Here is a 72089-nt window from a genome sequence, read left to right as displayed (position 1 = left end):
CCATCTCATAAATGCATCTTATGTGGTATACATGACAAGTGAATGGGCCCATATTCACTTTTGATATTTCCAGCATTCATGAGATTCAATCCCAATTTTAGTTGGTTAATTAATTAATGAGATTAAGCAATATGAGAGAATTCGTAAAGAACTTTCTAGTTCTTTAATATTTACCCACGTGAATTCTCTATTATTTTTGCACATCATACTTAAATTGATATGGCTAAACCAATTATGCCAACTGAATAAATTATCGATATTGATAAACTTCAGATTTACACCATGACGTGTGCAGTTATCAGTAAACTCCAAGTTTATTATGATATGAGTTTTTATATCAATAAACTTCTACTTTATTGTGGCATTCTTTTATTTGTGTAGTACAAACTGGAGAATAAAATGGGTAGCTTTTCACATACATATTATCGCGCTACAAGTTGTAGTAATAGAAGATATTAAATCTTTTCTTTATTTATAGTCTCAATATAATCAACCGTTTTCGCGTATACTTTGAAAACTGAATTAGTTTCTTTGAGACTTACTACAACACAATACCTTATTGGTAATCAATTGTGTTTCTCCAAAATAGTGATAATTGGCTCTTCCAGAGCTCTCAATTAATTTTGTACTACCACATATTCATAAACATCCATATGGTCATATATCTCTTTCAAGGAGAAAGTTATACCATTATGGTCATGGTCGTGCAAGATATGTTTCTTGCATCATTGTTGTCCTTTAATAATCACATTGCCAAAATATTTTGGCGTGCTATAGGTACGTGACCAATGACCATTCATGCCATAATAATGACATTATTTTCTTATATCATCTCAAACCTCCTTCTAGAGGTGAGTGTGGTATATTTACTACCACTAGCACGTTCATATTCTTCCAAAAATGAATATGTATTCATAAATCAGATATTGTCACATTCACATCATGAATGGACCATAATCATCTATATGTGTTTTATAAAATCTCATGTCAAATCGATAACAAATATTACTTTCACAGAGTGAAGGATTATTTTGAGAATCATTATTGTTCTCATTACCACAATAATGACGATTATAATTTCGTCTATTGCCAAGTCCACATCCATTGATACATTCATAGCAATAATTTTGTCTTCTTTTAGACTTATCATATACTGCTATCACATTCTCTTAAGGGAATGAGAATGGAGCAAATTCAATGGGACGAGTTTTCAATTCTTTGCCCACAATTATACATGAATTTGATCATGACAAGACATCGAAATTTTACCACTTTGGGTGATTATAATTTCTTTCAAACTCCATTAGAGTTACAATCAAAATTTATTGTCTTTGCTTGTATTTAAAATCAAATTATAGAATTCAAAAATTTAAAAGAAAAAAATAAGGTAAAATACTTACCTTCAATTCAGAATTTATTCCTGAAGGAAGTTCATGGAACAATTGACAATCATTATGCCCAATCCCGAAACTTTACTCAATTGGTTAGAGTCTCGTGCTGATAACGTGTTATGAACAATAAAAGAAGAAAAAGAGTATTGTAGAGAAAAGTAGGGAGAGAGAATTCTTATTGATTTTGGGATGATTTACAATGGAATAGAACTCTCTATTTATAGGGAGAGGGTGACTTAGCCACCAAGTAATAAACCCTAGAATCTCTCTAAATATAGACATTCACCATAAATAAAATTCTATTTATAACAATTTCAAAAAAAACACTCCAGTTATTTTGATTAGTCTATTATTGTACGTGTTTATAAATTGAACGAGGTTAAAGTTTTTAAAAATTTACTATCAAAAGTATTTTTTTTCCTTCTTTGTTTTATCAAAATTATCTTTAACAATGTAAAGTGAAACAAAATCCTTAGCCGGTGAGAGTTGAGACTAAACAAAGAAAGGAAAACAAATTTCATAAAAGGAGGTAAACATAAAATTGAAGGGTCAACTTATTTAATTTAGGATGTGAATTCAATATCAATCTTTTAATTCTTCCAAAATAGTACATTTTAAAATTACATTGAATAAAATAATATACCATTATCTTAAAAATATACTGACACACATTTATTTTTAATTTATCTAAAAACAATGATTTTTTTATTTAAAAATAATTTAATTTTAAGTTTTTATTGATTTATTTTACTTTAATTAGAAAATGTAAAAGTGGTTAAACAAATGGGCGAGAGGAAATACTTTTAGCTTAATTCCAAAAAACGGATTTTTTTTTTGTTGTTGTTGCAAATAATGCATAGGAAAATACTCAAATAGTACTCTATCCATCTCATATTAACGGTCGTGGTTACTAAAAATAGTTGACATAAATTATTTGTCATTTAGAAGTTCAAGATAAAATTGAATATTTTTTCTTTTTTTTACCCTTAGTAATAATTGTTCTTGAAGATGGAGATAAATACATAAATAGAATAAATATTCAATAAAGAGAAATTATATTTTAAGACATAAATACAGTAGAATATACCAATCCCTTTCTTAATTAATATTTCTTACAACTTGTTTGGATGGTTGTCACATATCGTTTTATAATGTATCGTATCGTATTGTATTGTATTGTACCGTACTGTATCATTTGATGAATACAATATTTGGATGGATTGTGTTGTTTTGCCGTCGTTTCATAGTATCGCGCACTAATAATATGATGAATAAGCTTGCAATATTATAAAGAAAAATTATGATATAGTATATAAAAAGGTAGGGTAAATGATAAAATAAAATTATTCAATAATAATGAAGGGTAGAATTGAGAGAAAAAGACAAAATAACGATGTGATCACACACCAAATCAGTCGCTACATAAAGTGACATATTTTACGTTACGTGATGACGAATTTAACAATACGATACAATAAAATTTAAATAATAATCAAAATAAATACTCCCTCCGTTCTAATTTTTGTGAACTTGTTTGATTTGACACAGAGTTTAAGAAAAAAATAAAGACTTTTAAAATTTGTGATCTTAAACAAGTCATAAAGGAGCCCAGAGTATTTGTGTGGTTATAAAAGCTTCTCATTAGGATAAAATTATAGTTTAAGCTAAATTATTATCAAATTTAAAAAATAATTATTTTTTTTTTAACGAAAACAAAAAAAAATAGGTTCATATAAAACGAAACAGAGGGAGTATTATATTTAAAGTAATAACACTAGATAACAACCATGCTGTTAAGGAAGGCGTAAAAGAGAAACATACTCTATATAAGACAGACGTACTAGTTAAATAAGGTGCGTTTATTTTGGCTGGTTGGAAACTTGAAGCCCTTGGCTTAGCACCTCTGTCATACTATTTGATTGCAAAAAGCTTCTTTCTCTTCTCCCTTTTGTGAAATTCCCATCTTCAGCAATGAGCTGCTATCCATATTCATCATCCCTTTTCCTCAACAACAACACCCTCTCTCCGGCTTCGACCCGTCTCCACCGTACCTGCAACAGTGCTAGATTCGGCCTCAGAATCTCCGCTTCCCTTAACGTGGAAGTGCACGCACCCGATTCCAACTCTTCTTCCAATCCACGAATCACGAAGAGCCAAGAGTTGATGGAGGAATCTAACAAGGTATTCGTGGGTACTTACGCTAGGGCTCCGTTGGTTCTGTCCAGTGGCAAAGGATGTAAATTGTATGATTTAGAAGGGCGAGAGTATTTGGACTTGACTTCTGGTATTGCTGTGAATGCACTTGGACACGGGGATCCTGATTGGATTACTGCTGTTACTCAACAAGCTAATACCCTCACCCATGTTAGCAATATTTACTATTCTCTCCCTCAGGTCACTGCCTCCACTTTTTTGGTCTCGCATTTTTATTTACTTATTAGAACATTTTACTTTGGATTTATTATCCATGGGGATATAAAAAGGGTTTTTTTTTTTTGAATTTTCTTTACTGGATTCAAATTTTCCTTTCCATTGTTTTCGGGTTCTCGTGTTTTTTTTTTCTTCCATTCAAATAAAGAGCTTTACTTGGGAATTTTACAGTGCATAGGGATTAAAAAGAATGAGCCTTTTGCAGTTTCTTACTGCTATTTTTGGAATGCAACAGGCTCAAATAGAGTGGAATGGATATAGGTGATCATATAGCCGAGCGGACTAGTTTGGGATTGAGGCTTAGTAGAAATTTTTGTTGTCTAGGCTTCTTAAATAGTCAGAATGAGGAAAAGGAATATTACCCAATTATATTTTGGTGTGCTTACGCTAGAGTGCAATGAGTTGATTACATACATCAAGTGACCAGAAATAGAGTATCTGTGGTTCCGGATTAAATATAAACACTAGTAGCTTATTGTGGATTCATTTCATGCAACTGAATAGTCTGAAATGATAGTTGGAACTTACGAGCAACAACAACAACAACAAACTCAGTGTAATCCCACATGTGGGGTCTGGAGAAGGTAGTGTGAACGCAGACCTTACCCCTACCGTGTGCAGGTAGAGAGGTTATTTCCGATAGACCCTTTGCGCAAAGAATAACGAAAATAAAGTAAGTAACAGTATCAACAACAATATAATAGGAACAAATGGCACAATATGTAGTATAAAGAATCAGAAAAAATACACAAATAGTACTACTACTACTACTACTAATACTAACGACTACCTGTCAACCTTCCACCCTAATTCTCGACCTCCACCCTACTCTATTGAGGGTCATGTCCTCGGTAAGCTGGAGCTATGACATATCATGTCTAATCACCTCACCCCAATACTTCTTTGGCCTACCCCTACCCTTACTAGCAGATGGAAGTTTCTTTTTTTTATTTTATGGATTTTTTGGAAGGCAGTCGTGAGAGGGGTCTTATTCAACAGAGCTTTCCTATACATTTTTGTTCAAGTTGTTTCTATGTATGTAACTTGATATATCACTTAATTACCTTCTTAACTGTAATTCTGTATTATAATAGCTTCAAGGAATCTATTATCCTCCATTTGCTAAAGGAACTTTGTGTTTTACACTAACATATTATTCTATTATTACTTGCAGCTTGAGCTTGCAAAACGTCTTGTTGCTAGTTCTTTTGCAGACCGTGTTTTCTTCTCAAACTCTGGAACAGAAGCAAATGAAGCTGCAATTAAATTTTCAAGGAAGTTTCAACGGTTTTCACATCCCGGTGAGAAGCAACCTCCTGTGGAGTTTATTGCCTTTTCCAATTGCTTCCATGGAAGGACCATGGGTGCTGTTGCTTTGACAAGCAAAGAGCACTACAGGTCACCTTTTGAACCTGTAATGCCAGGAGTTACCTTCCTGGAGTATGGCAATATTCAATCGGCCACAGAGCTAATTCAGAGTGGTAAAATAGCTGCTGTGTTTGTTGAACCAATCCAAGGTGAAGGTGGAATATATAGTGCAACAAAAGAATTCTTACAAGCGCTGCGAACTTCCTGTGATAGTGTTGGTTCGCTTCTTGTCTTTGATGAGGTAAGAAACTTTCGAATTATATTGCTGCCACTTTAGTCTACGGTATGATTATGTCTCATCAGAAAAGCGTATATACAGAAACAAATTTTTTGATCAATAACACACGGATGTAAATTAGAATGTCTAATGCATCTTTTTGACAAGATAATTTCTCTGGTATTCATCAGAAATCAAGTATATGAAAAATGTTCAGAGCTTTCCACTAGAAAAGTTCAACAGTTTGGACTTAAGGTGTGAAGAGCTTTTGAATGAACTTGATCCCTAACATTTTCAGCACAGTGGATTGTGCTATGGTCCTTACCATTAACAGTTTGAGAGGACAATTCCCCACTAGCTTATATTCTATGAAGGGAAAGTGGAAACTGTTTTATCCTTTGAGTCTCCTCTGTTCGAGTTTTTAGGAATTTTTCTAAGGGTGATAAGAATCATGCAATATGAAATGGGATTTCCAGTTATTGGCTTTAGCCAATATTAAATCGATGAAGTTGTGGCTTGTGGTTGAGTTGCAATAAACTGTATTAGATACACTTCTGTTCTTCAATATCTAGGCTAAAACTTATTATTCCATTTTCTATCTTTAACTTTTTCACCACACTACTCTTGAGTAAAGGCTTTTGAATAAACAGGAGTAATGACTGATATACTTCTTTTCTTCAGAATACTAAAAGAAATTGTCCTTATTTGGGTTCTTCATTCTTATATTTCAAATTAGTATTCAATGCTTTCATGTACTTCCTTGGCTGCTTGGTACTGTTTAAAATCACTTGGGTATCTGTGCAAATGAAGCTTTTTGTTTACCTGATTCAAATTTTATGAGTTGTGGAAGGTACTGGTTAACAATGTTTCACTAATGAATAGTGATTCCTAATTGCTTCATCAGAAATAAGACTTGCTATTCTTATTTCTTTATGTATGTTGTGAACATTAAGATTCAGTACACAATTTGAGAAAGTAAGATAATTCGTGAGTCAAGTCGTCAATATTAGATAGCTTCTACCATAAGCTGGTATATGAGAATAAGGTTTTATATGTTCATCGCATAAGATTTTTTTACATTGAATTGTATAGATAAATGATTCAATGAAAAATATGAGTGCATCTTACTTATCCCAAAAAGAAGGAAGTACAAGTGCTGTCTACCTATAAAAATGCATCACAAAAAGTGCTGCCTACCTATAACAAGACGTGATATGATGCCTTCATTCAAACTTTATGTTGGTAATTAATTTTTGACGGAATGTGTCAACACTCTGCTGGAGCTTCCATGTGTATCTTGTGTTATTAGGTTCAATGTGGCCTAGGACGAACTGGTCATCTTTGGGCACATGAAGCTTATGGCATATACCCAGATATTATGACTCTTGCAAAGCCACTTGCGGGAGGTCTACCTATTGGGGCGGTGTTAGTGACTGAAAGAGTTGCTGCTGCCATAAATTATGGAGATCATGGTAGCACCTTTGCTGGCGGTCCTCTTGTTTGCAATGCTGCAGTTGCTGTGCTGAAGAAGATTGCCGAACCAAGTTTCCTTGCCAGTGTCACCAAGAAAGGTCAATATTTCAGGGAATTGCTTGTTAAGAAATTAGGAGGAAACTCACATGTGAAAGAAGTACGAGGTGTGGGGCTTATTATCGGGATAGACCTTGATGTACCAGCATCTCCACTGGTTGATGCATGTCAACAATCTGGCCTTCTTGTATTAACGGCTGGAAAAGGAAATGTTGTGAGGCTTGTACCACCATTGACCATCACAGAGCAAGAATTGGACCATGCAGCTGAGATCTTATTCAATTGTTTGCCTGTGCTAGATAAGACCAACAAGAATTAGGGTTGAATAATGGGTTTTCTTGCACGTTCACCTTTATGTGTAGCTTCTTCACAGGACTATATGCGTTGCTGGTGTAGATCACTTTCACGAGTGCAATGTTAAAGGTATCATCTTCCGTGAAGTTCATGTTGTACCTGATTGTGTCCTTCTGTCGACTGAAGATTCATTTAGGAGGAATCTTATTTAGACTTTTCATGTAGAAGTGAGAATCAGTTTGAGTTTTAGATGTATTTTTCAAATTTCCACCAGCTGAATCAAGCTGATGGAATGTGTCCATTGTTACAAGATTATATCCATTGGAACTTGTGTATGAATAAACATGATGTCTCAGGCTGCAACCTTGCCTTGAAAGAGCTTATAATTTTCCACTTCACATAGATGGCGCTCGACTCTCCCTGTGCCATTGCCACTCTCTCAGTATCTCCTGAAGTATCAAACTAGCTCTGTTACTCATAAATATGTGACCATAAACTATCTCACCAGCATTCTGAGTCTGATATCCATTATGCACAAATACACTCAATACCATCTTCTATTGCCGGCTTCTTTTCCTTTATGGCCACTCTCAACTACAAGTGCACATGTACCAGTCTTTTGTTTTAGAGATGAAAATATTTTTGGGTCTTAGCGTTTTAGTGGCAAATCTAACCCAAAAGATCTAGTACAGTGTCATTGCTCCCCAGTTCCCAGAATACTGTCTTGGCATAAGAATTTTTACTTATGCTTTTAGTGGCAAATAACCCAATGTATTTGTTGCACTGACCAACGTGTGCACAGCTGCAGCAGAATTTGTTTGGATAAAGAAATTGCTTTAACTTGGTTTGTTAAGTAGGTTGAAACTTCCCCTCCTTTCTGAATTTTTTTTGACAAAAGCTTCTTTTAATTTGCAATTCTTTGCACATATTGCTTCAGTTTTCTCATATTTTTTCATCTTTTATATGAGGGTTATATTGGTTCTGATGTGGTATTCGTTTGCCTTTATGGTTTCCTACGTGCTTTGTGAAAATAAAAATTTAAAAAACAGAAGAATCCATGGTTATTTATATACCGCCATGTAAATTTTCTAACTTCTTCAGAACATATAACTGAATATCAACCAGAAAAATGAGAAATGAATCACCAAAATGAAGTCTGTTCAAATACTTGATACAGTAAAAAATCATAGCGAATTTCCCCTTGCTATTTCATCACAAAATGGCTTTGAAGCAAGGGACCAAGTTTTCCAATTTATGTGCTGAAAATCCCACTGAGTTGAACTAATTCATTTCGTCTTTCTTTATTTTCTTTTATTATGTAGAATAATAAGGATCATATGCATGTATTCTTCATCTAGCTCGTCTAGCTCAGTTGGTAGAGCGCAAGGCTCTTAACCTTGTGGTCGTGGTTTAGAGCCGCACGGTGGGCGTGTCTTATAACATTTTCTGCTATTCAATGTCGGCATAGCATTTTTTAAATTGAAATGCTTATTGCTTCTCCCAAGTTAATTATCCTCTATGCTGGCAGTTCTTTAAATATGAGTTGATTTTTGGCGATACTATTTCTACATTTTCCCTTAGTAGTAATGAAGTGCAGTATTTTGATTAATTTTGTCCGGCAACTGGAGTCAATAACATATTGGGGCATTTGCATCTATACCCGTTTTTTGTGTCACATTTTAACTTGTGCTCGCTTTGTAAAAAAAATTGCAAGCGTAATGCTGAAGTAGCAAAGACAATCACGCAAAACTTCAGCATTCTAGTAGCGGGCCTGAAGTTCAGCTCTAGAGCTGAAGTTTTTGTGTTGTAACTGAGAGTTTTTTTACCACCTATTAATATTACATATTAGAGCTGAAGTTTTTTTTACCACCTATTAATATTACATACTAGAGCTGAAATTTCCAGTTACAACACAAAAACTTCAGCTCTAGAGCTGAAGTTTTTGTCTTTGTAACAGGGAAACTTCAGCTTTAGAGTTGAAGTTTTTTTACCACCTATTAATATTACATACTAGAGCTGAAATTTCCAGTTACAACACAAAAACTTTAATTTTTTGTCTTTGTAACAGGGAAACTTCAGTTATAGAGTGAAAATGTGTGGATTGGTAATCCGAAATAGGTATACATCAAATCATATTAACATAAAGTAATAAATTGAGGTAGAAACTATATACTAATGAATTAATCATAATTAAGAGCTATAAATTTTACGTAAAAGACACATTTCGTGTAAGTATTGTTTTGATATATACACCAGCTACACGGGGCAAGTGCTCGTTGTAAAATCTCAAAGTAAACAAATGGAGAAAAAGCAGAGACTCACGTGAAATAGAAGTCCATGCGGCGTGAAGCAGATACTCCTTGAGCTGAAGTTTTTTTACCACCTATTAATATTACATACTAGAGCTGAAGTTTTCAGTTACAACACAAAAACTTCAAACTCTAGAGCTGAAGTTTTTTTTACCACCTATTAATATTACATACTAGAGCTGAAGTTTCCAGTTACAGCACAAAAACTTCAGTTATAGAGCTGAAGTTTTTAATTACAACACAAAAGCTTCAGCTCTAGAGCTGAAGTTTTTGTCTTTGTAACAGGGAAACTTCAGTTATAGAGTGTTCAATATAGCAACATGCATAGCATTTTGTCCATTGCTGTTAAGCATTTCTGAGCAATCTGGGCAGTAAGAAGATGCTCGTTAGCTATTCGCAACACACGGCATAACATGAATTAGGATCAATATGAGGGAAACCTAACTGCTTCTTCATTTCTCATCATTCTTTTTTTCTAAAGAAACAGCCATTTAGGTAGTATTATTAGTTTATTAAACGACACATTTAATCATACAGAAAGAGCAAATGCAATTTTATCACCATTCACCAGCCATCATCTAACCAGTCAATTGAGGAATAACAACGAACTTGGAAATTTCAATGATGCCAAAATCGTAGGTTTTTATATTGTTCTAAAATTGAATAAGAATGAGAGCCCCTAAAGAAGAAGAAGAAGAAGAAGAAGAAGAAGAAGAAGAAAATGAAGGAGGAGAAAGGGAGCTGAAGTTATTTAAAAAGTGGGTACAAGTTAAAAGTTTAAAAAAAAATGGGTATAGGTTAAATGGGGCGACCAAATAGGACGCCCCGTGTAATTTTTACTAACATATTTCTTGTGGCCTCTGTCATTAGAGGCGGATCCAGAATTTCAAGAGAATGGGTGCACCGTTGTGAAGAGGTGAATTACGTTTTCTGCTATTCAATGTCGGCATAGCATTTTTTAAATTGAAATGCTTATTGCTTCTCCCAAGTAAATTATCCTCTATGCTGGCAGTTCTTTAAATATGAGTTGATTTTTGGCGATACTATTTCTACATTTTCCCTTAGTAGTAATGAAGTGCAGTATTTTGATTAATTTTGTCTGGCAACTGGAGTCAATAACATATTTCTTGTGGCCTATGTCATTAGAGGCGGATCCAGGATTTCAAGAGAATGGGTGTACTGTTGTGAAGAGATGAATTTAGAATTTACACTTGATGAATTTAAATTTAGTCTCTTAGTAATCTTTACATATATATCTATATTCTGTGCCGAAAACAAGACCGTTTAGAGTGGAATTTAAACCATCAATTTTACTTGTAGAGGTGCACCTAATAATAATTGTACTAAGAGTCTTTGAGCATGAGTGCGCACACATATATTTAAGTAATTTTGAAAAAATATAACAATGTTATACATAGTTTAGGGAGAGGATTGTGGGTTCACGTGAACCCATACCCTTAACTTAGATACGCCTCTGCATGTCATAAACATTTTTCTTATAGATCATTTCACATGTATTTTAGTTGTCAAAAAAGCTTTGGTTGGTGATTTCACATGACAGCAGACTGGTTACTCGAATCAATTTACAATCTTAAATTTCTAGACACATTGCACTTCCGCTCGTGTTTGAGGTCTCCACTCCGTCCTAAGACGGAACAAAGAAGAGTGGAGAATCTCTTACTGGTTTTTGAAATTCGACACCAGGAAGTGTTTTCATACCTATCGACCAACATCGACTCATCCTAATCTCTAAAGAAGATCAACGATCCCAATTACTTTTACCTTATTCAGAAAGTTTTTTTCACAGGATGACTCGTATGAGGTGAGAAAGGCCCTTGCTCCGTTACTAAAAATAAAAAGTTGAGCACATAAATCAATAATACAATGTCTAAACATAACACAATTTTGGTACCCATCGACCCATCCCAATCTTTAAGGAAGACATCGACATCGACAATCCCAAGTTCTTTGACCTTAATTAGAAAGTCTTTTCACCCGGACAACTCGTAGGAGGTGAGAAGGGCCCATCCTCCGTTACCAAAAATAAAAGTAGAGCACAGAAATCAATAGCACAATGTCTAAACATAACACAATTTGCATAAACTAATTCGTGCATATAGAGGCAGAGTCGAGATTTAAAATTTATGGGTTCTGAATATGCAACCGTACCCCTAGCTCGTTAGTTATTGGGTTCGCAATTAAATATTTATATATATTTAATAAATTTTCTAATACAAATACAATGTCTAGGCAAAAAGCTACTGAAGTCGTCCGAACACGTAAATAACACTCTCCATCCGCCCGGCGCATACTTGCGAATTGCGATGACTCAGTAACTCATTTGTGTTTTGACTAACATTTGGTGCTTGGGAGTTCAGTAAAGGGTAGGAACAAAATTTACAGAAGAGAAACTGCAGAACATCATGGAAGAAAGAATATTGAAGAAAGAAAAAGGAAAAAGGTGTTGCCAGTTGGAACTGAACTAAATTTATCTGCTAACTTGCATCTCTTTTTGACAAGCCTAAAGCCATCCTATAATAGCTTACTATTACACCTCATGTTTTCGTAAGTGAGGGTACGTCGTAAATCAATTGATGTAAGCTTAGAAATAAGATTATATTTGGAAGCATATAAAGTAAGATAATCATGCTACCTTGGAGGCTACAAATATTTAAGATCATGAATAAGGAGTATCAAAAGGGTTGGAAAGCTTAGAAGCTAAAACAATTGAAGAAAATATGTTTCGTCGAAAGTCGATAAGTTTGGAATGTTATAACATGTACTTTGGGGGTGAGACTAGGGTTCTTAACATGATAAGGAGGTTATTCTATGAGTTATTTTAGTCGTATGATAGTCATTTGCTACGTTTTGAAGCCAAGCAAGTTGTGAAACAAAAGTTGGCAAAGGTCATCACAAGTTACATTCATAAATGTGCAGAAAATTAGGTCAAATATAGATGCGATTTTCTCCCAATTTACATGGAATTATGGGGTGATCTACCTACCAAATTGAATATCCACGAGTCTAGTTTCTAACGTATTAAACCGTTCATCAATACGATATCGGAGTATAGAGATATTCCCGTTTTTGCGAGACCGCACAAGCAACTCCCAATGGGACCCGTTTAGGCGGTGGTCGACCTACTTCACTTTATAAACAATTTGGACGCCTATTTTTAACTCATTTTCAACTCAACTTCGTCTCCAAACTTCTCCTAACCCTTATAAACAGATACCACAAGGGTTTAAAGTGATTCCAAAGTGATTACACCATATTTCAACATCAAAACTTAGTTCTAGTGAAGAACAACACCTCTTTGAGGTTGTATTGTCATTGAGGATTGTTGTGGGCTGTGTTTGGCTGAAATTCCAAGTTGTTGCTACTGGATAAGGTAAGTATAACAGCCTACTAATTGTGCTTGAGCTTTCTTGTATGTTGGTTAATGTTGGCCCAAGAAAAGGTGGAGTTTTGAAGATTGACAAAAGAACTCAGTCATGGACCAGATCCATCTTGTGAAGCATAGTCATGATCAACCTATACATGTGAGATGCACGTGAAGGAGATAAATCCTACTGATCAAGAACCAATATCTCCTGATCTGATCGAAAAGGTTGCATATTAGATAATGGGAGAAAGTCTCCTTATATGAAGAGAACACAATCTGGGATGAAGATAGCGTTAGAATTTGAGATCATCATGAACTCTTCTACGATAGAAGAGCAACAATTGAGTCCCAATCAAACTCTGATTACTACCTATTAAATGTCAGTGTTGTTCTCTTTTACAGGTAATGCACATACACAAAAGTTAAACTAAATTGAGAGAAAAAGAGCAAGGCGATTTTGCAAGCAATTTATGTGTGCACTCCTAAAGCTACTTGAACAAGATAGAAGAACCAGTTCCATTGTGTCTATCTTTAATTCTAGTTCAATTGTAGTAGGTGGTTTAAAATTGTACCTTTCAGCTTTCATAGAAGCAATTGTATTAGGTACCTAGAGTGTTCAAGTTATAGCTAACTTGAAGTTATCGCAATAGTTGAGGCTGTGTGCCACAACGGGATTAGAGTCAATCCTTAGGTTTACAAAGAGTTTTGTAAATGTTGCTTTGGCTCAGTGATATTAGTGGAAGTTTGGGAAAATCCTACTGAGTAGTAGGTCGTGGTTTTTTCACCTTTTGAGCCAGGTATTTTCCACGTAAAAATCTCTGTGTCCTTTATTTTTGTATTTATTATTCCGCAAGCAGTAGTAGTTGGAACACCTAGAAGAACCAGGTTCTTCTATAGTTCAGTTAAGCAAAAATTGGGTACCACACAAATCACCCCCCCCTATTGTGTGGTATTGACGCTTAAAACATCAATTGGTATCAGAGCGAGTTATCCTTAAAGAGGCTAACACCTTAGGAAAAGATCAAAATGAGTGCACCACCTGGAAACTAGGAAGGGCAATCCACTACTAGGCCACCACTCTTTAATGGTCAGTACTGTTCTTGGTGGAAGAATAGGATGAGAGATCACATCATAGGAGAAGACTATGAACTCGGGGACATAGTCACTGATGGTCCTCTGGCAACTACAAAGAAGAATGTTGAAGGAGTGGATGTGCCAAAGACAAGAGTTGACTGCACTGCTGAAGACTTGAAGAAATGGGAGAAGAATGCCAAGGCCAAGAAATGGCTTGTGTGTGAACTGGGTCCAGACGAGTACAGCAGGATTCAAAGTTGTACTACTGCAAAGGAAATATGGGACACTTTACAAGTAGCTCATGAAGGAACTCCTCAAGTAAAGAGATCAAGAGGAACACTGCTATATTCTCAATATGAGAATTTCAGTATGAAGGAAGGAGAATCTATCCAGGAGATGTACACAAGGTTTACAACACTAACAAATGAACTTAAATCTCTTGGGAGAATTATCCTTGAAGAAGACAAGGTTGAGAAAATCTTGACAAAAGTCTTACTAGTGACTTGGGAAAGCAAAATCACTGCTATTCAGGAATCAAAGAACATTGCTACCCTCAAGTTGGATGAACTGATTGGAAGCCTCACTGCCTATGAACTGAGAAGGCAAACCATGAAAATGGATGCACCCAAGAAGGAAAGAAGTCTGGCTCTCATAATAGCTGAAGGTTCAGATCTGGAGGATGATGAAATGGCCTTGATCACAAGAGATTTCAAAAAGTACCTGATGAGAGGAAAGGGTACTTCAAGAGGTACAACCTTCAACAAACCAAGGGTTCCTGAGAAACAGACCAACGAGGGTTGCTACAAATATGGTAAGACTGATCACATGATCAAGAACTGTCCTCAATGGGAAATTGAGTGGAAGAAGGAAAAGGTTGAATGAAGGAACATGAAGAAGGAACATGTTCAACCTAAAAGGAACAAAGGATCAACAAAGGCTATGGTTGCTACTTGGGGAGAAACATCAGATGAGGACTCAGAAGATGAAGCTGGCGATGAACAAGCACTTATGGCCATCGGAGAATCAGATAATGAATAAGAGGTAAGTATCATTCATCTCAAAGATAAGATTAAATTTCTATCTAAAAAAAGGTTGTCTGAGCTATTGCTAGACTTCATTGATGAGTTTGAGATAATAAACAATGAGAAGGAAGATCTGTCTAGGGAATGTGTGATCCTAAAAGCCAAGTGCAAAAATCTAGAATCTAGGGCTAATGAGAGTGATAATAAAAATGCTGAGTTAAAGAACCAGATTCTTGAACTTGACACCAGTGTCCTAGAACTTAGGTATGAGAACTTAAAACTGAAACTAGGAATAGGTAAAAAGAAAACTAATCACACATATCTCACCCTAGAAGAAAACTTAGGAAAAATGAAGGACGAGTTGTACAGGAAGGATAAACATATAAAAGTCTTAAAAGAAGATCTAGGGAAGGTAAAATATGAACTAGACATAACTTGCAAATGGAACAAGGCTTCTGATGCACTTTCCTGGCTACGAGAACATCACAGTAGCAACAAAAGAGGACTTGGCTATGGGACTCAAGCACCTAAATGGGATCCTAAAAGCAAGTACCTCACTCTTCTTGAGAACAAAATCTGCACACACTATGCCAAGATTGGCCATTACAAAAATGAATGCAATGCAAAAGAAAAGGCCAGTCAAAAGAACAAAGCTTTTGTTCAAGAGAAAAATAGACTGCCTGGGTGGGCTAAAGGGAATTTGATTTACCCCTTTGCCTATATAAAGGGACCCAAACTAGTTTGGGTTCCTAAGACTAACCCTTGATTTCTTTTTGCAGGTCCAAGTGAAGGGAAGTAGCCAAATATGGTACATGGATAGTGGGTGCTCAAAACATATGACTGGAAGTAAGAACCAGTTCCTTTCACTTGAGGACTTAAAGGGAGGTAATATCTCCTTTGGAAATGGGAAGAAAGGTGAGATTATTGGGGTTGGAAAGGTAGGTAAGACAGACTCTCACTCCATTGAGAATGTCTACTTGATAGATGGCTTGAAATACAGCCTGATTAGTGTGTCACAACTGAGTGACAGAGGTAACCTTGTAGCATTCACCTCTACCTAATGCTTTGTGATTAACCTTACCACTGACAAGATTGTTTTTGCAGGGAAAAAAAGCTAACAATATTTACATTGTAGATTTGTCTACTATTTCAGAAAATGAACTCACCTGCCTAAGTGTGTTGGATAATGATCCCCTCATGTGGCACAAAAGACTTGGTCATGCTAGTCTGAATCAGCTAAACAAACTAGTTTCTAAGGACTTGGTGATAGGCTACCTAACATCAAATTCAAGGAAGACAAAGTTTGTAAGGCCTGTGCAAGGGGGAAGCAGGTAAGATCATCCTTCAAAAGCAAGAAAATGGTGGTCCAAGGTTACACCCAAGAGGACGGTATAGATTATGATGAGACTTTTGTTCCAGTTGCAAGACTAGAGGCAATAAGACTCCTCATAACCTTTGTAGCACACATGGAATTCACTCTCCATCATATGGATGTCAAAAGTGCCTTCCTGAATGGCTACCTGAAAGAAGAAGTGTTTGTGAAACAACCTCCAGGGTTTGAGAGCAAGGAATGTCCTGAGCATGTGTACAAATTAGACAATGCTCTCTATGGACTCAAGCAGGCTCCTAGTGCATAGCATGAATGACTGTCCAAATTCCTGCTTGAACATGGCTACAAAAGAGGTAAAATTGATAGTACCCTATTCTTAAGGGAAAAAGGTAAGGATCTCCTTGTGGTACAAATATATGTTGATGACATAATCATTGGGGCCACCACTGATAAACTAAGTAAGAATTTTGCCAAATTAATGGGGAGTGAGTTTGAAATGAGTATGATGGGTGAGCTTAACTTTTTCTTAGGCTTACAGATCAAACAAAGCCCAAACAAAACCATGACCCATCAGTAGAAGTATGCAAAAGAGCTGATCAAAAAGTTTAAAATGGATGAATCAAAGGAAATTGACACCCCCATTGCAACTTCCACTAAATTAGACATTGATGAACCTGGTTCATCAGTTGATCAGAAGTTGTATAGGGGTATGATTGGTTCACTCTTGTATCTTACTGCCAGCAAACCTGACATAGTTTTCAGTGTAGGGCTTTGTGCTCGCTTTCAGATAATCCAAAAGAGTCTCACTTGACTGCTGTCAAGAGGATACTAAGATATTTGAAAGGCACCACTGATCTGTATCTTTGGTATCCCAAAGGTAGTAATTTTAATCTAGTAGGATATGTTAATGCTGATTATGCAGGGTTCCTTGTGGATAGAAAAAGAACCTCAGGTATGGCTCACTTTCTTGGTTCATGTCTTGTATCATGGGCCATTAAAAAGCAAAATTCAGTGGCCTTATCCACTGCTGAGGCTGAATATGTTGCTGCTGCCTCTTGTTGTGCGCAATTGCTATGGATCAAACAACAGCTGGTAGATTTCGGCATTGAAGTTGGTTGCATTCATATATTATGTGATAACACTAGTACTATAAGTATGACAAAGAACCATGTTCATCATAAGAGGACTAAGCACATAGATGTTAGACACCATTTCCTAAGAGATAACTATGAGAAATGATTGATCTCCATAGAATTTTGTACTACTGATAAACAAATTGCTGACATCTTCACTAAAGCATTAAGTAGAGAAAACTTTGAGAGGAACAAGTTGGAATTAGGGATGATTAAGATCACCTAATAGGTCCAGCTCAGAATGCACAATGAAAAACAAATTGGCTAGGAATTTTGAACTTGTGTAAATATCTAGATTAATTCTTACCCAGCTTCATACTTTAATTAGTATACTCCTGTGACATGTGTTAATATGACTCACTGATCTCTTACAAAAAATTTTCTATTTTGACATTTGAGGCATGTTCAAGAGATTTCTAAATGAAGAACCTGGGTCATCAGTATGGGTTCATATGAAAGCTAAGCTATGTTTTCTATACTCTGCACAATTAGAAAGATTTATATTTCAATCATGAGCAGAAGTCCTATAATTGTTCAATTCCTAGAAAATTCTATGCGTTAACTTTGAACCAGTTCTATCTGCCTAAGAACTCTAAACCAAAAAAATTGCCTAAAATCTAGGGAAGATAAACCGATCATTCAAAATCTGAAATTTCAGGTTGATTAGACCTCTAATTGACCACTGCTAAAAGCTGCTGTTACTTATTAAATGTGTATTTCTCTTTAAATACACATCATTTCCTCTGCCATCTTCATAATTCCAAACCGTTAAAAATCCTTCTTCACTTTCACTTGCCCTCTTCTCCAAAACTCTAATTTCCAAATTCTCTCAAGAAACCAACGATCATGACTAACCCACAAGATAATCCCGGAACTCCTCCACCACTATCTCCCTCAAATTCATCCATACCTCCTCCACCCAGTACATCTCCAAAACCTAGACTGCGAAGGGTGAAAATGCTTGCTCGAAAGACTGTAGAGTCTGGGGCTCTGAGGAAGAAATTAAATGAAAAGTTGAAGGCAAGTTAGGCCCAAAACTCCGACTCCAGTTCTGATTCTGAATCATATCAATCCGCTACTGAGGGGGAAGGACCTGGGTTTTTGACTCTGAAAAGACTCAAAAATCTCTAAGGTAATTTCTTTTGTGTCTGAAACGCTAGAAACTAGGTTTGTTCTGATTAGGTTTGTTAAGGATGTAGAAGTACCAGCGTCAAAAAGAAGTGGAGGTAAAAAGAATTCTGAAAAAGAAAAAAAAAGGGTGCATATGGTGATGAGAGGGGAAATGGGAAAGGAGTAGTGCTTGATATCTGTGGGGTTGCACAAGAAAGGGTAGAAGAGAGTGACAAGAAGTCAGGGGAAAGTGGTTCTGGGGAAGCTGCTGAGGGGTTGGTTCATCTGAGCACACAGAGAGATGAACCTATTTTATCTACTGAAGAAACCCTAGCAGACTTGCTGAAAAAGTTTGGGGCAAGCTATGACCCAAAGAAACGTAGAACTCCCACAACAAAAGCCCCCATTGTTCCTAAGCCTTCCAAGAAAAGAAAGGCTTCATCCCCAACACCTACTGCCTCTTCATTGCCAAGGGGTAGAGCCACAAAAAGTAGGGTGAAACAGAATGGAGCTGATCTACAAAGGGCTTTAGCTGAAAGTAAGAAAAAGAAAAGGGATAAAGGAAAGGGAAAGATAGCAGAATCCTCAGATGTTGTTGAGGAAGAGGAGATGGAACTGGTCCATCAAGAAAGGGGTACATCAGTGGAGGTTCCTACCCCCAAGCCCAAAAAGCCCAAGACTTCCTCCAAGAAGTCTTCCTATGTGTCTAAGGCTGTTGAACCTACACTAGCCAAGAGGACAAGATCTACAGTGAAAAACAAACAAACAAAAATTTCTAAAGATGATGACTGGAGTGGAGAAGAAGAAGAAAATGATTCTGAGAAGGAACAGGATAAGCTTGCCATGTTTGGCAAAAGAAAGATTTTAAAGGGTAGACTGCTGAAAGACCTGGTGGAACCAGGAATGATGAGATTGGTGGATGCTCTAGCTGCTCAGGGATGGAAGGACATGGTCCTTCAGATGGATGGTAGGCTAACCAAAAATTAGCTAATTGAATTTATGGCAAATGTTGCGGTTAAGGGTGGCATTGTTAGTAGTCTGGTGAAAGGAGTCCAAGTGCAGTTTGATGCAAAGAAACTGGGAGAGATCCTGGACATACACTCTGAAGGGTTTGATGACTATACAAGGCAAAAGTGGCCCTGCCTGGACTCCCTCCCTACTGCTCTTGTAATCACCAAGAGGTTTTGTGATTCAGAAGATGTGAATGAAGCTAGGGCTGTGCAGAAAAGTGAAATGAGGCCTGAGCACAAGGTCTTGTTTGAATTTGTCAACAAGTGTTTATTGCCCAGACAGGAGAGAAGGCACATTGCAAATTACATGGATCTAGTTCTTATGGAGTGGCTGGAGAGAGGAAAGCAAGTCAACTGGCTTGCCTTCATTATCAAGCTGCTAGACAGGTGTCACGCCCCAAACTAGGGGAGGCACGACTGGCACTCGATACTGTATTCGATCGAGTTAGCCACTAAACATACTAGCTGACTAAATTGGGGCTCAACAGATCGAGCAGCACAACATCTGAAATACTAAGCCTGGACCGTTAAAGTCATGACCTGAATAACAATAAACCATATAAACAAAGGTAAACGAGCCAAAATAATAAAGTACTAGTTGGCCGACGAGGCCGCGATTGGGAACATACATGCCTACACACATATATATACATGCCAAGCCTATGGGCTGGATACTGAAAGCTGCAAAAAGAAACCCAGAATACTGTGTCCACAATAGCCTCTAAGAGTGTCATAAGCACTGTCGGAACAAGGCCCCGGCTATACCCAAACTGTATACAAAAGTAACTATCCTATGAAAGCTCCAGGAAGAGGTGGAGCTTACCAACTCATAGCTGAACCCCGAAATCCTAGCGGAGGGGTCGATCAGAGTCCCTACCTGGACCTACACGCACGAAACAAAAATGCAGTGTCCCCAGGCAACGGGACATCAGTACGAATAAAAATGTACTAGTATGTAAGGCAGAAAGTAGAATCATACATAGCTGATGTAAAAAAAATAATAGTGAAACCACCTGACACTGAAACTCTTATAGCCTCCATGACCGACATCCGACCTCATAGTAATCAATTATGCATGGTATGCTCGTGTAAACGTATGTCGTGAATACATATATATTGATGCAAATGCATGACATACCCAACAAAATGCTAGTAATGGCGGTCTCTCCCGGTAGCTAACCGGTATCATATTGCCAACCTGTGGCCATCTGTACAATATATATAGTTTTTCGGGCAAATAGGCCCCTTACCTCCGATTATAGCTCGAAGTCCATGCATAATATGCCATGTATGATATGAACTTTGAATGCACATAATAGGCCATAACAAGAACTTAGCCAATCTTGGCTCATAGGTACTCTTATCCTCATGATCTCATAATCACCTTCGTATCGCATAGAATTGTCTCCTGGAACCTCATATGTTTTCTTTGAATAAATAAGCTTGAAAACTTAATTCGCCTTTTAGAAAGATAACTTAACACTGAAGATGTTCATAAAAAGGCTTAAGGTGTTTCACTTAGTCCTTATACCTGATTTCTTGATAATTAGTAAAGGAAAGTATATCAAGTGTTTTAATAGTTTAAACGTAAAATTTATATTTGAGATTTTTGGAAATCGATGTGTCACTTTAGAGATTTTAAAATATACTTTAACAAGGAAGAAGGACTGATCGTAACTACTAAATGCCTTTATTTTGTTTAGTCACACAATCCAAAGACGAATAAGAATTCATATATATAGACATACGGATAAGAAAACCGACAAAATGACATATATAGATGTCGAATACCCTAATTAACCGAACGAGTGGAATATCAACCTAATATCATCATGAAATACTTTAGCTACGATCCCAATGCCTTTCATAGAAGGTCTTTCTAGCAATAGAATAGTAAAATATCATATTTGACGTCTTAGGAATTTCCAAGAATTCGTGCAAAAAGGAAGGACGGAGCTTAGCCTTAACATACCTTTCCAACGAACGTCTGAATGCCTGTAGTTCCTTCACGAAAGTTGTTCCTTACATCCTAAGCTTCACAAACATTATATATGTGCAGCTTATACACACATATAAACAGTTCATAATTGAGTTTAAATCGGCAGATTTGCCATATGGCCCTAACTTGACGAAACGTCCGTAGAACTTTTTAAAAACGATCATAAAAGAGTCCCAAGATGATTACCTTGGAAATCAAGTATAAAGCCTGAAGAACCAGAAAGAACAATAAATTCCTATCTTCCAAAAATAGCTCCAAACACAGCTAATAGAAGGGGGAAACGATTGCAAAGCGTAGAGATTGAGTTTCTAGGCACGGGGACAAACTTTAACGGTAGAAATCGTTAAAAACGTACCTTAATCACTCAAGAATACCATGGAACCCTCTCTTCAGCTCCCTCACTGTTTTGGGACGAAAATGAAATGTTTTGGGGTCTTACAAGTCGGATTTGCCGACTTATACCACTTGTTTGACCCGACTCGGTTCGCGACCCGGTTTCAGCCTGGACAGTCCGGGGTAAAACAGTCATAACCTTTTACTCCAATATTTGTTTGATGTGAGGTGTTTTTGGTTGCAAACTAGACTTGTAGACCTTCAATTTGATAGGTTGTGGGTCCCATAAATTATTATATATTGGGAGAAATGATCTAATACATTTGACCCAAAGTTTAGAAAAATTATTAGAGAAATTTACGATAACCTTTGTCGACCTTTATTTCGCAACTTGCTTGACTCCAAAACTTAACATGTGACCCGTGTGATATTATAATACCTCATAATACACTATTCTTAGCATATTAGACACTCTTAGTCTTATCCCACAGGTGCAAGTTAACTTAAACCTTCCGAACGCGCGGGGTGCTACCCGAGCCATTTCTTTAACCACGAACCTTTGTTTAAGGGATTCCTTTGACCTAAAGCTTTAGTTAGTTCCTTGATATTACCACACATTTTCAGTCTTATTCTCCCAATGTGCTATACCCAATCGTATATACCTAATATAACCCCGCCACGTTACGTATATTACGTAAGAGAAGATAAAAAAATACATGGGGTCTCACAACAGGGTCATAAATGGCTCCAAGGCTTATGCTACTCTCTATGGCTTTATTATAACCACAGTTCTAGACAGGCTCAATGTGCCTCTGAAGAAATGGGAAATGGCCTCGAGCAAGGATCACTTTGGTATCAATACTCTTCTTGATTGTGACTATGCAGTCAATGCCATCCCAAATGAACATGGTTTATCCCAGAAGGCACCCATCAACAACAAAGTTGGGGCTCTGGTTCAGGAATGTGCAGCCAAGGATGCTGAAATAGCTAGGCTCAAGGCTCGTGTGATTGAAGTGGAATCTAAAAGGGATGGTCTCAGAACTGAGCTTTCCAAAGAAAAGGATAAGAATGATGAAATTCTTCATAACATGCTGAATCTTTTCCAAACTCAAACCCAACCCTCCAATTCCTCCAAGCCTTAGGACTTCTAGCTACTGAACTTGTTTAGTACCTCAGTGACTCAAATTAGGGATTTATTTATCTTTTGTTTTTGCTCATGGGTTAGATGTTTTTCTTTCTTTTTGTGGATTATTGGTGGCAACATATCTCTGTCAATGATAACTATTGTTTTGCTCTTGTTCAATGATTAATCTATCCTTGATAGTTTAAATATGTTTGCTTGATTATTGATGATTGCACTTGCAGTTGTCCCAGTGGCCATGAGTACTTATTAAAATCTGGGAATCACACTTTGTATGCAACTTTTCGATGATGCCAAAAGGGGGAAGAGACATTGTGCTTTACAAATTCTGAAATAAGTGATATTTATAACCTAATTAACCTGGTCCTTGATGATAAGTGAATTTTCTAAGTTTAGTATTGATGGTTAAGCTAAGTTCTTACAGGTTCCAAATCAATAAAAAGCACAGAGTTTGTCATCATCAAAAAGGGGAAATTTGTTGGCCCAAGAAAAGGTGGAGTTTTGAAGATTGACAAAAGAACTCAGTCATAGACCAGGTCCATCTTGTGAAGCACAGTCATGATCAACCTATACATGTGAGATGCACATGAAGGAGATAAATCCTACTGATCATGCAGCAATATCTCCTGATCTGATAGAAAAGGTTTCATATTAGATAAGGGGAGAAAGTCTCCTTATATGAAGAGAACACAATCTAGAATGAAGATAACGTTAGAGTTTGAGATCATCATGAACTCTTCCACGATAGAAGAGCAGCAATTGAGTCCCAATCAAACTCTGATTACTAACCTATTAAATGTCAGTGTTGTTCTCTTTTACAGGTAATGCACATACGTAGAAGTTAAACTAAATTGAGAGCAAAATAGCACGGTGATTTTGCAAGCAATTTATGTGTGATTTGAGTGTGCACTCCTGAAGCTACTTAAACAAGATAGAAGAACCAGTTCCATTGTGTCTATCTTTTATTCTAGTTCAATTATAGTAGGTGGTTTAAAATTGTACCTTTCAGCTTTCATAGAAGCAATTGTATTAGGTACCTAGAGTGTTCAAGTTATAGCTAACTTGAAGTTGTCGCAACAGTTAAGGCTGTGTGCCACAACGGCATTAGAGTCAATCCTTAGGTTTACAAAGAGTTTTGTAAATGCTGTTTTGGCTCAGTGATATTAGTGGAAGTTTGGAAAAATCCTACTGAGTAGTAGGTCGTGGTTTTTTCACCTTTTGATCCAAGTGTTTTCCACATAAAAATCTTTGTGTTCTTTATTTTCTGTATTTATTATTCCGCAAACAGTAGTAGTTGGAACACCTAGAAGAACCAGGTTCTTCTATAGTTCAGTTAAGCAAAAATTGGATACCACACAAATCACCCTCCCTCTTGTGTGGTATTGACGCTTAAAACATCAGTTAAGTTGTTAGGATGATAAACCACAACATAATACTTAGATTAGCTTAAGTCACTTCTATGGTGTTGTATTGCCATTGAGGGTTATTATAAGATGAATATAACTTGGATTTCGACTTGAAGTTATTGTAGGAGGTATGTGTATTGTGTTCTTGCATGTGCTTAAGGTTATATTGATGTTTATTAAGTTAAATGGATGAAGTAGACATGAACTAGTGAATAAAGTTACTAATTGAAGATAGTTGGAATTGAGGATTGTTTCCTTTGTTATAAATATATGGTATAATTATGGAATCATTGATGAATGACTTCATTATCATGTTAATGATACTGTTAAGTTAATGTAGGAAGTCTATAAGGGGTGATATGGGTAATACGGATTCCAATCGGAGCTTGCCGCTCATTGTGAAGTAGTTGTGACGTGTTATTGTTATATGGTCTCTTGTTATTGATATTTATATGTTGATGGATTTTTTTGGTTGTTGTTGTTAGTATATGGTATTGGAGGAGACCCTTGTTACAGGGGAGATGCTGCCTGAATTTACGTAAATGAGCTACTAACTTAAGTTACAGACTTAGCCTTTGTTCAACACTGATTTTGAATCTCCTTATACTATGATAGATTGAGTTAACTTGTTTGAAGAGTTGCTTGGAAGGTAATAAGGACTCAACGAGTTTAAGGTATGTTAAGGCACTTCCTTCTTTCTTTTGGCATGATCTAAAGTGAAATGAATACACTATTTCATAACGAATCTACTCCTAGCAACCAAGGTTGTCTATGTTGTTCTTTCCTTATAAAGTTATTCTAAGCAAGTGTGTATGATCCTTGAATCCTACTAAGGTTCATATTGAGGTTATAGATGTCCATAATGTTAATCGAAGGTGCAACAACCTTAAGTCACTCCGAAAGGTTTAGAACGTGATTTCATAAGTCTAGAATGCATTATATATAGTATCTATTTTACTCTACCAAGTCGCGCTATAGTCACCCGGGTACGACACCTATTGTGCAACCACTGATCAGTTAGGTTTACCGAGCTCCACGTGGCCGGGTACGATTCTACCGAGCCTTATAATGGCCGGGTACATTTTTACCGAGTCCTCTTTGAGGTCGGGTACGATATGATGATGATGCCCACAGAGGCGTATGTTTTTAAAAGTTTATGTATATATATGTATTATGCATTTCATGTCAGTAGCCCCCAAAGGCACTCAGATGTTACAGGTTGTATCTCCTCTATCTCTCATTTACACTATTGTTCTTATTTATACTTTTCTGCCTTACATACTCGGTACTTTATTCGTACTAACGTCCCTTTTGCCTGGGGACTTTGAATTTCATGCCCACAAGTCCTGATAGACAGGTTGACATTCCTCCTAGTAGGCTATCAGTTCAGCGGAAGGTGTTGGTGAACTCCACTTGCTCCAAAGTTACCTATTTGGTTAGTATGATTTGGACATGTATTGATTGGTATGGCGGGGCCCTGTCCCAACCTTTATGATGTGTATGTACTCTTAGAGACTTGTAGACAATGTCATGTATATGAAAGATTGTTGACCTTGTCGGCCTATGTTCAGTGTATGACTGTTCATTTTGGTCTTATATGACCATATGTCACATGTATAAGTTTGTATTACATGTTGGGTCGTCCTATGTCAAGTATTCCCTTATATTTTATTTTGGTTATATCATGATGACCCTTTTGTCCCATTTACCCATGATGGTATGACAAGAAAGATATGTTACGTTGGTACTCGGTTGGGTAAGGCATCGGGTGCCCGTTGCGGCTCTCCGATTTGGGTCGTGACAAAAGTGGTATCAAAGTAGTTCTGTCATAGGGAGTCTACAAGCCGTGTCTAGTAGAGTCTTGTTTATGGGTATATTGTGCACCACACTTATAAGCAGGAGGCTACAAGGCATTTAGGACTGTCACTCTTTCTTCTTACTCTAGATCATGTGGTAGAGCTCAGTTGTAAGAATTCAAACTCCTAAATTCAACTTTAGTCATAATACAATGATACCTACATCCACAAAGAGCTGAGTTAGAGGAACTTGATTTTGCATCATGCTTATGATGAGTAAATGTAAGGTCTTCAGCAGATCATGTATGTACTAAGATATGTGAGCTTCTTGATAAGGAGCCCCAAGGCATAAATATCTATCTACCCATATGGTAAAGAGAGATGAGAGAATCAGGACGTGGATACAAGTTTCAATAAGTAAAAGAAGCAACTTGAAAAAAGTTACGAGGTACCAGCTAATGAAGATTATCAGTATTTGTAATTCAAGCAGAGAAATATAAGCATTTTGAGTTACCTTCAATAGTAATAGAGGTATGTACAACTGGCCACACCCATCTCAGTTATGCCCTATGGGAGTTGCCAGATATAGTTTAAGAGAGGAAGGGGATAGCAAGATCCAGTTGGGGTTAGAGTAACCCAAAATGGTAGATGGATTATTATCATTAGCTAAAATTTCCGAAGGATATTACAAATGTGGTAATAGTTCTCCTTGTGAGACACCCCGATGGTGAAATCTAGAATAGTACTTTTAGATATGAATACTAGAATGTCTGAAAAAATTTAGAAGATTAGCACTGGAATCCTAGAAGGGATAAATATTTACCTTTGTATGGCTCCCGTCCCGAGTAAAGAGAGAATGTTAGGCGACCCGAAGAGCCAGTGGATGAAGCAGTGGGAGCTAAAAGTGAAAGAATGTTTCGTTGAAGTTATCAGAATAAAGTGATAGATAGAAATATTAGCTGGAGAATAAGAAGAAAGTAATTGAAGCATTATGAGTAAGATGTGATAAATGGATGATAATGGTAAATCAAAATATGACAGAATGACAGAGTCTATAGTCTAGTTAAGGAAAAGACAAGAGGTGAAAGGCCTTGAGACAATAAAAGAGTATAGGCCAAAGGCTATATCCTCATTCGAGAATTGAGTTGGTGACCCGAACGTGATTACCAGAAGGAAATATTAGAGCCCCATAGTAATAGAATTTAGTATGGGATAGTAAATAAGATAAAAAAAAATCGAACATGAATTAGGGATCGAAAGAATTGGTAATAGTTGGCGTGAGAATTTTAGATATCGTGTTTCAACAATAATAGAATAGACAACAGACGAATAACCTTTAAAGTTCATTTAGGAAGACGCTTCCCTAAAGCAAGCAGTCTGAGCAGAGTTAATATTAAGGGACTAAGTGTTCCAATTACACTAGGTGTCACCTTCGTGCGTAAAAAATTCAGTGATCTTTGGTACAGAAGGGTTACCATAAGGCGAGTAAGGGTCATTGATGATGTGAAAATACGCCAAAATGAAGAGGTAAAATATCTATAGGTAGATCTTCGTAGCACTAAGTCTTAGTACTCTCCTAAAGGGGGGAAGATGGTGTGATATAGTATTAAGTCGGAGTTATTAGTTTAGGTAACTATGAAATAATAAATAAAGAATGTGGTAGAAAGACGAAAGGAATGAGATAGCATTTATTCTGACCCTATAGATATGTACTCCAGAACATTATGCAAGCACGTCGTCGGGGAGAGGCAGTTTGGGTTCCCACACTAGATGTTATTGATAAATAAGTGTGAATGAACACTTGATACATACGGAGCCAGTACGAGTGGTAAGTTAAGACAAAGAAAATAACCCAAGAAAGATATGTTACGTTGGTACTTAGTTGGGTAAGGCGTCGGGTGCCTGTTGCGGCCCTCTGATTTTGGTCGTGACACTTACACTGTGTACCCTGGAATCTAACTCATAGAATGCTCTGTAATCATAAAAAAAATAGTGTCAGCAAAGATTTTACTATTTATAAATGTGGTATACTTATGAGTGAAAAAGAATTAGAGAATATATGCATGCAACGTTCTTGATCTGTTTGATGGATTTGTTCTTGAGTAGTAGTTTTAGCTGAAGTTTTAGGACTTGTGTTCTCAAGACCACTTCTTAAATAGGTTTGTTGATATCACTAATAGATCTCTCGGCGGGAGTTTCATTCTATAAGAAAATAGTTTCAGTGGATCCGGTTTATTAGGCCTTCATGTTATGGGATGGCCAGTATTGGCATACAATTTTTCAAATTGAAATTAATGCTTATTTATTCTCCTAAGCCATCTTTGTAGCAAATAAACTTGGAAGATTATAAGTTGGTTTTGGCTATTATTGTTTGACCAAAAGTGTAAAACCTATTTGTCGAACTAATTATTAATAATATAGAAGGTAATTTTAGCAAAACATAATTAATTCCAGATCCAAACATACAGAATGAGAGATAGAAGAAGAATAAGAATGCGCAATATTTCTTAACGTAAATAATCGTATATCAAACATGAGAGATGAGCTTACATCTAGGACAGGTATGCGTCATAATCACGGGAGCAAGGAAGGGGAAGAGAGGGAATTGTTGATGATGAAGAGATTCCTCTTATTGACTCTTGTCCTCGTAGCTTTCTCTAAAAAATCCCCCTTTTTTATCTGAGTTTCCCCCTATGTATATAGGTCCTTTCCCTTTTATCCGATGGTCTTTGACTGGCGTACTTTCTTACGATTGTACCTTTCGTCGTTTGCTCGAACACAATGCTTGTTCTGTGATGTAAGATTTCCGACGATTTAACCCCGGCGATGGCCGATGTGCCCTTTGCTATCTCACCTCGTGGGCATGATTATGGCTTGGTTTACCCCTTATAATTCCTCTTAAAGACAACAATTCTAGTCAGATTTTGACCAATACAGTTAGTTCCTCCGCCCGTCGAGGTCGCCTGTTAGAAGGCTCAACGGACAGACTTTGTCGATTCAAAAGTTAGGAGAAATATGAATGTTACGCATTGAGTAAGATCCTTAGGTCGAGGTGGCGACATGACGCTTCAATGGTACCATCGGACCGTTACGTCTGTTCGGAGTTGAATCGTTGTATTGATTCGATTCATTATGAATAGCCACTATCATTATGGAACACGTTTCCCAGGCACCGTATCGTTTCTTGTTCCATATCAGTTTTGATTGGCGGCTCTTGTGTTTCCCGCTCAGGAGATTTATGTTCCTATAAATAGGGGAAACCACCATTCGATTGCTACACTTTTCGATTTATCTGAAGAATTTTGCAAACCTTCACCTTCTTCAATATTTCATACTTCTGATTTCATATTCCTGTTAGTCAGAACTTGACGCTACCATCTTCTCTTTTCCTTCATCATACTTATTTATTCTGATCAATCCAGACAAATGACCGGTATTTCTTCCCAGATTGACAGGTTCGTCAAAGCTCTAGTGCCGGAAAATAAAGCACATGTTCTCGAAGAAGGAGCGGAGGCGGCGGAAGATGAGGGAGTTCCAACAGTGCCTGAAATACTGCCCCGTCTAGGGAAATTATGGACCGATTTCAACAGCCCGTCGGAGAAGAACCGGATCTTGCATCCTCTACCATGGATGAAGCGACGATTGCGGTGCTCAAGACCAAGTGAGGAATTCCAAACCACATTGAAATGGTGTCGGCGACGGGGACAGACATTGTACATCTGCATCACCCAGGGTACTGCACATTCTACGCGTACCCTTTTGTTGTTGGGTATACGTTTCCTCTCCACTCCCTAGTGATAGACTTTTGCCGCTTCTACGAAGTGTACCCGACTCAGCTTTCACCGTACATGTACAAACTCTTCCTCATGCTGCTCAAGTACGTGGAGCTTTCTGGTCGAGAGGTCACTTTTGGTCATATTCTTAATATTTTTGCCCTTCAACTTATTTGAGGCACGATGATCCACATGCGCCACCGAGGAACAAAGAGTTTGGTGGTGAAGATGGACGACAAGGCTAATCGCCGTTTTCGGGAAAGCTATTTTTACGTGTAGACCGAGCACCTTGTGGTGGACTCGGCAGGGTTTCCATAGACGTGGAACTTCGCCCGTAAGTTTTCCTTTGTTTATTTTGTGACTCCTCTCGAGGTGGTAGCCGACCGCTCCTCTTTTGGTGGCATTGCTAATTTATTTTTGCTTTCGCAGCTGAGAGATTGCCTCCCCCGCAAGTTGATGCCATCCGCGAGTGGGTAAATGATATTCTTCCTCATACAGTGGGGGGCCGCGAGTAGGCGTCCTTCTACAAAAGATACGGGCGTAAGCCTCTCACTAGTAAGTCAGCTCGTTGTAGTTTCCTTGTTCATTGCCTTGTAATTTGATCTTGTCGTTATATGATAGTGTTTCTTTGTTGACAGGGAGAGGGCTCATCCGCTTGCGTTCCATCAATCGGCGCCTTCTACTCGGCCCGTACCGAGGTTTGTTGCCCGACCTACATTGAGAGCTACTCAATCTGCACCTGCGGTCGTGTGCATGAAAATTACTCCTTAACTTGAGACTCCGGCTCCTACCGTCCATTATACGGGTGAATCTTCTCATGCTGGTAGCGGAGAAGGACCATAGAAGAGACGGCGAGTGGAGTCTGAAGTGGCTCCTTCAACCGAAGCATCTTCGGGGGGCGACCCTCCCTTGGCAGTGTCTGAAATTGGTAGTGGTGCTAACCCGGCCACAGAGGCAAACCCGGTGGTAGAGGCTTTGGCTGTTGTGAACGATCAATAGGCTATTGCGACGGACACATAGGGTCTCGAGGTTGTTGTTGCCATTTTGGGTGGCCCTTCGTCATCCGGACTGAATCGCACTTCTTCTTCGGCCGCAGAGAGGGGAAAAAGTGTCGTGGTTGATGACTACGAGTCTGACTCCGACCTCGATCCTGATGATGTTAGGATGTTCGAGGAGGGCTTTACCCGTACTGTGGTAAGATCGGGAGGTCCTTCCCGAATACTTGAGATTCCATCGGATCTCAATCTCCAGCGAGACACGAAGGGTTTGGTGTCGTAGTTCGACCTTTTATGCTCTGCCGCAGAGTGTGAGGCTCTTCAGGACGGTAGCGATGTCGAATTATCACATGAAGTGGTCGCGATGTTCTTGAGGGTAAGTTTCTTCTCTGTTGTTTTTTTCTTCCCCTCCCCCCCCTTTTTGGGGCCGGCCTTGGCCTTCACCGACGTTTTTCTTTATTTTTAGTCTTACATGCTGGAGATAGAGAGTGCTCGCAGGGCCGAGACTCAGGCCAAGATTTTTTTGATGATGCTGGAAAAGTATCGATGCTACCGCAACAAATACCATGAGATGCATGAGCGGCTCAGGGCGAGCACTAGTAATCAATCTCTCGGGGTGGAGCTGGAGAAAAGGGATCAGGAGTTGATGCAGTCTATCCATAGGAGTAGTGAGATCGAGGAGTTACTTTGTGCAAAGGACAAAGAACTTAAGTTGGGAAAGGGAGTCGCTGCAGAGTGCGAACATCTTCAGGTGAAGGTGCTGTCGTTGCAATCCGAACTTGATCAAAATGCCACCAGAGTTGAAGCTTTAAGTGCAGAATGGATGGGGAAGTTAGCCGAGCTGGAGAGAAAAGTGTTCGAGTTAGAGAATGCCTAGAATTCTCGGGTGTCGGCTTCAGCAAGGGCGGCGACGTTGGAGGACACTATCTGTGTCCTTCAATCCGAGTAGGAGTCCGAGAGGGCAACGGCCACGCTAAGGGAGGCGAGGCTCAAAGACCACATTGGCGAAATTGACCGGGAACTTCAAACTTGGGAGATCGGGTCGCCATACTCGAGGCTGAAAATGCGCAATTGTTGGCCCAAGTTGAATCTGCTTCTGCCACTGTTCCTCGCCACTTACATGAGCTTTGGGTTCATGTCGAGGCCCAACGAGACATATACAAGAGTTTGTGGGAGGGGGGTAATGTTTTTGAGGCTTCTTATGAATGAGTTGGGGCGAAGGCACGAGAGGCTCGTGTCAACTGCGGCTACAACCCTGCGACACCGAAGGCCGACGAGGATGCTTATGCTAAGGAGGAGTTTTTTGAAGACAATGATGAGGGGAATGACGGTTATGACGCCGAGTGAAAAATTGTTGCTACTTTAGTGTGTGTGTATGTGTGTATATATATATATATATTGCTCATTTTTGTCTTTTTTTTGTTTGTTTATTGGGCCTGTTTTGGCCCAATAAAGTGCGACTATTGTGCACGTTTATATTAATAAAAGAGTTGTTTCGTCGTTGTATATCCTTTGATTTTCTCTCCCTTCCCCTTGCTTGTTACATCTTTTTGTTTTGGCATAAACCTTCGGATTTTTGTATGGCGAGTCCCTGATTTTTTGATTTGGGAATCGACCTTGACCGGGCCGAGTATGGTCTCGTTGTGTGAGTCCGAATGGAGTTGCTTCGGATTTGCACATTCGGGCGAGATTGAATTTTGAATTGTCGCTTTAAGTGGAATCATCTTTGATATAAACGAGGTTGAATTCTGATTCGCTATTTCGGAGGAAGTCGATTTCGACTTGAACTTTTGAGTGGGATCGAGCTCAGACTTGCCAATTTAGGCGAAGTCAACTTTTTCATACGTATTCGAGTGGGGTCGAACTTGGAATCTGGAGCGAAGTCAATTTCTAACTTATCTGAACAAGATTAGAAAAACAAAAAAATTATTTATTTGACGATGACTGATGACTGTAAAGGCGTTATTTCGAGTAAGATCGAAATGCCAACCCGTTGTAATTCGAGCGAAGTCGAATTTTTCTTTTGGGGATGGCCTTTGGCCATAGGGGTGTTATTTTGAGTTAAGGTCGAAATGTTAGCCCGTTGTAATTTGAGCGAGGCCGAATTATTCTTTTGGGGATGGTCTTTGGCCGTAGAGGTGTTATTTCGAGTTGAGGTCGAAATGTTAACCCTCTGTAATTCGAGCGAGGTCGAATTTTTTCTTTTGGCGATGGACTTTGACCGTAGGGGTGTTATTTCGAACTAGGGTCAAAATGTTAACCCGCTGTAATTCGAGCGAGGTCGAATTTTTTCTTTTGGCGAAGGCCTTTGGCCTTAGGGGTGTTATTTCGAACTAGGGTCAAAATGTTAACCCGTTGTAATTTGATCGAGGTCGAATTTTTTCTTTTGGCGATGGCCTTTAGCCGTAGGGGTGCTATTTCGAACTAGGATCGAAATGTTAACCCGTTGTAATTCGAGCGAGGTCGAATTTTTTCTTTTGGCGATGGCCTTTGGCAGTAGGGGTGTTATTTCGAGTTGAGGTCGAAATATTAACCCGTTGTAATTCGAGCGAGGTCGAATTTTTTCTTTTGTCAGATTTTGGAGAATTTCACAGTCACTGTACTGTTTGTGCATACGTCGGGGTGAGTCCTGACGTACTCGATTTTGTTTTTACTAGAGAATATTGGGTGTTCCCTGGGAAAGTCGCAGTTTTGCTTAGCTTCTGCTTTTCCTGGGTAAGTCCCAGTTTGCTTAATTTTGCTCGTATTTGGAGAATACGATGTGTTTCCTGGGTGAGTCCCAGTTTGCTTAATTTCACTTACATTGGAGAATACGATGTGTTTCCTGGGTGAGTCCCAATTTGCTTTACTTTGCTTGTGTTGGAGAATACTTTGATGGGGAGTACAAAATGTTTCTCTGTTTCATTCACTGGAGAATGTTGTACATGTTCGTTTCATACATATATTAGAGAAGTTTCCGTGTATCTAGTCCCTTCATCGCCCGGCCTAGGGGAAGTGGTCGACAGGCAGGGTGATGAATCATACTTGAACTTTGAGATGTCCCTTTCATCGCCTGGTTAGAAATCTCCCCGAGAGGACCCAACTGGGATGAAACCCGGGTGAGGGAAAAAGGGTACGACTTGAGGGGTGTCCTTTTTTAGGGTGTTGAAGTATTTGAGGTGGGCGACATTCCAATTGTTTTGTAATAGTTTTCCTTCCATTGTTTCTAGTTGGAATGCTCTTTTGCTCGCTTGCTCGTGCGAGTGCTCGCATTCCTGTTTAAACCAACAAAAGAGGATAAACTAAAATGAAATTTTCCATACCTCGACCAACGAGTCAGTGAAAAAACCGGCGTTGTAGTGTTACTCGCTCTGCTTGGTGTTCGAATGGTGGTTTCAGATTTGGCGACCGTGTTCAGCTCCATTGTTAACAGCTTCTAGGCTCTACGGGGTTGGGCCCACCTCGCTTGCTGAAGTGTTGAAATCGAGTTCCGATCCGATCTCGTTTGATTTGTACCAACAACAAGGGGAACATGTCATACTTCATTCATAGATCATCCAATGCGTGAGGGAATGTGAAAGTAGGGCATGATGTGCCCATTTTTTCAAAGGACCGCGCAACAAGTTGTCGTCCCCTCCTAAGGGGTGGGAATGCGGGTTATTATATAAGGTAAATGTGTCAAATAGGGATATGGCCACGCTGGATGACCGCCATCCTATTTTGAACGTGCATACGTCGTGCTAAACCTATCGCTACAGGCGAGATGTGGGTTTTGCATGGATATTGGTTATAACTTCTACTTTTATGTAGCAACCTGACCTTGATTAGTACGATTGTCTCGAAGGTTTATTTACCACTCTTTCGAGTGGGTAGTGACATTTCGTCGGTTCTAGATCTGAAGGAAACTAAGAAATTTGGCTAAGAAATCCCCACAGACGGCACCAAATTGTTTGACCAAAAAGTGTAAAACCCTTTTGTCGAACTAATTATTAATAATATAGAAGGTAAATCTTAACCAAACATAATTAATTCCAGATCCAAACATACAGACTGCGAGATAGAAGAAGAATAAGAATGCGTAATATTTCTTAACGTAAATAATCGTATATCAAACATGAGAGATGAGCTTACATCTAGGACAAATATGCGTCATAATCACGGGAGCAAGGAAGGGGAAGAGAGGGAACTGTTGATGATGAAGAGATTCCTCTTATTGACTCTTGTCCTCGTAACTCTCTCTGAAAAATCCCCCTTTTTATCTGAGTTTTCCCCATATATATAGTTCATTTCCCTTTTATCCGATGGTCTTTGATCGGCGTACTTTCTTACAATTGTATCTTTCGTCGTTTGCTCGAACACGACGCTTGTTATGTGATGTAAGCTTTCCGACGATTTGACCCCGGCGATGATCGAGGTGCTCTTTGCTATCTCGCCCCGTGAGCATGATTACGGCTTGGTCGACCCCTTTTCATTTCTCTTAAGGACAACCATTCTAGTCAGATTTTGACCCATACAATTATCTATAAGCTATTCCACATTTTTCTTAGTAGTAACAGGCTGCACCATTTGACCAATCTTATAAGGCAACTAGAGTCGGTCCCATATTTCTTGTGCCAACTCTCGCAAACATTCATCACATAGATCATTTAAGATAATAATTTAGTTTCAAAAAACTTTTGGTTGATCTCTCATGACAGTAGAACCAAACAAAGTGCATTACTTTTTCTTTTTCTTTCACTAGAACCCAATCCCCCTGTGACTATTGTTACATTTGTCTACATCTCCATTGTAATTCTTTTTAGATATAGTTATGCAATTCCACTAAATTAATGGATGTGCCCGTCTTTGTTTAAAAGCTCAGAAATAAACTCAGCTCAACTAGTCAAGGGGTTGAGTTAAACGACCGAGTACAAGAACCAAAACTCAATCACTATACTTCTTCAAAAGAACATAAATTATATTATTCATGATACAAGCAAAATAATTCAACTGTTCGACTTTTGAGTTAATAAATCTTTTGAAGTTTAACAAATAAAAGATCCGAGAAAACAATCAAGTTTCCACACAAAGTTCAGGCATAATGTAAATTTGCATTAACTCGATCCATTGCTTGCGATGACTCAGTAAGTCATCCAAGTTTTGACAAATATTTGGTGCATCTGATTTCAGTAAGGGTGAGAAACTATTTGGAAAGAAAAAATACTGAAGGAAAAGGAGAAGTGTTTGCTGCTTCCACCCCCCCCCCCCCTCCCCCCGAGCTTCCGACTACTACTGACACCCAAACTGCACCCTCCAAACCCTCTGTACTACTGACCAGGTAGCAATGAACAACTACTACCACCACCACCACTAGCACTGACGAGCACCAGAAAAAACTACCACCATCACTACTTGATACACGAAAATAAGTGTATTGGTCAAAATCTGACCGCTATGATCGATCCAACCGACATCCCATCCAAACGGCGAGGCAGTGGAAGACGACATGGTTTATTCCAAATACCGTACTCGCAATACCCGCCAAGTCAAAAAATAACGCACAGGGGACGACGAAGGTGGACGTAATATGAAAGTGTGTCGAACCAAGTACATAGCAGAGATTCCATAATTATATATATGGTGGAAGACCTTCTAGGAAGGGGGGGCCTTCTTCTCTTTCTCTTTCCTCTCCTTTGTACCTTCATAGTAGAAGGAAGAACAAAGCAATCTCCAAGAGAGTATGTAAAATGATTTTCTCCACCGATTAATGGGAGAAAAATGAAAAGCATCAATAAGATTGGTTACCTCTATCTTGTCTTATGCATTATTTTCTAATTAGTTTATAGATCTGGAGTTACCCCTTCATCTTCTTTAATTGATTTAATAAAAAAGGTTTCAATATCTTTTGGGTCAAACAACAAGCTCCAAAGCTTCAAGAGCTATAACGCCCTTGGCTCAAGAATCGGCCAAGCACTCAGGCTGCAAGCAGATCATAAGCTTTCAAAGGGCCCAAAGTAGTGGCAATTCCAGTATTAAGAATGTATAACAATATATTACAATAATCTTCTGGAAATGTGTAACTAGTACACAAACTGTTCATGTACGACTTACAGTTGACATGGATGGACCATTATAAGCCGCCATGGGCAGATAAATAGAGTACAATACAATCACACGGATTGACCATGAAAGTGTAACAAACTGAAGATACCAAATAAGATTTACATCTTCACCTGCCATAGACAAAATATGCAAAATTCGTTAGAACATGTAAATATAGGCCTATAAAGGGAAAGCACAAAGACCTTCAGAGAGTTCAATTCAGCAGTGCCGAACTGTACAATTGCTTAATACAACAAAGACTTAATAGAATTTAGAACAGCCTCAATGAAATAAAGTGAAAAATATACTATGCTAGAAGGAAAAATATTTATTAACAGGAAACGTACGATCTTGAACATTGAACAAAGCAACCTCTGTATTCCTAACACATACATAATACCTCTCACAACTATGGCATCTTAATGACTATTGATCAAAATGTACGGCAAGCACGAATAAGAAGAAAACAACTCTTCTAGAGGAAAAAGGATCTATCTAAATATGTGCTTAAACAAGAAATACATTACTATATGCTCCAAGTTCTATAAGTCGATGCCTCCGATGATTAAGACTAAAATACATTCTCATCATAAGAAAGAACCATGAGAATTTTTACTATTTTTAGTTTGAGTTACAGTAGGACGAACTACATGAGTAGTTGCACCAGATAGGATAGGTTAAAGGTCAAACATTTGGAATCAGGAGTCCCAACAATAGCGTCTTCTTCAAATTACGAGTAGAGATTTGGGGAGAATGGATAGGACAAGGTGGTGGATGACGTAAAGGAAGCGAAGGCCCATCCTGTGCTTTTGGGAGATTCTTTCCACATAAGGCAGATCTTTTTCTTTCCATCCCAAATAGAACAATTGAATAGGAACCTAGTTGTGACCAAGGTGCTTTCAAGCTTAGGGTTAGCAGGTTGTTGGCTGGGAAAGCGTAAAAGAATGAAACCTTCAAGAGATCATAGTTAACAAGCCAGCTGTGGAAGAACAATCTTCCCTGTCTATATCGATCCTCCATAGTCCAATCAGAATCTAGAATTGGCGGAGAGGTTCTAACTAGCTGGCCTAACTAACCGCTACAAGCGGGTAGGAAATAGATATGGAGGAGATTCAAGTCAAGATGATGGATCACTATCACTATAGATAGATGCTTTCCCTGGACTGTGTTCAATGGCACCTCGGTCTCCTTTGTCAATGGATAAACTTATCCTACACAAAAATTTCATTTCTCTTATAAGTATTAATCTTGCCAGTTCTTATCCATATAAAACAAGTGCACCTTGAATTAAAGACACAAATTTGCTTGGGTTGTTTCTAGTCTCAATAAATGTAACTTCATGAAATAAAATCCAAGACTTCAGAGACTATGTCACTTTCAAATGTAATCAGAAAACCAAGAAAACAGAGTGAAGATACCTCAATATACCCAGCTGTTATTCAGACTTTTGCTGATTCCTTCTCTCTCCAAGTTGCAAGGACCTCATCGGTTCTAAATCGCTGTGTGAATGTTGATTCCTCCATCGGAGTCGATGCACCATTTGCATACTCTAGGAGACCAGTATAAGCAATCATTGCTCCATTGTCAATGCAGTACCTGTCATCAGTTGCAAACAACTTGCCGCCCCTCTCAGAGCACATTATTTGCATCATCTGTTGCAAGCGCTCATTGCATCCTACACCACCAACAATTAGCACATTTTTCTTATCACAATGAGCCATTGCTCGTTCTGTAATCTCTACAAGCATCGCAAACAGAGTTTCCTAAAAGAATTGCAAACAAAAGAAAAGGTAATCAAAACGTTTTCTTTTCAGATTTTGGAGTCTGACGCGGCATAAATGATTGAAGATAAGAAGTCAAAATCTGAAATATTAACCTGCAAAGAGAAACAAAGGTCTGCTGGTGTGCACTCATTATTTTTCAGCTTCTCCTCTGCAGTGGCTTCAATGTAGCTCAGTATTCCACTGAATGATACATCCATTCCCTTTACAACATATGGAAGTTCAATGAACTTTTCCCCCTTCTTTGCAAGCTGATGGGAAGGAAAACAAATATGAGATCTCTGATTAATTCCTCTAACATCTTGTGCTATCATAATAGATAAAAGCATGAACCAGCTACATTTACGAATACAGATTTAAAAAGTCAGCAGATAATAAATTATGTGAATAACTTATGGAAGGCGTCAATTATAAGATGGTGTTAACAAGCTCTACTAAAGTGTGTAAAAACTATATCATCCATCACTAGTATTTTGCTTCACCTAAATCACTTTACCCTTCCTTACAAAACTTTAATACTGAGATGTAAAACACTCAAAAATACATGAAAACTACAAGTCTATAACATACAAGGCAAAAAAGATGAGAATTTGGCACTGTATGACAACTAGTCTCAGTTAATGGTATAAATTAACCCAATGTCTAGTTGTTGGCACCTCGTCGGCCATATTAGCTTTTTAAGTAAAATAATTGGCAAAATATAGTCCCATCCCCTAAACCCTACTTCCCAATTTATTCTCTCTCCCCATAACCGCCTCTCCACCTCTCTTAGTCATCTCCTCTCTCACGGTTTAGGGTACAGATTATAGCAAATCAAACACGAAAATCAGTGGGATGAATAATGAATGGATGATCCTGTTCCTTTTGCTTTTCGATCCCTACCAGAGATTATATATCCTTTGGTTCAGTAATGGGTTTGGTGGTGGGGAGGGTAATGGTGATATAACAGTTGAAGATTATCGTTTTGGGGTGAATTAAAGAACGACGGGGAAAACGTGTTTGGGTTTTTGGCTGATGAGAAGCAATGGTGGCTTTTGTGACTAAAAATGAAAGCTCAGCCAGTGTGAGACCGTAGAGTGGTAGTGGTCGACGGTGTGAGATTCACAAAGAGGTCTCTATTTGGTGATTTTGCGTATATCACCATTTATACATGTGTGTATATCACATTGCATATAGGATTTAGATACAACAACAACAACAACTACCCAATAAAATCCCATAAAGTGGGGTCTGGTGAAGGTAATGTGTACGTAGACCTTACCCCTACCCTGATAGGGCAAAGAGGCTGTTTCCGATAGACCCTCGGCTCAGAAAAAAGAAAAAGAGAAGGAGACAATTCATTAGTAACTCCGGTAGAAACCATAATAGTAACAGAAGCATAACAACCAAAAGATAAATGACATGCAATAACAGTAACCAGTAACTAAGGCCCGGGGCTAAGATAAACAGCAAGGATAGTGTGAATTCAACATAAACTGCAAACTATCTAAGATCAACCCTAATCCAACCCCGCCTCACCCCCGGTATGAAGTACGCAAAGCTCTACTCCCCCCTAACCTACAACCCTAATGCTTGACCTCCAAACCTTCCTATCAAGGGTCATGTCCTCAGAAATTTGCAGTCGTACCATGTCCTGCCTGATCACCTCTCCTCAATACTTCTTAGGCCTCCCTCTACCTCTTCTCGTACCCACCACGGCTAACTGCTCACACCTCCTCACCGGAGCATCAAGGCTTCTCCTCCGCACATGCCCGAACCATCTGAGCCTCGCTTCCCGCATCTTGTCATCCACAGGTGTCACGCCCACCTTCTTCCGAATATCATCATTCCTAATCTTGTCTATCCTAGTGTGGCCGCACATCCACCTCAACATACTCATCTCTGTTACTTTCATCCTCTGGATATGGGAGTTCTTAACCGGCCAACACTCTGCCCCATACAACATGGCTGGTCTAACCACAGCTCTATAAAACTTACCTTTGAGTAACGGTGGTACTTTCTTGTCACACAAGACTCCCGATGCAAGCCTCCATCTCATCCAGCCCGCCCATATACGGTGAGTGACATCCTCGTCGATCTCTTCGTCCCCCTGGATCATCGACCCAAGATACTTGAAGCTATCTCTCTTGGGGATGACCTGTGATCCAAGCCTCACGTCCCTGCCTACTTCCCTCGACTCAGCGCTAAACTTGCACTCCAGGTACTCTGTCTTAGACCTGCTCAATTTGAAACCCTTAGACTCGAGGGTCTGTCTCCAAACCTCCAATCTCTCGTCAACACCGACCCTCGTCTCATCAATAAGTACTATGTCATCAGCAAATAACATATACCATGGCACACCCCCTTGAATATGGTGTGTCAATGCATCCATCACCAAGGCAAATAAGAACGGGCTAAGCGCAGAGCCTTGGTGTAATCCCATAACAACCGGAAAATGCTCCAAGTCGCCTCCCACAGTTCTAACTTTAGTCTTAGCTCCATCGTACATGTCCTTGATTGCTCTTATGTAGGCTACCGGCACGCCCTTTGCCTCAAGACATCTCCAAAGCACCTCCCTAGGGACCTTGTCATACGCTTTCTCCAAGTCAATAAACACCATGTGCAGATTCTTCTTCCTATCCTTGTACTGTTCCACCAACTTCCTAATAAGGTGGATAGCTTCAGTAGTGGAGCGACCCGGCATGAACCCAAACTGATTGTCGGATATAGACGTCGTCTTCCTCACCCTCACCTCCACCACCCTCTCCCAGACTTTCATGGTATGGCTAAGTAACTTGATACCCCTATAATTGTTACAACACTGGATATCACCTTTGTTCTTGTACAACGGTACCACTGTACTTGACCTCCACTCCTCCGGTATCCTCTTCGTCCTAAAAATTACATTGAACAACCCAGTCAACCACTCCAATCCTGCTCTACCCACACACTTCCAAAACTCAACCGGGATTTCATCAAGCCCGGTCGCTCTACCCCTACTCATCTTGCGCAAAACCCCCACGACCTCCTCCACCTTAATGCGCCTGCAATACCTAAAATCTCGGAGACTTTCCGAATGCCCCAAGTCCCCTAGCGCTATATCCCGGTCCCCCTCCTTGTTCAGAAGACCATAGAAGTACGTCTGCCATCTCTGCTCAATCTGGGACTCTCCCATCAATACTCTACCATCCTCGTCTTTGATGCACCTTACTTGGTCCAGATCCCGGGCCTTCCTCTCCCTCGCTTTAGCCAACCGAAACAACTTCCTGTCCCCGCCTTTCTCCCCCAATTCCTCGTATAGGCAGCCAAACGCTGCATTCTTAGCCTCCGTGACCGCCAGCTTTGCCTCCTTCCTTGCCACCTTGTACCTCTTTCTATTCGCTCTCCTTTCCTGCTCGCTTGTACTCCCTGCCAACTTCGCGTATGCTACCTTCTTCGCCTCCACTTTACCTTGGACTACGTCATTCCACCACCAGTCGCATATAGGATTTAGATGTTGCCAATATTTTGGGCTATAGGCGCCAATGCCAATAGTTGGCTAAATGGCTGCCAATTGCTCTTTAGAGTTGTATATAGGTGTCAATTTCCCAAAAAAGATCAGGTATAGCCAGCTGTAATCTGAAGCAAATCCAATATCACAAAACAAGAAAATAATGAATAAAACGGTAGAGGCAAAGTAGGACACTGAAGAAAGATACAAAAGGATAAAGAAGAGCATAATGTATAGGAAAGACAGAATACACTAACAAGATCCCTGTTTATCAAACCCGACCCCAACCCGTCATGAATCAGATGCAATCCACAGGGACCTTAATTATCATGCACCCCCTCCTAATCAAATTAAACATATTAGTCAGAGCAGCCTTCCCTTCTCGGTAATGTCCCATTTCTATCTTAAGTTGGTTAAAACATACCTTTATTTAGTCAGCTAGCTGGTTGACCAAATTAAAATAATGAACAGTACACTAAATTTCTAAAATTGTAACGGAAGGAAGTAGATGTGGTGAAATTGGTAAAATGGGTGACAAACAAGCAGACTAGATTAGAGAGCTGGAAGTCCAGATTCTCCAAAGCTACTTTAAGAGCTAAGGGAGAGAACACATGGTAAAATATGCAGGAAAACATGACAACTAAGAGGTGGCTAAGATAAGCAGCAATAAAGTACACCAATACCCAGGCATATTATCAAAACATCTATTAAAAAGTGCACAACCCTAGCCCTTGAAAAGGACAAACTTTGTCCTCGGGCTTCTTAATGTTACCATTCATCCTCTCTCTGCCCAACCCACAAAATCTCTTTACCTTGTTCGCATCTCCTAAGCAGGGTTTAACATGATCATAACCTTTACTCGTGATTCGTGAAAAGTATGGTATTCATTCAATAGCTTATACCAATAAATGCAATAAGATTCTCAGTACATTAACCTAAATTAAGAATAACAACTAACAAAGAATCACAAAACTAGTCAAAATACACCTTGCACCCCATCTGTTTTTAACAGTCACTATTTAGACTGTGTACGATAACTTTTCTTTGACCAAGATTTCCTTAACTGTTGTTATACATATTTTTAATATTTAGAAGTCCAGCTTAACTTAGTTTCTGAATAAAGATTTGATTTTTCATAAAACAAACGAAGCCAAGTCCAAATTTAAGCAATGGAACCCAGAGGCGGATCCAGGATTTAAATTATATGGGTTCAATTTTAATATTTTTAACATTGAACCCATTATAATATGGGTTCATATCTACTATTTTTGCAATTTTAGTAAATTTTTACATACAAATTTTGACTCCGCATCGAAAGTTATGGGTTCAGTTGAACCCGTAAGTTATACACTACATCCGCCTCTGATGGAACCGAAAAAAATACTTTCTACTACAAAGTAGCTAAACTAACCTGTTCAATGTTGTACCCAGGGCTAGGATCATTGGACAGAGTAAGAACCCTAGCAAACCTATCCAAGCAATTCCCCACAGCAATATCAATCGTCTCCCCGAAAATCCTATACCTTCCCTCACTATACGCAATAACCTGAGTATTTCCCCCACTCACATACAACACAACCGGATCATCAGCCCCGGTTACAATCCGACCCATTTCAATATGGGCCACACAATGGTTTACCCCAACGATAGGTTTCTTCCACAGCTGAGATAACACGCGCACTACCACCGCCGCAACCTGCAGCGGCGCACCCATGCCGGGGCCTTTCGTATAGCAGAGACAGTCTATTTCGTCCGGAGTTACTCCGGCGGTTTCTAGGGCGGATTTTATTAAGGGTAGCACGTGTTGGTGGTGGTGCTGCGCGGTTTCACGCGGGAGAAAACCGTGGCCCGGCGGCGTAATGTAAGTGTGCCGTGGATTTGAGAGGATTGTGCCATCGAGTGCTACTACTCCTACGCCGATTTTGTTGGCGGAACCCTCGAACCCTAAGGCTATCAATTTCTTCTCTTTCATTTCTGAATGGAAAACAACGCCGCCGCCGGAGGATTGAGGTTTAGTAGTGAAACGAGCAGTGACGACAAGGGTTTAGAGCGAGGGAGTGGTTGTTCGTTGTTGTATTTGAAATATATGAATTTACAAATCAGTACCACGGTTTTCAGAGTCTCATATTTGACCCCCTTAATTTTGGATTTTTAACGCTTCGTACGAGTACTTTTTATGTTATACGGAGTTGCGGACTAGCAATTACTAAACAAACTAATTGATGTGTAGTTGTAGGAATTTTAATCAAGTCTTAAAAAGATTGTATTCTATGTAAATTCCTCTTTTCAAAAGGATTGTCCCAGTTCAACTTCGGATGTTAAATCTGTCTTGCTTTATTGTTTAAGACTATTTTGCAACTAGGAGTAAGAGAAAAATACATCTGTTTTTTTTTCCCCAAAATTATTTACTTGGTGCCATTTTCCTGTAAAGTGGAGAGCGTTTAAGCTGAACATTGAGAGATTTGGTTAATTTGACCTATCAAACATTGGTTACTTCGACCTATCAAACACCAATCCTTTTCTCCTCCCGGGTCTGGAAAATTGTCAAAAACTTTTAGATTCAACGAAGATTAGTCAAATAAACCGTTCCTGATGACACATATGAACTGCATACCCATGTTGCAGCCATTTCATAGACAAATTCATTTAGAGGGCTTTTTATTTCGTTTCTTGGCATTCTTCACAAGAGCATCACAAATCTCCTTTTTTCTTTTGGAGGCAGCACTGATATTAGGATTTGTAACAGCTAGATTGACCGAGTTACTGTTGTCACCTTTGCTTGTAATCTTGCCCTGAACTTCTAATGCATCCTTGACGAAAAATTTTAGCCTCCACAATGTCAATTCACTCTGCAGAAACCACAAAAAGAACTTTTTAAAATATGCAAGAGCCGTATATAAGATTCTTGAAAAGGGGATATGATTAAAGTCTCGTGAAAACCTGAGCATCAATGTCAAGTTCCACCTCTTCTGCCGAGGCTGGAAATAGTGGATTATTTTGCGCTACTATCTCCAGCGCCTTACTAAGATCTTCAGGAGATAACTTCGTGAGAGCTATTCCTAGATTTCTCTTCTCCTCTATTGATATTTTTCTGAAGTTGCCATACACGAGGGAAAAAACAAAATGTTAAACTTGGCCACACAAGGAAACCAGTGTACAGAAAAAGATTTGAGCATGAAGAGAGCACTCCAGATGAATTGTGCCTAAAGACGAAATGTCTTTCTTTCCATTTTGGAGGTTATGTAGAACAGACATCCAGCACCAAACATCTCATGAATTCAAGATAGAGAGACAGATAAGTTGGTAAGATCAACCCAATGCTAATAAAAAAGAGATGCTAGAACCTTTCTACTGACCAAGAAAAAGACAACGAAAAGGTGAATTTAAACCAACATTCAAATTGGAAGAGGGGTTCACTCTTTACCAGAAAGTTAAGTTAGCAATTGGCCTCAAAGATGAAACAGTACTCAAACAAGATAAAAAGAATCAATCAGAATCCCATCTCAACAAGTCATTCAAGCTGTTGATCTGCAAATTCTGTTGCCAGCCCAAAACTACCTATTGTAAGTTCAGCACCAAGAGAAACATATCCAAGTTGACCGAGGAGAACTATATCATGTGCAGTCAGAAACAATCAGTTGGCACAAGAAGATTAACCTAAGCCCAATTCACAAATTAATACGAATTTATCAGTGTCAGCTTTAAACGAGATTCAAACAATTGTTGTACTTCACATCTCCCAGGAAGTTTCCACGAAAGTACTAGTGGAGCAACAAAGGCGAAAAGGAACCTGCACTAGAGAAGCCCCTGGCATCAAAGGATCAGTTTAGATGGCTAAAGAAGGAAAGATTATTGATAATACTGCAAGGGAGACGATTGCCATGCTTGCCTTGGTTTTGGCCACGCATAATAGGCTGGCCAGGCTTGTATGGTTTCGAAATTAATGAGGAATGCACTTATCATAAAATTACTGCATCTATTTCCATCTGTCAATTTCAGGAGCTTCTATACTTGCATACCCAGAAAAGTTCAAGATTTCAAATGAAATTCAAATTTAGTTAGTCCAGAATATAAGCAACTTGGCCCACTGGATAGCAAACAAGTCAAGGTGACCGTGTCTCACTCATACTGGATATATCTGGGAAAAATTAACCATTTTTTCTAAAATGAGACAGGTATACCTCTTATTGGTTTCCAAGTTTGGGAATCTCATGTTCTAACTGAGTACTTGTTACGTAGCTACTCCCAATGGAGTTTTATAACAAACTATACTGGATCTTCAGCTTAAAGACTTTTACCAATATTTTTCCTCTGCGTGATGCTATCACCGATGGCAGGGTGAGGTGTTGAGAACTATGGCTGGCTCAAGGGACTCTTATCCAGAACATAAGACTGTTATCTGTTTCCGGAATCATCGATTCAGTTTGCCCCTGATAGTAACCTTGCTCACACTAGCTTTTAGCAGTAAATTTTAGATGTAGCCTTGTACTCATGCAACTCATCTACTTTCAATGATGAGGTAACTCAATGCTTATCTTCATTGTTGAAAGGCTAAATACCTAGATAGCCCCTTAAAGTTGGCACTTGTCACTTAAACACTTCGACTTAATTACTGACCATCTGAATATTTTTGCGCGACAAAAGCGTGTTTTGTGAACACCTGTGTCCATAAGACCAAGCAAGTGAAACACCCTTGCGGTGACGCGTCTAATGAACCAATCATTGACTGCTACATGTAACTTTTTAAGGAAAAAGGAATACAACATTGAAAAGAAAACAGAAAATAGTTCCCCCCTTCCCTTCCCCCACCCCATTCTAATCTACACTCCCCAATTAGGATGCTGAATTGAGGGTTAATTTTTTTCGTAAATGCAATTTTTAATGCATAAAGAAGAAGACAAATACAAACATCTACCAGGGGATAAATGTCTGCAAGCTGCTAGTCTAAAATGCAGGTTTTGAATATGAAATTAGTGAATCCTTCAAAGATGTATGGTTGTACGAGTTTCCAGAGCACTTCTTTCTCATTTCACATCCCCTGCACTCACCCCACTGCCAGCTTCTTTTCAGTTTTTCTGGCAGCTTCTTCTCATAAAAGTGAGGAAGAAGAAGGTTCTCATTGAAGGAGGAAGGAGGTGGTTGAAATTGCCTTGATCACAAAATTTGTAGGGAATTCACAAAGCTTGAGGCATGTCAAAGACACTGTCCTTAAGGATAATTTTACCCGGTTTGGGTGTATCCCCGGGATTCAACAAGCTCTTCTAGAATAAAACTAGGAGCAGAAACTAACAAAGATTCATTCTTGGTAGAAAATCTAGCAGAAGGAAAGGAAAGTATATTTTCTGTATACCTCACAAAAGGAAAGAATGTGCATATATATATATAGAGAGAGAGGTGAATGGAATCAAGTGGTTATAATGAGTGAGTAACGGTCTAACGGTTACAAATATGGAATAATGACCCATTATTGTATGAAATATTTTATAACAAATAATTTGTATAACTTTGAATTCAATTTTGTCAAAATGAATCTGATTGTTGAATGCCAATATAATTATGAGATTTAAACATTATTCTCTTGACAAAATCAACTGACTAATTAATAGTCCTAACGGTATTGACGTTTCCGTAATGTTTCAAAACGTCACATCCATGGCTTTTATTATGTTGGTATTTCTTATTATTTTGAAAAGCCTTAATGGCTTCCACAATTTCTCATCATGGAAAAAGTGAACTTTTCTTCTCATTTTCTTTTATTATGCTGGGTTTTCTTTTGTTTAATCTTTGTTGTTTCTAGTCCTAGTTTATACTAGAAGAGCTTGTTCAATCCTTACGAAAACGCTTAATTTTATTCATCACTGTGTGGGTGAAATATCTTGTCCTTGACACCCCTCAAGCTAACTTTTATTCTCCATAACGAATTTTTTACCACAGAAATGACCCCCCCCCCCCAAAAAAAAAAAAAAGAACGAATAATTCTAAGTTATTCACGCACTCAAATGTAAGTGAAAAGCACATATTTTTCCATGTCAGCATGAGGTTTTTATTACATATATTTCTGTCGGGAAGAGGTGTTTAATTGGACACTCACAAAGTTAAAGTGTCTACTTGACAAATCGTGCTAACTACAAGGGGCTATCTAGGTATTTGGCCTATTTGGCATGTATGGGAACATGAGTTGGCTTAAGTTGAAATTTTCAAAAATAAGAGCCACTTAATCAGTTTGTATTAAATAGAAGAGACACCTAATCATGAAATGATAATTCGAAATTATATGCAAGAAACCTTCTACCAGGTTTTCTTTTTAGGGTCTGCCATATGTAACAAGATTAATTGTTGAAGCTATCATTCCAGACAAAACCTCAAATCCTGGGAAAGAAGTCAGGAGGCAGCAATCCTTAAAAAGAGAAAACAAATAGAGCAGATAAAAGGTAGCAATTATAGATTTGAATCTGAGTCATTGAGCCAAACCTGCATCTTGTGACCACCATCTCTCTGAGTTCCTCCAAGTGTGTATCAACTTCATAAAGCTGTGACAAAGTTGGGTAATTTCAGACTCGAAAATTCATAGGCCAGATCAAGCTCAAAAGAGAGATAGAGGAAATCGTTATGAATTTTCAAAGCTTAAAGCAAGATTTGAGGGAATTACTGAACCATCACTAGTTTTGAGCCAAAGTTAAGCTTCAAGAGTAGGTTTCTTTTACCTCGTTGCACAGATCCCTCGCCAATTTGGCATGAGCGGCCTCCTGAGCAAGCTGCATATTCAATTGAACTTCTGCTTCCTCCTCTTCTCGTCTTTTTTCCTGAAAATAAATGGATAGAGTTAAGAGATGATCATGCAACATTTACAGATAAGAATTTGGAATATTGCAATACAAAGATCATGATATTACGAAATTAAAGGGAGGCATAACAAAGAACTAATGTCCAAAGTAATAGTTACCTCCTCAGTAACTTTTGGCAGAAGTTGCAACCATTTCTCCTCAAATTTTTCCAATAATGTTTTCGCCATTCGATGAACATCACTCTTTTCATCATTGTACTTCATTGCATTCTTGAACACCAGTCTAACATCAGCAAAAATCTCTCTGACATGCTTATACCCGGCACCATCCCTGGCCTCCATTTGGTTCTTTATTGTACTGAAGTCCATGGGCCTATCAATAATCTGAAAGGCAGAAAATCAATTCAACTGCATTGTAAACCTTAAAAAGAAATGTAATTATTGCCATAAATGGATCCAGAAATTATAGAGACATGTACAAAAAGCAGGTAAGATAAGTTAGAACCATGTCCGAGACTTCCAAGAGAAATTCCCCCATCCCCAGCATTAAATTTAAAGCTTTGCCTAGCAAAGTAAGCACAACAACAACAACAACAACAACAATAAAAATATACCCAGTATGATCCCACAAGTAGGGAATGAAGAGGGTGGGGTATACGCAAACCTTACCCCCTATCTTTGTAAGGTAAAGAGGTTGTTTCCGATAGACCCATATTGTAGAAAGAATCAAAAAGGCTTTTAACTTATGTGGGTAAGAACATTAACTGAGAAATTCATATTGTAGAAAAGAATCAAAAAGGCTTTTAAGCTTAAAAAAAAACAGAACCAGAAAGTTTTACCTCATAATAGTCATGCAACCCAAGTCCTTCAACATCAACTGGCTGCATAAAAGGCCAAGCCCATTTGTGCTGAGTGATCTGGCACAATAAAGAACAGAAACATACTATTAGTATGAGGTATCAATCAAGACCTCAAAAGTTATCGATAGAATGGGAACTGCAGATATTAAGTATTGCCTGGCGCAAAATTGTGCCAAACTGGCGCATAAGCTCCTGCATCCTCTTAGCCGCAGCGGCCTCTCCACGTGATGCTTCTAGTTGTAGCTTCTTAAAGCCAGGAACATGTTTCTCCTTATCTTTGTACTTCCCTGAAGAAGTATTCTTTGAAGTGTTTGGTTGCTTTATGCTTGCGTTCAAGTAGAACTTCTCAACTTCATTCACTCTTTGTTCAAGCTGAAAGTTGCAGCAACTAGCAGTTAACACTTAACTCACAAAAAATATTATGGAAAGTGTTTTTATACAAGAAGCTAAAGTTATTGATGCACCATTGGATGATCTAAAGCTGCAGGGATTCTAAGCAAAACTTAAATAGTAGCAGTGGCAGAATTATTATCTGCTAATGATTTTCAGTAGACACGGTTGTCAAAAGAATGAACTAGAGAATTCATGAAAGCCAAAGTTTTGCAAATATTGGAGGTAATTAGAAGTTTGTAAAGGCATGTTTTTTACTAAGAACATTACAGAGGGATCATGGGCTATGACTTCTAGATAAGTACCATTTATGTGCACCAACAACAAGAACTGTTGTAAAAAGCAGCTTATTGTTCTCACTTACTATTTTTTTACTTTGTGTCCTTTCCATAAAATAAAGCTTTGAATTGATTCTATTGTGTTAGTAACTTATAGAACCCACATAACAAGCCTTGGAAGAGGTCTTGATGTCAAACCATATTCAATAAACTTATTTTTAAATGCCTAGTCATTTAAGACTCCCTTTGATAAAAATAAACACCTTCAAAGGCTCTTCAAGCTTACATAACTTTATACATCATAAATATGACACTCCATCAATACATAATAGAGTATGAATGACTCTGAAATTCTAGCAAATTCGTGAGCTGTAAGTTATCCCACATCGATTGTGGGATGTGGAATTGATCTCCTTATATGGTCTTAGGCAATCCTCACCTCATAAGCTATCTTTTGGGGTCGAGTTAGGGCCCGAGGTCCATTTTCTTTACATGGTTGATGAGCTGAGAATTTTACTCAGAGTCAATACATTCCCTGCTACCACGCCCAAAGAATATCTCAGCAGGAGGCATAATAGTGGACAGACAAGGAGAAATGAAAGTAAGCAACAATGTCTCAGGTACCACAAACAAATAAACAAAAGAGTAAAAGACACTGAATATCATGATTACTTATCCTACGTAGAAAACAGGAAGAAATAGAGAGATATGAGAATCGCAAAAGATAGAGGTTCTCACTTTTGTTCAAGAAATGATATGTACCTTATCGACTTTCATGACTAGCTCGTCAACACTGCATCTAAAACCATCCACTTCTGCAACATTACCTTGTGGTCCCACCTTTTCCAAATCCAAATTGGATGCATCTACACCTTCCATCTGATAAGAAAACAGAATTACAGTTTCTCGCAAACATCACAACTAACTTGCTAATTCCTTGAGCTAATAGGCAATAATAGCATTAAATTTTCAGAAACTTATCACATTTAGTACACAAGGTTGCAGATGCATGACAATTCAAAAGCAAGCAATTCACAATATTCCTGAAATCAATACTGTGTACATAATTTGCTACTTCGTCCCGATTTTAGGTCGTAGAGCACCAGAAGTGCATTCAATCAACCAACCAACAACGCTTTGATCCCCATAACCAGAAGTGCATTAGTTTTGAGTATTATAACGGAAACACACATGTTAAGCAACATATCCTTCAAAAGAAACACACACACACAAGCGCGCGCTAAGCAGCTGCATGTTACAAGTATATTGGTAACCGCGTACAGTCAAGAAACAGTATCCGGCGAACAGAGACACATTTAGCTGTACATATTTTGTAAAAGAACGAGAAAATATTGTGAATTTAGCTTCCGACGGACGACTTTTAGCATTTGAAGGACGATCATGAGTTGCAAATAAGTTAAATCCCCTAAACTATTCAGTTTAGTTCGCACTCGCACAAATTGGCGTACACCTGTGAATGATGCCGAATAGGAGAATTGTACCTTTTAAATACGGTAACCGTCGGTGTGGGCGGGCGGTGGAGTTGTTACGAGCTGAGAACGGCTGGAGGAGTGACGGCGCCGGCGAATGTAACGGTGGAATTAGAATGTCAATACTTCCTTGTTGCGGCGTTGCCGCACTGCAAGAGTTGTTAAAGTACATCTAACGACGACGCAAAACGGTACTTTCTTTTTTCTTCACTTTCCTTCTTTTCTCTTTCTTTGTCATCTTCAAGTTTGAAACCCCAAACCTTTTTAAAAGGTAATTTTGGCCCCCTAGCAAATTGTACTTGTAGCAATTAGCAGATTTCTATTTGGAAAGTTATTTACATATGGTCTTCCACATCAAAAATCTTGCCTACAACTGCACCTAATATGCACATCAAATGAGTAAGTGCGTGATTGTTTATTCTCTTAGGCATTGTTATCTGATCGAGGAAAAGAAAGGTAAACAAGCGCGATTATTTTCTTCATTCTTTTTTTTTTAATATCAAAATCCACGAGTCTAATATAGTTAATCTGTCTCCTCATCACATCATTTACATCAAGTCTCTGCTCTTTAACTGAAATTTACGAAGTTAATTTTCATAGGAATAACTTTCTTTTTTACTCAGAGATTGATGGAGTAATTGAGACTCAATAAGTTCAATACTAGATGCTCCATTAGGATCCAGTTTTTTAACTCCTTTAAACCTCTCAAGTCCCCCGATCCTTATGGCCTGCATTCATTCTTCTTCCAAAAATACTATCAATTGAGGGTAACAATGTCACCAATTTCTGCAACTCTGTTGTTGAGTCCTACAAGATGGATCCTAAAATGAACATTACTTTCCTGTATCTTATTCCCAAATGTGACAGTACTTTTATCCTCAAGAATTACAGACTCATTAGACTCAGTAACACCATGTACAAGGTTGTCATTAAAATTATTGTAAATAAAATCAAACTTTTTCTTCCTTCCATCACTGAACAAAGCCAAGCCAGCTTCTTTTTTAGCAGAAGAGTTGCCGATAATATCATCATTCTACCAGAGTATATCACTTATTTCAAGAAAATAAAGAAAAAGAATACTAACATGATTTTTAAAAATTAATCTTGAGAAGGCTTTTCATAAGTTAGAGTGATTATTCGTTAGGAAAACTCTTCACAACTTAAACGTCTCTAAGAATTCTAGCAGTTTTATTCTGTTATATATTTCCTCCAATTCCATTTTATTATTGTGAATAGAGGCAGGACTGATGTAACGACTCGGCCAGTCTTTTTGTGTATTTGAGTCGTGTTCTCCTATTTGATGCTCCCCGTATATGTATTTATTATTAGGTGACTTGCAGGGATGTTTGATTTGGTTTCAGGTAGGTTTTGGAATGAATTGGAACACTTAGTTCCATGGTTGGAAGCTTAAGTTATAAGAGTTGACCAAAGTTTGACTTTTGTATAAACGATCTCGGATTGGTGATTTTATTATTCCAATAAGTTCATGTAGTAATTTTGGACTTAGGTGTATGTCTGGATTTGGATTAGGAGGTTCCTAGATTGATTTGGCTCAAATTGGCGAAAGTTGAAAATTTGAAGGTATGGAAGGTTCATAGGTTTGACTGGGAGTTGATTTTAAGGTTATCGAGGTAAGATTGTTGTTCAGGGACTGGAAATAGGTTCGTTATATCATTTCAGACTTGTGTGTAAAATTTTGGGTTATTTCGAGTTGGTAAAACGTGGTTCGGCATGAGTTTTGAAAGTTGAAAGTTGATTAGTTCATTAAGCTTGAATTGAGGTACAATTTGTAGTTTTAATGTTGCCATGTGTGATTTGAGACCTCGAGTAGGTCTAATTATATTTTGAGACTGGTTGGTATAATTGGACGGGGTCCCTAGGGCTTCGGATGTGTTTCGAATGAATTCCAGATTATTTTGGAGCTAGTTGGCAGGTCTGGTGTTGGTGCATCGAATATGTGGACAAAAGGTTTGCAAATACGATGGAGCAGTGTGCATTTGAGAATGACGGCCTGGGGCTGGAAGTGCACAAATGTGCAGGGTCGGTGGCACCTGCGGAGTGAGCTTATGCGGGATTTGATCACACCTGTGAAGCCGTAGATATGAGTTGGGTGCACAGGTGTGAAAGTCGGGGTTCTTAGTGGGACTCGCAGAAGAGAGCTTTTTGTCGCAAAAGCGAGCTGGTACATGCAAATTGGAGTTTGCATAAACGAGAATCGCTAGGCAATGTGTTAATTTTGACTGTTTGGCTTATTTTATCATATTTTGAGATTAGAAGCTTGGATTGGGGTAATTTTTTAGGCGATTTTCACCCATTTGGATTGGATAAGCATTTTTGACTTGGATTTGATTATTATTCATGATTCTATCATTGATTTTGATTTTTTGTTGATAAAATCTAAGGGAGAAAATTGGGGGTTTTGTGAGAAGTTTTGGAGAATGAATATTTGATATTTGAACCGTGATTCGGAGTTGGATTTGGAGTGAAACTTGTATATTTGGACTCGTACTCAAATGGGTAATCGGGATTTCTAACTTTTGTTAGGTTCCGAAAAGTAGGTCCGGATTGACTTTTTGGTTGACGTTTTTTGATAAAGATTTGAGTTGTATTGCTTGAAATTGATAAAGATGAGTGAGCAGAGATATGAACTATGATAGATGTGCGCTCAAATAAAATTAGATACAATAAAAAAAGATCACCTTCGCCAAAATCTACAAGTAGCATGCGTTGAGGATAAAATGAGAGAAGGTCGCCTGAGATGATTTAGTCATGTGTTGCGTTGCCCTACAGATGTACCGGTCCATAGGTGGGAAATTATGATGAATGGCGGTGTTTAAAGGAGACGAGGTAGACCTAAAATTACATGAAAAGAAGTTATCTGGAAAAATCGATAATTCTTTTTTGAAATCAATGTATATTTAGCTAAAGATAGGACACAATGGAAGAAAAAGATCCATATAGGTGATACTTACTAGTTAGGAATAGCCTTTAAATTTTACTATTTTTTCTTTTATATATATATATATATATATATATATATATATATATATATATATATATATATATATATATATTCACTACAAACTCTTATTTTATTTTGGTTATATGAGTTTGAGTTTAAAGAAAAAAGTGAGGATTCATATTGTCTACCAACTTTGTTTGGGACTGAGTCATAGTTATTTTATTGTTGTATATTTGACAAAATTAAAAAATTAAATTCTTTTTGTTGGTGATCATTATAAGTCGAAGTCGCTCTATTGAAAGTGAGTAATCAAATTTTTCATTATTTTATTTTTATGGGCTTAGAGCCCATTTGGATTGACTAAAAGAAGTGTTTTTTTTAGCAAAAATAGCTTTTAAACCGGAAAAAAAAAATAATAAGTTGGGGTTGCCCAACTTAGAGACCGTTTGGATTGACTTAAAAAAATTGACTTTTAAGCAATATAGTTAAAAGCACTTTTTAAGTGTTAGAACTTATTTTACAAATAAGCAGTTACGTGTTTGGATAAAAATATTTAAGCTGAAAAAAGAGTTGTTGAAGTGTTTGGTAAATAAGTGCTCGTAAGCACTTTTTCTGTTAAAATGACTGAAATATCCTTAAAGCTGTAAAGTATGTTATTTTTGGAGAATTTCCTTTAAAAAATTTAGAAAAATTTATTTATGTTTAGATAATTTTTCATTTGAAGTTAGTATCTTTAGGGCTATATATTTGTTTCAACTTTTTCGAATATTTTTGTATTTTAGTCTGTGTACTAGGCAAACAGTTATGATATTGTTTGTTTGACAATATAAAAGAAACGCAACCATTCAAAATACAAAGATTTTCAAGAAAATAATTATTAGTAAATATACTATAAAACAAGGAGGAGTAAAATAAAAATGTGGTTCTGATTATTTACGTGACAAGGAATCATGAAAATAAAATCAGGGCATAAAAATTAAAGAATTTGGAAAAGCAATAGATATGAAAATAGGATATGACATGGAAATGGCATTAGAAATGGTTGACAAAAATGGAAACGGTGGAGGGAGAAAGAAGGAAAAGAACGTTTGGCTTTTGGCTTTGAAGGAATATTTGGGAAAATAAAAGACTAATAAGGATTAAAGAGTAAATTATATTGTCAAACCCAACTAGCTCTTAAGCTACAAAAAAAGTTGGGATTCCCTAACTTGTTGCTTTTTAGCTTGTTTGGGTTTAAACGCTGTTTTTAAAGTTACCAAACACTCCAACCAGTTAAATAGTGTTTTAAGCTGATTTGACTAACTTTTAAGCCAATCCAAACACCCTCTTATTGCTTTTAGCTTGTTTTAAGCAGTTTTTAACTTAATTTAAGCGCTCTTTAACTGATTTGACCGGCTTAAAAGCCAATTCAAACAACCTCTTAATCATTGTTTTTACTTACTCCTTTTTAGTTTTTTTTAAATGTACTTATAAATACCCAAGGCAAATTAGAAAGTCATGACAACTTTAGAATCATTATAAATCAGAAGTAAATAATAGTGCATCTTAACTTGTTAAAATCACATAAGCAAGAAAAACAAAGACCGGGGAAAAAAAAGGAAAGAGAGAGAAGAAAAAAGATCACAAACTCCGAAAGTGTATGGTAGCGTAAAAAATATAGTTAAAAAAGAGGAACTTACATAAACCACTACTTCTTAAGAGCTTTTAACAATTCGTAGATATATTTTATGTATTTACATTTCGTAGCTAATTTTAGATAATTTGTTGTATTTGAGTGTATTTGAATATACTGTTCAGCTGTATTTTTTTCGTGTGTATTTGAGTGTATTTGAATACAGTGTTAAGTTGTATTCCCCATTATTTGATGTCGCAAGGTTGAACATATTCGACTGTATTTGAATGTTACACTAAAAAGTGATGAAATAAAGAATACAATCAAATTCGATCAAATCTCCGGCGAAAATGCAAAATATACTGTATTTAAAAGGGAAGAGTATAATCAAACCCGATCGGATCTCCAACGAAATACAAAATACCACTGTATTTACACACAAAAAATGAAGCATACATTCAAATCATTTTTAAATACACTGTATTTACACTAAAAAGATAAAGAATACAATCAAATCTCGTCGGATTTTAGGCGAAAATACAAAACACAATTTAGATCTCTGACGAAATACAAAATACACTTTAGATCTCCAACGAGATACAAAACACACTGTATTTATACAATAATTTTCTGACATGAAAGGTAATGGAGAAGAAAGAGACGGCTCCTTTTTCCGGCGTGAAAAGCAGTAGTAGAGGAATAAGTTTTTGGCCAGACGAATGTATTCAGATGTGAGATATAAAGAAGGAGAAGAAGCCATGGATTCCAACATCTCCATCAAATCCAGATCAGGTGACGCCTCCGATCTTCCTCCTCCATTATTTTGTCGCCAGTAATGGATTGATCGCAACTTCGTGCTTTCAGATCTGTATCTGACAGTGGGTAGCGACAGTATTTAAGTGTGATTTGCAGTGAAGGGAGTAGTGGTTTTGCTGTCTCCACCCGTCTCTCTCTTCTGTGATGGTGAAGAACCAGAAGAAGGAGGGAGATAGAGTGGTTGATGGCGGAGACCGAGTTGGACAACGGCTGGCCGAGGGAGAAGAGATGGGGAAAAAGGAGAGAGGGTTGAGGGAAAAGAGAGAGGGGGTTGAGGGAAAAGATTTATATAGTGAAATAACTCTATATATTTGGTATAGCTATGATGGGTTAATTGAAAATTCATTGTAACTATGAAAAGTAATTGAATTTAAAAGTACTTATAATTCATACATAACTCTTAGAATTAACTATGGCAGGTAAATTTTCCTAAAAGAACATAGTTGTTAAAGTTATGTGCCTTTTTGTATTTTGATGATCTAACAAACTTCATATGAGAACCAGATTGGGAACCCAATACACATCCTCAAAGTGCTCAAGAACAACATGCCTCATGTCTGGCACGAGTTCCAACATGTTCAGTCAAATAAACGACAAAGGGAATAGAGGGCCATCCGTTTCTCTGGTGATAGTATAAGTCAATTCCCTACAACTGTTAAAGTCGATGCATTGTTTCTCTGCACAGGCAACAATGCAATAATCATTTTATGGAGCATGTCTTGTACCAGATAATTGCATACATCATCCCAATGACCTCACTTATATATTACCAACATGAGGCAAGGTAAATACACCACTTGCAAACCCTAAATCATTAAGTCTCTCTCAAGTGTGATGTCGCTTTTCAATTGACTAAAAGGCTTGAAGAACAAAGTAGCAACAGAACGAAGGACCAGATCCCAACACTGAGTTTATCACATGTCCTTAGTATTGTTGTATATTTGATAGTGTTGTGTACTTATAATTCCTACTCAACTTAATTAGAAGCATTCTGTAGGACATTGTTTGTAAAACCATAAACTTTGTGTTTGTGTTTGGCTAGAGTTAGTCAAAGTTTGAGCTTTGTAATAGAGTTATTACAAGTAGGTGAGGGATTAAGAGGTTAATTCATATATTACAATAGGTTATAATCTAAAGTTTGCTCGGTTAGTGAAGTTGAAATCGTACAAGTGTAGGTCGTGGTTTTTAATCTCGTGAGTTGGGAGTTTTTCATGTAAAATACTGTTGTGTCATTTACTTACTGTTGTATGTGTATGTTCTGTGGGAACTGATAGAGAACCAGGTTCTTTATACAGTTTTACTCTAAGTTTACATCAATTGGTATCAAAGCAGATTATTTCTATAAGGCTAACACCTAGAAAGGATCCACATGACTGTTCCACCAAACTTTGAAGAAGGTCAATCAACCTACAAAACACCAAGATTCAATGGACAATACGACGGATGGTGGAAGACAAGGATGCATGATTTTATCATGGATGAAAATTCAGAGCTTTGGGATGTCATCTGCGATGGACCCTTCGTCCCCATGAAGACCATTGGCGAGCCAGCAGTGATAGTTCCAAAGACGGGGAAGAAGTATAATGATGTCGATCACAAATCTATAGAGAAAAACTATTGAGCAAAGAAGATCCTCGTCTGTGGTATTGGACCAGATAAGTATAATAGAATTTCTGCTTGTCAATCTGCCAAGGAGATTTGGGAGGCTCTCCAAACTACACATGAAGGAACAACTCAAGTCAAGCAGTCAAAGATCGACATGTTTACTACTGGGTATGAACTCTTCAGGATGAAGGATGATGAGTCCATTCAGGACATGTATACTCGATTCACCTCCATCGTCAATGGGCTCCACTCTATAGGAGAGGTCATTCCAAGGAACAAACTTATCAGGAAAATACTCAGTGTATTACTCGGTTCTTAGGAAAGCAAAGTCAATGCTACCACAGAAGCAAAAGATTTGCAAAAGCTGACCATTGACGAACTCATTGGAAATTTGAAGACCTATGAAATGAAGAAAATGAAGGACCATGAAATAAGAGAACCCAAAAGGGAAAAGAACCTGGTCCTCAAGGTAGACAATAATGATTCAAGTGGTGAGGATGGTGACATGGCCTATTTGACAAGGAGATTTCAGAAAATGGTTCGTAGAAATAGAGACATTCTGAAAAGGGCAGCTCAAGCAGATCAAAAGGCTATGACTTGTGTCATAAATACGGGAAACCAGGACATTTCATTAAAGATTGTCCTCTTCACAAGCAAGACTAGTACAAGTACAACACAGACAAAACAACCAAGAGGAACCCTGTTCTTGACAGAAAATTCAATAGAAAAGATATTGCTGACAATATTGTGATACAAGCTCTTGATGCATGGTATGACTCCTCCAGTGAATATGAGGGAAATGATGAACAAAGGGACACCTCTATGATGGAGGTTGAAATCGAATCAGCTGAATATGACTCTATTTTTGCCCTAATGGCAAAATCTGACGAGGGAAAAGATGATGATGGTGATGAGGTAAAATTTCTAGACGTTCAAAGAAATTTGAAGTCTTATTCCCAAAAGAATCTTGTATACTTAGCTAATATTCTGATTGATGCTTATCATAATCTTATCAATGATAAAAATGTATTAACTGTGGAACTAGGAGAGGTAGAACATGAGAGAGATGATTTGGTAGTCGTAGTGGTTGATTTAAAAGAAAGCATTGAGAATTTAAAGAAATAAAAGGATGCTCTAACTGAGAAAATTGAAAACGTAGAGCATGAGAGAGATGACTTGTTGGTAGTAGTTGTGGATCTAAAAGAAAATGTAGAAGAATTAAAAAGAGAAAATAGTTCTGGAAACACTTTAAAATGTAAGGAAGTGGCAAGTGAGGCACACCTTAAACTCGAAAATGAGCTTAAAATAGTGAAATTGAGTATGTGTGCTGAACTTGAAAGAAATAGACAACTTCAGAAAGATCTAGGCAGGATTAAACGTGACCTAGATAAATCTCTAAAGTGGACCTGATCCTCTGATACAATCACTGCAATGTATAACAGTAAGGAATTTTTACCTCTTATAGCAAAAGTTAATACCTTATTTATTTTAAATAAATACCATTTAAAAAATTATATTCTATAGATACCTTTTAAGGTTTATAGAAAAATATTTAATTTTGGTTACCACCTAGCCTTAAGCCACTAAATACGCTAATCAGTTACACTATTTTCTTTCTCTCTCTACTTTGATATATCCCATTCTCGTCCCCCATCCCATTAAAATTTCCGATCTCCTCCTCCTTCCACCGGATTTGTGTAAAGCCCACTTCAAAAATTGCTCCGGCTCCCGCATTCGACGACTGCAACGGCATATTCCTACAGTATGTTTTCACTTCCGGATCCAAAATCAAACCCTCCGACCCTAAAAATCAACCCTACAAGTTTCAGTCCATTTTAAGCATAATAAACAACGGGCTTGACAAACTAAAGTTATGGAGAGTCTTTGTTGGGTTTCAACACGATGAGTTTTTGGTCTCTGCTTCTAATGTTGTTATTGTTGATGGGTCTTTTATTCCTGTTAATATATGTCAAGGCTTGTCATTGTCGTTTTCCTTCCCATTCTCCTCCTAAACTCGTTCCTCACTGTTGTATAAGCTGGCTCCACTAGCCTCGTGAATATCGTCCCTGCCAATTGAAAAAATTGAGATATGGATATTGTAGGATGATTTTCTGTTAATATATATCAATGTATTTTATATGTCAATGTATTTTCATGTATTTTATTGTATTCATTGTCTTTTTTTCATTGTAATTCAATGTATCTCGTCGTATTCCATGTATTTCATTGTATTCACTATTTTTTTCTCATTATATTTCAGTGTATTCCATTGTATTCTATGTATTTCATTGTATTCATTGTCTCGCTATATGCCATGAATGTATTCATAAGTTTTTTTTAATTAATATAATTTATGTATTCATATGTATTATATAATTTCTCTGAAGATTGCTATGTTTTTGGGGTATTTTCGGTTGAGAATCTTTTTTATAACTGAAAATACAAAATTTGTGTATTATAATTGAGTTTGTTGAGTTATATTAGGAGTCTATTATGTTAATTGATTCACTTTCCCTTTTAAAAATAGTGTAATCCCCTATTTCACGCCGTGAATACAGTCGAATACAAGAATCTGTCCAGCTGTAATCCCATATTTCACTCCATGAATACAGTCGAATACACTCGAATATAACAACTGATTAGCTGGATTTCCCTGATTCACGCCTATTTTTGCTACTGTATTCATGAATACAATAGCTTAAATACATTAAATACATCTTATAACCACATAAAAGGTATCTGTAATCCGTAATATATCAAATAGTATCTATAGATGGCTAATTACTACTAAAAGATAGTGCTTTATGAAAATTTTCCTAAAAGTAATGGGGGAAACAGGTAGGGAATTAGACTCCAAAAGGAAAAGGCTACTTACAACCCACATAGCAAGTATGTTACTGTCCCTGGTAACTGGCTTTGCGCTTACTGTGGTAACACTGAACACTTTAAAAAATCTTGTAAAGCTAGATTTCAGTCCCAACAGAAAAATAAAGTTTTTGTTGAAAAAGTACCTACTGTTAAGGAATTTGGTCCCTCAAATAAAAAAAATGTGTGATGCATACCTGGACAAGAAGAAGTTTAATTCGCCATTTTCCTCACTATAAGGGACCCAAACTTATTTGGGTTCCTAAGTCTAATATCTGATTTCCTTGTGCAGGGAGCAGTGAAAGGAAGCATCCAAAGTTGGTATATGGATTATGACTACTCTAAGCATATGACTAGAAGCACTGATTATTTCCTTTCACTCAAATCCCTACAAGGTGGGAGTGTGTCCTTTGGCAATAGCAAAAAAGGATACATTCTAGGAGTAAGAAGAGTTAGGAAGACACTCACTCACTCAATTGAGAATGTGTACTATGTGAATGGCCTGAAATACAGCCTACTAAGTGTCTCTCAAATCTGCGACAAAGGAAACAAAGTTGAATTCTTATCAAAGACTTGCACAATCACCAATCTTGTGACTGGTGAAGTGGTTCTGATGGCAAAAAGATTCAAAAATATCTACATTTCTAATTTTGAGTCTTTGACCAGTGGGGATCTTACATATTTGAGTGTTGTTGATGATGATGCTGAGTTGTGGCATAGAAGATTGGGACATGCAAGCTTTTCATTGCTGAACAAGCGGGTTAAGAAGGACCTGGTTTGTGGGCTGCCTGTCAAGGTTCAAGGATCACAAGGTGTGTGATGCATGTGTAAGAGGAAAGCAAGTCAGGTCATCCTTCAAGCCAAAAAAGGAAGTAAGCACCTCAAGGCCACTTGATCTCCTTCATGTGGATTTTTGTGAACCTATGAGGGTGCCTAGTAGAGGAGGAAAGAAGTATATTTTTGTCATAGTTGATGACTACTCCATATTCATATGTACCTTGTTCCTTAGAACCAAGGATGAAACTTTTCTAGTTTTTGCTGCCTTTGAAGCAGATTCAAGTAAAGATGAGCTATAATGTTGTAAGCATAAGATCTGATCATGACACAGAGTTTGATAATGCAAAATTCAACGAATTCTTTGCTGAAAATGGTATAAGTCATAATTTTTCAGCTCCCATAACACCCCCAAAAAATGGTGTTGTGGAAAGGAAAAATAGGAGCTCTTGAAAACATGGCAAGGAAGATGCCAATTGACAGTGGTGTACCAAAATTTTTTTGGGCGGAGGCAGTCAACACTGCTTGCTATTTAATAAACAGGTACATGATCAAGTCCCCTTTAAACAAGACCCCATATGAATTGCTAAACGGGAGGAAACCCAAGCTAACTCACTTGAGAATGTTTGGTTGCAAATGTTTCGCCCTCAATAATGGTAAGGAAGCGTTGGGAAAATTTGATGCCAAAAGTGATGAAGGAATCTTTCTTGGATATTCATCACAAAGTAAAGCATACAAGGTCTACAATAAAAGGACTCAATGTGTTGAAGAAAACATGCATGTAATCTTTAATGAATCACATCACTTATATGGAAAAGATTCACATGATAAGATTGATCAAGACGATGAGCGGTCAGAAGTTCCTGGAGAAGTTATTGATATGGCAAATGGAAAGGCTGATATGATGAGTCAAGTCAAGGAGTCTAACGAAGAAGATGCAGTAGAACCTCCATTAGATACAAAAGAATCTGGTTCCTTCATTACAACAACTGAAGCAGAAAACAAAGTTGGTGATGTCGTGCAAGGAACTCTCGATGCCTAGCAAAGAAGTGGCACTCACTCTTCCATTGATGCTAGCACTAGATCATATTCAGAGGAACGAGGGTCTTCTCACAATGAGATTTAGGTGTCCAACTGGAAGCATAAAAGTTCACATCCTCTCCAAATTGCGATCACTCCTCCTAATTTAAGGATTTAAACCAGATCAAAGACAAGAAGATCTTTTGCCTTCTCAGCTTTCCTTTCTCAAATTGAGCCCAAAAATATCAAAGAAGCATTGAAAGATGCTGACTGGATTAATGTTATGCAAGATGAACTCCATCAATTTGAGATAAACAATGTACGACACCTGATTCCTCGACCCTCAGACAGAACTGTTATAGGAACCAGGTGGGTGTTCAGAAACAAGCTTGATAAGTTTGGGAATACAACAAGGAACAAGGCTAGGTTAGTAGTTCAAGGCTATAATCAAGAAGAAGATATTGACTATGGTGATACTTTTGCTCAAGTTGCTCGAATGGAAGCTATCAGAATTCTCATTGCCTTTGCCTCTCATATGAAATTCAAATTGTTCCAAATGAATGTCAAAAATACATTTCTGAATGAGTATTTAAAGGAAGAAGTCTTTGTCAAACAACCACCTGGTTTTGAGTGTCATGAGCATCCTAAACATGTATTCAAACTTGACAAGGCATTATATGGGTTAAAACATGCCCCTTATACATGGTATGAAAGGTTGTCCAGGTTCCTTATGAAAAATGGCTTTAAAAGAGAAAAAATTAACATCACTCTATTTTTGAAGAAACGATGGAGGAACCTGTTGATTGTGCAAGTTTATGTTGACGACATCATCTTTGGTGCAACAAATTATTCCTTGTGTGAGGAGTTTTCCAAGCTTATGGGAAGTGAGTTTGAGATGAGCATGATGCGAGAACTAAACTATTTCTTAGGTCTGCAAGTTAAGCAAACCTCTAAGGGAACGATGATAAGTCAGCAACAGTATATTAAAGAGCTCCTGAAGAGATTTAATATGGAAAGTTCAAAAATCATCGATACTCCTATTTCCACTGCCACTCGTCTGGACATGGATGCACCTGGTTCTCATATGAATGAAACCATGTACAGAAGTATCATTAGTTTACTCTTGTATCTCACAACTAGTAGAGATATTGTGTTAAGTGTAGGATTATGTGATAGATTCCAATCAAGTTCAAAGGAATCTCATGAGAAAGCTGCTAAGAGGATTCTAAAGTATCTTAAAGGAACACAGGACCTGGTCCTCTACTATCATTCAGAAGACAATTTCGACTTAATTGGATATGTTGATGCTGATTATGTTGGTTACTTAGTGGATAGAAAGAGCACATCTGGCATGGCGCATTTTTTTCGGGTCATGCTTGATTTATGAGGTACAAAAAAACAAAACTCTATGGCTCTTTCTACTACAAAAGCTGAATATGTGGTAGATGCCTCCTGTTATGCTCAACTGTTGTGGATCAAGCAACAATTGGAGGATTTTAGTGTGTTTTCTGATTGTGTGCCATTACTGTGTGACAATATAAAAGCTCTCAACATGTAAAAGAACCCAATCCAGCATAAGAGAAAAAACACATTGATATGCGACATCATTTTCTCAAGGATAATGTTGAAAAGAGTCTCATCTGCATGAATTCGCAAAAGAGAGACCATGTAGCTGATGTCTTCACCAAAGCATTGAGCAGAGAGCACTTTGAAAATAGTCGACTGGCATTGGGGCTGATAAAATCAAACTGAGCACCAGGTCCCTTAATGATTGGCTATGAAAAAATGAACATAGAAACTACTAAGAAGTGTTTTCTCGCAATTTCTAACTCATCTCTACACATTAGAGGTAAACACGCTTGGCAAATGCAGAGCAAACAAGCAGCTAATAATATTGCATTTTGGTAAAATGATGAGGCTCACATTTACAAAACTTGGGTAAGGAACCTGGTTCCCTTGACTCAGGTTAGTAGTTCCTTTGACACTCATGCACATTTTAAACGACTATAAAAGTGCCATGTCATTAAATCTTTCCGCCTATCTCTCTCTCCCTCTCTCTCATCCTTTTAAAACCTAAACGTCACACTCGTTACAAATCCACCCGTCTACCCAGTCCATTGCACCCATTTGTAACTGGTCCCTCACCCCCTCTAAATAACCCCAAAAGACGTCCTTTTCACAACTATCCACATCAAAGCCATCAAACTTCCTTTTTCTCTCAAAAAATCCTCTCTTTCTCATGTCCATACTTCCAAAAGTTCACTATGTCCTAGAATCCAGCGGTTTCCAACGTTACCAGCGTCACTCCCACTGTGTCTTCGTCTCACGAAGCATTGAAGCGTGAGTCTGAGTACCAACTGTCACCTAGTAAAAACCCCAACTCAGACCAACAACCACCCACTATTTCTTCTCCAACCCCATTGAGTTCTGGTTTTCACCGTAGTCGTACAACTCTCAAACCCCCAACAGATTTGTCGCTACAACCTCTGCTTTGCCGAAAAAATGGCAGACGACAAAATGTTGGACGAAGAAGAGGGACAAGATGCCTCAAGTAAGCAGGTTGGGGATGTCTATGCAGCCCAATAAGATGTTGTTGGCAGTGGTGAAGTATCAGAAGTGCCTGCTCCAAGTTTTGATCTGAATGTTGCCTCTCCAATAGGTAATGCTCCTCCTGCATCTTCTGATTCTACTTTGGGTGCGAGTGAGAGAGCAACTATAGAGAATATTCTACTGATTGCTACCGATGGAGGGTTGGTTGGAGGGTATGAGTGTGGTATTGTGACCGCTGGGTCTCAGGGGGAAGGAGAAGGACATGGAGTTGAAGGTGGGGAACTAGTGCCTCCTGAAAACATGGTGCAAGTCAGTAATATAGGGGAAACAACAGCGGCACATGCTCCCTCTGCCCAAGAAGATCGCTCTACTCCTACTTGGGATGAAACCCCATGCTCCTTAAAGGAGCCCCAAGTCAGTACTGACCCTGCTTATTCTCCTCACTTTGATGCAGTGTCATTGGACTTTATTATTCCTGAAATAAGACCCTTGTCTGAAGAGGAAAATGAAAATAATAAGAAAGACTATCATAATGTGATTATGGCAAGTTTTATTGTTGCTAGAAGTGGTAGGGCAGTTCCCAAAGAGCACATTCTTAAAAGACCCACTACCAGGCAGCAGAAGAAAGAAGTTTTCAGAGTGCTTTGAAGAGAAACAAAGAGGAAAAGGAAAGAAGGAGGTTGGTAAAAGGTGGAAAGCTGGTTAGTGAGGAGGATGTGCCTCCAGCAAATATTGTGAATGTTGATGATGAAAGGGTGAGTGATGAACCTGCTTCCTTAACTCGTAAATCCTATAAGAAATATATGACTACAAAGCCTAGGAGAGGATCGTATGTGAACGCCGTGGAGTTTGATGAAGAGAAGAGTGTTGAAGGAGAGGAGTCTGGTGAGAAGTCTGAAAAGAAGGAGAAAGGTGTGAAGAAGTCTTTGAAGAGGAAGGCAAGTGACAAAGAGGAACTTGGTTCCTCCAAGAAACCCAAAGTGGATGTGTCTGAACTTGAGAGAAGAGAAAACTTTAAGAAGTAAAGGGTGCTATGGGGCAGAGAATTTGACGTTCACATTCTTGAAATGTCAGACATGAGACAACTATTTGTAATCTGCGAGTTTCAAAAGTGGACTCATATGTTTACCATTCAGAGTCCCAAGGTTTATGAAGAGGAGGTTTGCAGTTTCTACGCAGATTTGCTTATTGTGGAAGACGACAACATCTGTTTGAAAGTTAATGGAGTAGACTTTGTGATGGACGAGGTTGTTCTAGGAAGTATCTTGGGTGTGACCACCGAAGGGCTCTCATCTGTTGAAGGGACCTGTTCCCCTAACTTTAGAAAGGTCATTCTAAAAAATCAGGTTATTCAGTAAAGGGAACAGGTACACAAGAAGCCCCTCATTCTACAGTATCAACTTATGTTTGAAATAGTGAAAAAGGTCTTGCTTCCATGCATAGAAAGGCGTTCCATTTCTTCAAAAGCAGACGTGTTCCTCATGGAGGCTCTGGATGCATACACCACTATCAATCTGCCTAGTATCATGATTAAACATATGAAAAAGGTGGCAGGTTTCAAGGATGGGAACCACGGTTTGCCTTATGGGTTCTTGTTCACTCGCGTATTTGAATTCTTCAAAGTCCCTTTGGGAAGAGCAACAGTCAGAACTCGAAAGCAAACTTTCTCGAAGTCAACCTTGGAGGAATGTGAGTGTATTGACAAGAAAAGGGTGTTGACAAAAATTCTACCATTTCTCAGTTAATTGATGCTCAGAATGTTGATAACGAGAAAATTAGGAGGCTGAAGGCTAGGAATGTCATTCTTGAGGGGCAGCTCAGTCAAGCTAAGGAGGCACTTGGTTCCAGCAATGCCCAAGGCACAGAGGTTGTCCACTTGACTACTGAAAATGCAGACCTGAGGAAACAGCAGCTGATACACGAGCAATGATCTACAAATGCTCGAGTGGACATTCTTCTCAAAACCCTTGCCTCCTCATCCTTCCCTCCCTCTTCCAGTGCCCCTTAAATAGTTCCCTTCTTAGTGTCTTGTTTGAATGTTGTGTGTCTTAACCCAGTGTTATTTTTTTGGCTTGTTATTGTTGTTATGACTGGTACTTTAAATTGTTTTTATGTAGATGTTTTTGTAATAATGGCGCTACTACCTCTATTTTCTTCTCTTATTAATTAATGAGCATCTCATCTTTTGCTATGTATGTTATACTCTTGCGCGCTATTTTTAGCCATGTTGTGTGCACACATGTGACATGAGTTAACCTTGCTGGACTATTTTTGCATTTACTTGCGTATAATCTTTTTATGATGCCAAAAAGGGGAAGAAAATTGAGAGGGGGAACATGTTCAGGTTCTCAGGATCTCAGGGGGAATAAAGTCATTCCGCAGGAAAAATTGTATAGAGATCTAGTTCTCAGGGGGGAACTTAAATTATAATCTTTTCATCATCAAAATGAGGAAATTTGTTAAGTTATGTGCTTTTTTATATTTTGATGATCTAACAAACTTCATATGAGAACCAGATTGGGAACCTGTTATACATCCTCAAAGTGCTCAAGAACAACATGCCTTATGTCTGGCACAAGTTCCAACACGTTCAGTTAAAGAAACGATAGAGAGAACATATGGCTATCAGTTCCTCCGGTGACAATACAAATCAACTCCCTACACACGCGCAACAGTGCAACAGTCACTTTATGGAACATGCCTTGTATCGGATAATATAATTGCATACATCATCCCATTGCCCTCACTTATATATTATCAACATGAGGCAAGGAAAAAAATACATACTTGCAAGCCCTAAATCATTAAGTCTCTCTCAAGTGTGCTATCGCTTTTCAATTGACTAAAAGGCTTGAAGAACAAAGTAGCAACATAACGAAGGACCAGATCTCAGCACTGAGTTTATCATATGTCCTTAGTATTGTTGTATCTTTGTTAGTGTTATGTACTTGTAATTTCTACTCAGCTTAGTTAGAAGCATTCCGTAGGACATCGTTTATAAAACCATAAATCTTTTGTTTGTGTTTGACTAGAGTTAGTCAAAGTTTGAGCTTTGTAATAGAATTATTACAAATAGGCTTGTAATAGAGTTATTACAAGTAGGTGAGGGATTAAGACGTTAATTCCTAGATTATAATAGGTTGTAATCTAAAGTTTGATCGATTAGTGAAGCTGAAATCATACGAGTGTAAGTCGTGATTTTAATCTCGTGAACTAGGAATTTTCTACGTAAAACACTGCTGTATCATTTACTTATCGTTGTGTGTGTTCCGTGAGATGCATCAATAGTGTTTGGCCACTTCCCATTGTTCAATTTAGGATATTCATTTTGATTATAAACAAAACACCAATCTTTTAGGGCTGACAAGGGTGCGATAGACCACAGTAAAATAATCTGAAGCAAAAATATCTCTGGCATCTACGGTTTACAAACAAAAAGAGGTTTCAACCTAATTATTACAACTGCATGAAAATTTAGTAAGCAAAAAGCACACTTGAGTAATCGCCACTCACCATAGTAACATAAACTTGTCTTTTCTTTGTTTTTTATAACTTGTGTCTCTCCATTGTTTAGAGACAACCCAAGGAATATTACTTCCCAGATGACTTTGTATTATGCTAAGGTACATTGAACGCACTACTGCATTTTTGCTTTTTATGTATATACAAAATTTAGTTTATCACCACTAACCAAATAACTTTTTTATCATATTATTAATGTAAATAATCAATTATAGTAAGTTATTTAATTTTATTGGTATGTCATCATATCAGATTTATTACAAATAGGTACATAATTCTTATCGAACATAAGTTAAATTTTTGTCTAACCCATATAAGTTTACAATTAAAATTGATCACACTAAAACAATACACATAAAAAGAGTGAAAGAAAAAATCTAATCTCTTTCCAAATGAAGGTTGCGCAAATCAGCAATAAATTCTGGTCAAATATTATGCAAAATTGCTTTAGCAAACACAGAAAATTTAGAATCAATGAATTCATATGGGCCAAATACATATACAGCAAATTAAACTTGGCCCAATTTTTTATTTTGGCACTTTAACTCGGCCTTGTTCCATTTTGGCCCTCCAACTTCATTTCTTTTGTTCCACTTTGACACAAAAGCTGACTATATTCCATGTGTGATTTGCCTCACCCTTGTAGGCGCGTGAGAGCCATTTTTTAAAACAAATTTCATACTCCCAACATAGAGGCGGGTCCAGAATTTAAATCCTATGGATTCAATTTTAATGTTTTTAATATTGAACCCATTATATTTTTAAAGTTATGGGTTTATATATATATTTTTTACAATTTTAATAAATTTTTACATACAAATTTTTACTCCGTGTCGAAAGTTATGGGTTCAGTTGAACCCACAGTTATTATTGAAAATATATATAAAAATAATTTTTTCACGGGAGGGGGTAGAAAAAATAATAATTTGAAATTACAAAAAAAAAATTGTTGGGGTGGGGGGGGGGGAATGGGGTGGGGGTAGCAGTTGGGTATTTATCCGCGCTGCATTTTTACCTGGGATAAAAGTTTTTGTGTGATAAAGTGGAACAAAAGAACCCATTATATTTTTAAATGTTATGGGTTATATCTATTTTTTTTTTACAATTTTAATGAATTTTTACATACAAAATTTTTACTCCGCGTCGAAAGTTATGGGTTCAGTTGAACCTGTAGTTATTACTGGGATGTGGGCAGAAAAAATGAAAAAAATAATAATTTGAAATTACAAAAAAAAGTTAAAATTTTTTTTGCGGGGGGGGGGGGGGGCAATGGAGTGGGAGTGGGGGTAGCAGTTGGGTATTTGCACGCGCTGCATTTTTACCTGGGAGAAAATTTTTTGTGTCAAAGTGGAACAAAAGACATGGGGTAGAAGGGCCAAAATGGAACAAGGCTGAGTCAAAGTGCCAAAATAAAAAATTGGGCCAAATTTAATGTAGGGCTGCTTATCGGGTGGATTGGACGGTTATTTACTCTTAACGGTTTGACTTATCGGTTATCAGCTTTTAAATGTATTAATCCGCTAGCCACCCGATAAGATATCGGGCGGATTGATATCGATTTAGCTCTTATCGGGTGGTTATCGGGCCGTTTATCGGCCTAATTCAAAGTGTGCTAAATTTGTTAGGAATCAATTCCCAGCAATAAGATTAAGAAGAAAATTGTTAGAACATGTGATAAAAAGTTAAAGCAATGTTATACAGGATGAAAACTAATTAAAGCTTTTTGCTTAGATAAATGTGTCTAGAACCTACGTTTTGTTGGCTCATCTGAGGCTAATTCCATTCAAACAACCTACGTTTTGTTGGCTCATATGAGGAAAATTCCATGCAAACAAACTCATTTAACTTTTCCGTTGTTACTTTTTACTTAGAAAAGGAATAAAATGGTGGGAAGATTACGGCCCAATTCCAAATGAACTTGGAATTGAATGTCAAATGATTTAGAGAAGGTACATTTGGAAAGAGAGCCAAACCTTAAACTCTACAAAATTCCAGCCAAAATTGTCTCAACTTTCGGCGAGTCGGCGAGATGGAGATGGTGGCTATGGCGAGAGGGAGAGGGAGACGGTGGCGAGAGGGCGAGAGGGAGTATGCGTTAGGGTTTCTGTTCTGATTATTTAGGAATTAGGCGTTAGAACTTAGAGATAGAGTACTGGAAGAGTGGAAGACTAAAGTGGAAGGGTTTTTGATATTTAATATATATAT

At 38.0% G+C, this 72089-nt stretch overlaps 4 protein-coding genes and 1 non-coding gene across 5 annotated transcripts; 3 read left to right on the top strand and 2 right to left on the bottom strand.

The window, feature by feature from the left end:
- The first annotated feature begins 3236 nt into the window (after positions 1-3236).
- LOC107817050 (acetylornithine aminotransferase, mitochondrial) lies at positions 3237-7593 on the top strand. Its single transcript, XM_016642824.2, has 3 exons — positions 3237-3785; positions 4996-5430; positions 6716-7593. The coding sequence occupies exons 1-3, from the start codon at positions 3363-3365 to the stop codon at positions 7253-7255; spliced, it is 1398 nt and encodes a 465-aa protein (XP_016498310.2). The 5' UTR covers positions 3237-3362; the 3' UTR covers positions 7256-7593.
- Positions 7594-8587: 994 nt separating this feature from the next.
- Positions 8588-8660, top strand: TRNAK-CUU (transfer RNA lysine (anticodon CUU)). The gene has a single exon. It is a non-coding gene; the product is annotated as a tRNA-Lys (tRNA).
- Positions 8661-37005: 28345 nt separating this feature from the next.
- Positions 37006-44431, bottom strand: LOC107785293 (uncharacterized). The gene is made up of 4 exons (XM_075225208.1): positions 43768-44431; positions 38983-39138; positions 38525-38869; positions 37006-37237 (listed from the first exon to the last, which is right to left on the bottom strand). The coding sequence occupies exons 1-3, from the start codon at positions 44326-44328 to the stop codon at positions 38546-38548; spliced, it is 1041 nt and encodes a 346-aa protein (XP_075081309.1). The 5' UTR covers positions 44329-44431; the 3' UTR covers positions 37006-37237; positions 38525-38545.
- A 466-nt stretch (positions 44432-44897) lies between these two features.
- Positions 44898-52509, bottom strand: LOC107828504 (transcription factor GTE6). The gene is made up of 9 exons (XM_016655836.2): positions 52171-52509; positions 51431-51547; positions 50157-50372; positions 49980-50057; positions 49300-49524; positions 49061-49159; positions 48828-48886; positions 45297-45447; positions 44898-45205 (listed from the first exon to the last, which is right to left on the bottom strand). Exons 2-9 carry the CDS (start codon positions 51545-51547, stop codon positions 44999-45001), a joined length of 1152 nt encoding a protein of 383 aa, XP_016511322.2. The 5' UTR covers positions 52171-52509; the 3' UTR covers positions 44898-44998.
- A 6798-nt stretch (positions 52510-59307) lies between these two features.
- LOC142165908 (uncharacterized) lies at positions 59308-63245 on the top strand. Its single transcript, XM_075224295.1, has 5 exons — positions 59308-59415; positions 59473-59821; positions 59911-60068; positions 62311-62793; positions 63072-63245. Exons 1-5 carry the CDS (start codon positions 59308-59310, stop codon positions 63243-63245), a joined length of 1272 nt encoding a protein of 423 aa, XP_075080396.1.
- The last annotated feature ends 8844 nt before the right edge of the window (positions 63246-72089 follow it).

Source organism: Nicotiana tabacum, chromosome 11 (genome assembly GCF_000715075.1).
Source record: "Nicotiana tabacum cultivar K326 chromosome 11, ASM71507v2, whole genome shotgun sequence".
In the NCBI taxonomy this organism is placed as follows: domain Eukaryota; kingdom Viridiplantae; phylum Streptophyta; class Magnoliopsida; order Solanales; family Solanaceae; genus Nicotiana; species Nicotiana tabacum.
The sequence above is the reverse complement of the archived record's forward strand: the minus strand, read 5'-3'. Positions and strand labels throughout refer to the sequence as shown.

Bases quoted from the DNA above. Each gene is read 5' to 3' on its own strand.
- LOC107817050 (XM_016642824.2), top strand. From the start codon at position 3,363: ATGAGCTGCTATCCATATTCATCATCCCTTTTCCTCAACAACAACACC. The intron at 3,786-4,995 runs GTCACTGCCTCC...TATTACTTGCAG, and splicing joins TTTACTATTCTCTCCCTCAG to CTTGAGCTTGCAAAACGTCT. The intron at 5,431-6,715 runs GTAAGAAACTTT...TTGTGTTATTAG, and splicing joins CGCTTCTTGTCTTTGATGAG to GTTCAATGTGGCCTAGGACG.
- LOC107785293 (XM_075225208.1), bottom strand. From the start codon at position 44,328: ATGAAAGAGAAGAAATTGATAGCCTTAGGGTTCGAGGGTTCCGCCAAC. The intron at 39,139-43,767 runs GTTAGTTTAGCT...CCTTCCCATCAG, and splicing joins CTGGGTACAACATTGAACAG to CTTGCAAAGAAGGGGGAAAA. The intron at 38,870-38,982 runs GTTAATATTTCA...CAATTCTTTTAG, and splicing joins ACCTTTGTTTCTCTTTGCAG to GAAACTCTGTTTGCGATGCT.
- LOC107828504 (XM_016655836.2), bottom strand. From the start codon at position 51,547: ATGGAAGGTGTAGATGCATCCAATTTGGATTTGGAAAAGGTGGGACCA. The intron at 49,160-49,299 runs GTAACTATTACT...ATTTATTTTCAG, and splicing joins TGCCAAAAGTTACTGAGGAG to GAAAAAAGACGAGAAGAGGA. The intron at 48,887-49,060 runs GTAAAAGAAACC...ACTTTGTCACAG, and splicing joins CGAGGGATCTGTGCAACGAG to CTTTATGAAGTTGATACACA.
- LOC142165908 (XM_075224295.1), top strand. From the start codon at position 59,308: ATGTTTACTACTGGGTATGAACTCTTCAGGATGAAGGATGATGAGTCC. The intron at 59,416-59,472 runs GTCATTCCAAGG...CTCGGTTCTTAG, and splicing joins GGCTCCACTCTATAGGAGAG to GAAAGCAAAGTCAATGCTAC. The intron at 62,794-63,071 runs GTTTGTGGGCTG...CCTTTGAAGCAG, and splicing joins AGCGGGTTAAGAAGGACCTG to ATTCAAGTAAAGATGAGCTA.